This window comes from Carcharodon carcharias, chromosome 18 (assembly GCF_017639515.1).
Source record: "Carcharodon carcharias isolate sCarCar2 chromosome 18, sCarCar2.pri, whole genome shotgun sequence".
Lineage (NCBI taxonomy): Eukaryota > Metazoa > Chordata > Chondrichthyes > Lamniformes > Lamnidae > Carcharodon > Carcharodon carcharias.
The window spans coordinates 10,978,001-11,038,948 of record NC_054484.1 but is presented as its reverse complement, the minus strand read 5'-3'; the positions used below and the strand labels follow the sequence as shown (position 1 = coordinate 11,038,948).

General features: G+C 44.8%; 1 protein-coding gene across 1 annotated transcript; it reads left to right on the top strand.

Moving 5' to 3' along the window:
- Positions 1–1,538: 1,538 nt before the first annotated feature.
- On the top strand, positions 1,539–40,164 carry LOC121290912 (lipase member H-like). Its single transcript, XM_041211959.1, has 10 exons — positions 1,539–1,557; positions 11,849–12,222; positions 14,315–14,423; positions 16,713–16,814; positions 17,406–17,495; positions 20,099–20,254; positions 29,340–29,432; positions 35,604–35,715; positions 37,502–37,675; positions 40,077–40,164. The coding sequence occupies exons 1-10, from the start codon at positions 1,539–1,541 to the stop codon at positions 40,162–40,164; spliced, it is 1,317 nt and encodes a 438-aa protein (XP_041067893.1).
- Positions 40,165–60,948: the final 20,784 nt, after the last annotated feature.

Sequence of the window (60,948 nt, the reverse complement as noted above, 5' to 3'; positions counted from 1 at the left end):
CGGAACTACGGATTTTCAAGTCCCCAGATCCTGGTGGGTTTCATCCTAGGACCTTAAAAGAAGTGGCAAGTGAAATAGTTGATGCATTGGTTTTAATTTTCCAAAATTGCCTAGATTCAAGGAAGGTTCCATTGTTGCAGAGAACTGACACAGTGACAGTGTGCGAATGGCCTCCTTCTGTGCTGTAACCATTCTATGGTTCTAGAATAGATACATTCAAGGAAGTTGATAAACACGTGAGGAAGAAAGAAGCTGAAGGTTACCCTGATTGTGTGATCAAGCAGGGTGGGAGGAGGCTTGTGTGGAACGTAAACGCCAACATAGATGGGGTGGGCCAAATGACCTGTTTCTGTGCAGTAAATTCCATGTAAAGCTGCCTTAGGCCATCACAGGCAAGGACTTAATGTGAATCACCCTCTCCTCACCCTCTTTTCCTCCACCACACACTCTCTCCCACCATGCTCTCTCCCCCCCCAACACACATTCTCACTCCCCCCAAGCACTCTTTCCTCTGACACTGTCTTCCATCACACTCTCTGCCCCCCCCAACACATCCTCTACCCCCAACACATTCTCTCTCCCCCCAACACTCCTTCCCCAACAGTCTCCCTCCTCCATACTGTCTCTCCCCCCATACTCTCCTCCCAAACTCTATCTCCCCTACACTCTCTCTCCTACTACCCCTCTAACTCTCCCCCACTCCTCAAACACTCTTCCCCCCCATCCATCCTCTCAAACTGTCACCCCCCATCAATCCCCTCGCACTCTTTCTCCCACCATCCATCCCTCCACATTCCCTCCCCAGCCATCCCCTCTCACTCTCTCTCCCCCATCCCCTTACACTCTCTGTCTCACGCAATCTCTAGCCACTCTCTCACTCAGATGCCAGTGGTCTCCACTGCTCCGGCTGCCTCACGGTCAGGGCCCTGAAACTTAACCTTCAAACCTTGCTTTCGCACTCTTTGCTGCTCATCCAATCACACGCTGGTCTCTCTCTGTTTTGCTGCTGATAGGCCGCAGCGAATTTATGCGTCTGCTTGAAATCAAAGGTGCCGGAGCATCGCTCCATTACACTCAAACATCACAACACCACTGGGGTTAGGCAGGAATGTGAAGTTCAAGTTAAAATCAGATCAGCCATGAAATTATTGAATGGCAGGGCAGGCTGGGGGGCGGGGGGGGGGGGGTGAGGTGGAAGGGGAGTGGGGGGTGTGGTGAGTGATCTACTCTTGCTCCTAATTCATATTTTCAGATGTCAAGCTATCAAGCGGCTCTTACATGGTGATAACCTGCTCATTAATGCTCCTGATGATCAGTTTGGGTTCCACCAGAGCCACTCAGCTCCTGACCTTATTACAGCCTTGGTTCAAACATGGACAAAAGAGCTGAAGTTAAGAGATAAGACGAGAGTGGCTGCCTTTGACCTCAAGGCAGCATTAGACCAATTGTGGCATCAAGGAGCCCTGGAAAAATTAAAGTCAATGGGAATCAGGGGCAAAACTCCCCACTGGTTAGAGTCATATCTAGCACAAAGGAAGATGGTTGTAGTTGCTGAAGGTAATTCATCCCAGTCCCAAGTCATCACTGCAGGAGTTCCTCAAGGTCATGTGCTATCTTCAGATGCTTTATCAATGACCTTCCCTCCATCATAAGGTCAGAACTGGAGATGTTCACTGATGATTGCACAATGTTCAGCACCATTTGCAACTCCTCAGACACTGAAGCAGTCCATGTCCAAATGCAGAAAGACCTAGCCGGGAAAAATTCAGGATTGCGATGATAAGTGGCAAGTAACATTCATGCCACACAAGTGCCAGGCAATGGTTGTTTTCAGCAAGACAGAATCACCCCTTGACATTCAATGGCATTACTATCTACCCATTATCAGCGACCCGGGGCGTTATTGAGCAGAAACTGAACTGGACCAGCCATATAAATACTGGCTGCAAGAGCAAGTCAGAGGCTGGAAATCCTGCAGTGAGTAATTCACCTCCTGACTCCCCAAAGCCTGTCCAGCAACTATACGGTGCTGTAGGAGGGTGATGGAACTATACAAGAAAGCGATGGAATACTCTCCACTTGTCTGGATAGTGCAGATCCAACAACATTCAAGAAATTCCACTATCCAGGACAAAGCAGTCTGCTTGATTAATCAACAACCCATCTGCCACCTTCAACATTCACTCCCTCCACCAACAGCATGTAGTGGCAGCAGTGTGTACCTTCTACAAGATGCACAGCAGTAACTCACCAAAGCTCCTTTGACAGCGCCTTCCAATCCGCGACCTCTACCACCTGGAAGGACTAAGGCAGCAGATGCATGGGAGGACCACCACCTGCAAGTCCCCTTCAACTGAAAGAATTCATGGAAGAATGAATAAAGAGCTGCCTGTTAATTTATAATTCATTCTTGGGATGTGGATGTTACTGGCAAGGCCAGCATCTGTTGTCCTTCCTAACTGCCCTTGAGAAGATGGTGATTTTCAAGTTGCCTTGAACTGTTGCAGTGCATGTGATGAGAGATTGGATAGGCTAAGGTTGTTTTCCTTAGAGCAGAGAAAGCTGAGGGGGGATTTTATAGAGGTATACAAACTTATGAGGGGCATAGATAGGGTAGATAGGAAGAAACTTTTCCCCTTAGCAAAGGTGTCAATAACCAGGGGCAATAGATTTAAGGTAAGGGGCAGGAGGTTTGAAGAGGATTTGAGGATTTTTTTTCACCCAGATGGGACAGTAGATGCAGGAATCCTCACAACATTTAACAAGTATTTAGATGAGCAGACAGGGCTATGGCTCAAGTGTTGGAAAATGGGGTTAGAATAGATAGGTGCTTAATGGCCAACATGGACACAATGGGCCGAAGGGTCAGTTTCTGTGCTGCATGACTGTATGACTATGTCAACAGGAAAGGATTCCAAACACTCCATTTTCAGCTTGCTGGAAACCAGCAGCATGTTTCATTGATTAATGTTTTCATCCTTGGGAGTTCCCACAATGCCTTTATTTTAAGGCAGCCAGGCACAAGTCAATGGTGAATGGCACCAGTGAAAGGGAGAACCAGGAGTGACTATATAAATGGGGTAATTAGGCAAAGTGCTGTAATTATTGGAGGGACAACAGCAACTGGGAAAGTGGAATAAAGCTGCATTTTATTTTTGACCCTAAAATAAAGTAACATTGGCACTATTCTCTGCTAAAGCATTCGACTCAAAATGTCTGTGCTGTTTCGACAGCATTGGAATCGAAAATCAGTGCCTGTATGTTAATTTGTAGAAGTCAACCCATTCATGTTGCCATACCCCTCAACTCCATCTACTCACATTCTCACCATATCTCTCAATCAATTAACCTCCACAGAAAATTCAACTTGGCTTGTCAAACATGAATACAGTTCACAACTTTAGGCAGTGTCTCTGTGCAGCCCATATTTGTCCAAGTGCTCAGTTGCTCTGTTCCCAATGATATTTTCTTGTATCTTCTCTACATCTGACATTAGACTAATAGGCATAAATTTTCCAAGCTTATCACACCTACCTTTCTTAAATAATGGAGTGCCATTTGCAGTTTTCTATTCCGAGGGGACAATTCCTGAATCGAGAGCATTTTGAAAGATCATGACAAATGCATTTACAATTTCTTCATCTCGCCCCCAGGGTGAAAACCATTGGTTTCTGGGGATTTGTCTATCTTTAATCTCATTAGTTTCTGCATCATCATTTTTCTTACCTCATCGTTGAATCTGTTTAGCTACTGCTCCTGGTTTATTTTTAGATTTCCAGGATCCCTGGCAATTTATCCTCATCCTCTCTAGTGAAGGCTGGTACAAATTAGTTAGTTAGTACGTGCCAGTGTCAGAATTCCAATTACAGTATCAGCTGTGTGTGTGTAATTAAGGGATCACATTACTCATAGGTATCCGCTTTCTTTGAGATCTTTGTTAATATCGTTAGTATTGCCATCGATTTCCCTGCAAGCTTTTTCTTGTAATGCCTTTGTGCAGCGCTTACCAATTTCATTGTATCCCTTTGCTGTTCTTTATATCTCTCCTAAACCATGGAATCTTTACTATTCTTTACCTATGTATAAGCTCCCCTACACAAAAACAAAATTACCTGGAAAAACTCAGCAGGTCTGGCAGCATCGGCGGAGAAGAAAAGAGTTGACGTTTCGAGTCCTCATGACCCTTCGACAGAACTTGGGTTCGAGTCCAAGAAAGAGTTGAAATATAAGCTGGTTTAAGGTGTGTGTGTGGGGGGCGGAGAGGGACAGAGAGAGAGAGGTTGAGTGGGGGTGTGGTTGTAGGGACAAACAAGCAGTGATAGAAGCAGATCATCAAAAGATGTCAACAACAATAGTACAAAAGAACACATAGGTGTTAAAGTTAAAGTTGGTGATATTATCTAAACGAATGTGCTAATTAAGAATGGATGGTAGGGCACTCAAGGTATAGCTCTAGTGGGGGTGGGGAGAGCATAAAAGATGTAAAAAAATTTTTTTTATATATATATAATGGAAATAGGTGGGAAAAGGAAAATCGATATAATTTATTGGAAAAAAAAGAAAAGGAAGGGGGAAACAGAAAGGGGGTGGGGGTGGGGGTGGGGATGGGGGAGGGAGCTCACGACCTAAAGTTGTTGAATTCAATATTCAGTCCGGATGGCTGTAAAGTGCCTAGTCGGAAGATGAGGTGTTGTTCCTCCAGTTTGCGTTGGGCTTCGCTGGAACAATGCAGCAAGCCAAGGACAGACATGTGGGCAAGAGAGCAGGGTGGAGTGTTAAAATGGCAAGTGACAGGGAGGTTTGGGTCATTCTTGCGGACAGACCGCAGGTGTTCTGCAAAGCTGGTCACCCAGTTTACGTTTGGTCTCTCCAATGTAGAGGAGACCACATTGGGAGCAACGAATGCAGTAGACTAAGTTGGGGGAAATGCAAGTGAAATGCTGCTTCACTTGAAAGGAGTGTTTGGGTCCTTGGACGGTGAGGAGAGAGGAAGTGAAGGGGCAGGTGTTACATCTTTTGCGTGGGCATGGGGTGGTGCCATAGGAGGGGGTTGAGGAGTAGGGGGTGATGGAGGAGTGGACCAGGGTGTCCCGGAGGGAGCGATCCCTACGGAATGCCGATAAGGGGGGTGAAGGGAAGATGTGTTTGGTGTTAGCATCATGCTGGAGTTGGCGGAAATGGCGGAGGATGATCCTTTGAATGCGGAGGTTGGTGGGGTGATAAGTGAGGACAAGGGGGACCCTATCATGTTTCTGGGAGGGAGGAGAAGGCGTGAGGGCGGATGCGCGGGAGATGGGCCGGACACAGTTGAGGGCCCTGTCAACGACCGTGGGTGGAAAACCTTGGTTAAGGAAGAAGGAGGACATGTCAGAGGAACTGTTTTTGAATGTAGCATCATCGGAACAGATGCGACGGAGGCGAAGGAACTGAGAGAATGGGATGGAGTCCTTACAGGAAGCGGGGTGTGAAGAGCTGTAGTCGAGATAGCTGTGGGAGTCGGTGGGTTTGTAATGGATATTGGTGGACAGTCTATCACCAGAGATTGAGACAGAGAGGTCAAGGAAGGGAAGGGAAGTGTCAGAGATGGACCACGTGAAAATGATGGAGGGGTGGAGATTGGAAACAAAATTAATAAATTTTTCCAAGTCCCGAGGAGAGCATGAAGCGGCACCGAAGTAATCATCGATGTACCGGAGAAAGAGTTGTGGAAGGGGGCCGGAGTAGGACTGGAACAAGGAATGTTCCACATACCCCATAAAGAGACAGGCATAGCTGGGGCCCATGCGGGTACCCATAGCCACACCTTTTATTTGGAGGAAGTGAGAGGAGTTGAAGGAGAAATTGTTCAGCGTGAGAACAAGTTCAGCCAGACGGAGGAGAGTAGTGGTGGATGGGGATTGTTCGGGCCTCTGTTCGAGGAAGAAGCTAAGGGCCCTCAGACCATCCTGGTGGGGGATGGAGGTGTAGAGGGATTGGACGTCCATGGTGAAGAGGAAGCGGTTGGGGCCAGGGAACTGGAAATTGTTGATGTGACGTAAGGTGTCAGAGGAATCACGGATGTAGGTGGGAAGGGACTGGACAAGGGGAGAGAGAAGGGAGTCAAGATAACGAGAAATGAGTTCTGTGGGACAGGAGCAAGCTGAGACGATCGGTCTACTGGGGCAGTTCTGTTTGTGGATTTTGGGTAGGAGATAGAAGCGGGCTGTCCGAGGTTGGGCGACTATCAGGTTGGAAGCTGTGGGAGGGAGATCCCCAGAGGAGATGAGGTCAGTGACAGTCCTGGAAACAATGGCTTGATGTTCAGTGGTGGGGTCATGGTCCAGGGAGAGGTAGGAGGAAGTGTCTGCGAGTTGACGCTCAGCCTCCGCGAGGTAGAGGTCAGTGCGCCAGACAACAACAGCACCACCCTTGTCAGCGAGTTTGATGACAATGTCAGGGTTGGACCTGAGAGAATGGAGTGCAGTAAATTCAGAGAGAGACAGGTTAGAATGGGTGAGAGGAGCAGAGAAATTGAGACGACCAATGTCGCGCCGACAGTTCTCAATGAAAAGATCAAGAGAAGGTAAGAATTCAGAGGGAGGGGTCCAGGTGGAGGGAGAATATTGGAGATGGGTAAAAAGATCCGTTGAACTGGGAGAGGACTCCTGCCCAAAGAAGTGAGCCCGGAGACGAAGACGGTGGAAGAAGAGTTCAGCATCATGCCGAGCCCGAAATTCATTGAGGTGAGGGCGTAAGGGTATGAAACTAAGTCCTTTGCTGAGCACTGAACGTTCAGCATCGGAGAGGGGAAGGTCAGGGGGTATAGTGAATACACGGCTGGGGTTGGGATTAGAAGATGGGGTGGGGACGGAGGGACAGGCCGGGGTGGAGGGTCCTAGATGGGTGTTGGTGTCGATGAGTTGTTGGAGCTTGCGTTCCTTAGCACTTGAGAGAAAGAGAAAAAGTTTCTTGTTGAGGCGTCGGATGAGACGAAGGATAAAATGAAACTGGGGGCACGCGCAGCTTTGAAAAAGGGTACGGCGGTGCTGCTGGAGGGAGAGGTTGAGTGTGTTCATATGGCGGCGCATGGCACTGAGTGTAGATCTCAGAATGTTTTTCCATTATTTTTAATGTATTCCACCGATCATTTATCTATACCTTTTATGCCCTTTTAGTCTTATTTCACCCCACCCCCACTAGAGCTATCTGTACCTTGCTTGTCCTGCTATCCATTCTTAATTAGCACATTCTTTTAGATAAAATCACCACCTTCAACACCTCTTTGTCCTTTCGTCTGTGACATCTTTTGGTTATCTCCTCCTATCACTGCTTGTTTTTCCCAACAATCACCCCACCCCCCCCTTCTCTTCCCTCCTCCCATCCTTAAACCAGTTTATATTTCACCCCTCTCCTATTTTTACTTAGTGTTTTTCCAGGTATTTTTTATTTTTTGTTTTGGATTTCCAGCATCCGCAATTTTTTGTTTTTATCTCAGTGTTATAATCTGAATTATTTACCTACCAGTCATACCTGGTTTGCAGCCAGATCAGTTATGGCCAGTACATCAGACTCTTTAAGCTCAACTTGTGACTTTAATTCATTTGCTTTTTAAAAAATGAGGTGGCATTTATTGCCCATCACTAAATTGCCCTTGAATGATGGTGGTGCTCTGCTGTACTCAATGTTGATTAAAGTTTTTTGGAGCAGTTTTGATACAACTGAGTGTCTCGGGTTAATTCAGAGTGCAGTTAAAAGTCAGCCACATTGCCTAGGGTCTCGAGTCACATATAAACCAGACCAGGTAATAACAGCAGGTTTCCTTGCCTCAAAAGCATTAGTGCACCAGGTAGGTTTTTATGACAATTAGGTAGTTTCTTGGCCACCATTACTGATACTAGCTTTTTATTTCAGGATTATTCGACTAACTGGGTTAAAATTCCTCACCTGTCCCTCACCCCGGCTGCTCTTACCATCCTCCTGGCTTAAAGTCCTTTCCACAGCCCCTGTCGGACCTTGGAATGGAAGATTATGCTCCTGGTTGGATAAAGAAATCTAAGAGGAGGCTTCTATGCAGATGGGAGGCGTGTTTCTGCGTTGTGAATTCTAGGTAGGTTTGGTGCGGAAGTTACAATTCTGATAGAATCAGAGAATTTTACATCATAGGAGGAGGCTATTTGCCCTGTTTTGTCCTTGCTGGCTCCTTGAAGGAATACTTCCATTTAGTGCTGAGATATCCTCTGCCTGGCTGTTTTAAGAGACATCGCAGCACTCAGAGCATCACAGAGACTGAGCAGGCCGCGGCACTTTTCCCTGGTTGAACTGATAGAGGTCTGTAAAATTATCCCTTTTTGAAAGTTAGTATTGAATCTGCTTTTCAGGTGAAGAGTTCCAAATGACCATATCTCTCTTAAGTAAAACAATGCCACGTCTTAATTCTTTTGCCATATGCCTGTAACCATCCCAAAACAGCTCCAAGGGGAGTTATCAGTGCACCAACTAGGACTATCTTGCACCATTGAACTCCTTCCTCTGGATTTTTTCCTGCCTCCCAACTTCACGCTACCACTGGGGACCATGGCTTCAACTGTCTAGCCCCTCCCGTGTGATTCCCTCCCATAGCCCCTTATAAGGCCATTCTTTGAAAACGCACCCTTTTATCCAAGCTCTTGGTCAGCCATCCTAAACCCCTCCTTTTGCTCTGATTCACACGCTGCCCATTTCCTTCCTGCCTTCTGTGCCTTGAATTAACTTTTCTACATGAAAAGGCCTTACATTGATACAGATACAGGTACTGTATCAGCTGCAACCGGTAGCTGCTAATTCCACGGCCATATAGCAGGATTAGGCTGAAATGGCCTTGCTACCAATGCAAGTATTTATCAGTACACCCCTCTCTGCCCACCACACCACATCGGCTGAATTGCTGTCACATTTTTCTCTGTCAATCAGTTTAATTCATACGCTCTTTTCAACCCTGTCTCTATGGTAACCCTAGTTGATATTTAACTGTCTATTGACCCTGCTTGAAGTTTGTTTTTTTGCTGTTTGTCTTTTGCACGCAGTCATTGCATTCCAGGTCGCAGATGAACAGAACTCTTCATTTTAATGTTTTGCTACCAGCTGTGGCCTGATTGTCTTTGTATTCATCTTTTTATTTCACCACCCCGAGGACTATGTTCTGCTGGTTAACACTCTTTCTATGCACCACAGTCGTCATACCAGGTAACTATCTCTGGTTCCTTTCTCCAGATTCTCTTGCAGTGAAGTCACTAAATGTACGGGTTTGTTGCATAGAATGTTCAAAAGAAGAGCAGAAAGATACAGGACAATGTCCTAGATTCATCACAGACTGAATCCGAGGATGCAGAGCAACACCAGAGCTGAGCAATTGGAATGATTTGCCAGTTTATCCAATGGCCTGGTGTACTGAGCCATGCAGCCTAGTTAATTCAATTCCCAGTCACAGCTGAGCTAGTTGGTCTCAGCAGGACTGGATACAAAGTGCTGCAGCCAACCTAAATAATCCTGGGCCGAAAAAGGGTAAGGGAGGTGCAGGAGAGCAGTGACCGCGAGATGAGGATTTCTCCTGATATCAAGTAATGACTCGGGGATACAATTTCCAGGATAGGTAGGGTTTTTATTCTAACTCCCGTCACTGTTAATCAGAGGTAAGATTGACCAAATGTTTAAACATCTCTGATGATTCATGTTATTAATATTAAAAAGTTTCACGGTTAGAGAAACTCACATTCTTAATTAGAGGTGCAACCTGAAGTACAGAATGGTTTGTTCTACTTTGGGAGACTGAAGTTAATTCAATGTCAGCACCCTGCATGGCCTCCTCCTCCTCATCTCTCCAGCCTGTCTCAGGATTGTCTGCAGACTGTCTCTGAGATGTCTGTGGACTGTTTGTGATCTGCCTGCAGTTAAATGGACCATTGCCGATTGTTGTAAAAACCCATCTGGTTCACTAATGTCCTTTAAGGGAGGAGATCTGCTGTTCTTACTTGATCTGGACTCCAGACCCACAGCAATGTGGTTGACTCTTAAAAAGGAATAGGATGGGCAATAAATGTTGGCCTAGCCAGCGATGCCCACATCCCGTGAGTGAATAAAAAAATAGTCTGTCTTCAAACTGACTGAGTTGTCTGCGGACTGCCTGTGAACCTCTTCAGAATATGTCTGCACTGTTTGGCCTGTCTCAGATCTCTGGACTGTCTTCTCAATCTCAACAAAATATCCATGCTGGCATGCAGCAAGACCTGGACAACATTCAGACTCATGCTGAGAAGTGGCAAGTAACATTCATGCCACTAAAGAGCTATGCAATGATCATCTCCAACAAGAGAGGGTTTAACCACCTGACCTTGACATTCAATCACCTCACCATTGATGAAGACCCACCATTAACTTCCTGGGCATCCCCTTTGACCATAAAATTAAATGGACCAGCCACTTAAATATTGTGGCTACAAGAGGTGGTCAGCAACTGGGAATTATGTGGCAAATGACTCATCTCCTAGATCTCCAAAGCCTGTCCACCATTTACAAGGCAGATGTCAAGAGTGTAATGAAATACTCCCACTTGCCTGGATAAGTGCAACTCCAACATTATTCAAAAACCTTGACATCATTGAGGACAAAGCAGCCCACTTGATCGGCACCCTGTCCACCACCTTAAACATTTACTCCTTCCACCACCAACGCACAGTGGCAGCAGTGTGTTCCAAGTACAAGATGGACTGCCGCAACTCGCCAAAGCTCCTTTGATAGCACCTTTCAAACTCACCAACCACTGCCATCTAGAAGGACAAGGGCAGCAGACACATGGGAACGCCACCTCCTGGAAGTTCCCCTCCAAGCCACTCACCACCCTGACTTGGAAATATATCGTCATTCCTTCACTGTCGCTGGGTCAAAATCCTGGAACCCCCTCCCTAACAACACGGTGGGTGTACCCACAACACATGGAATGCAGTGGTTCAAGAAGGCAGCTCACCACCACCTTCTCAAGGGCAGTTAGGGGTGGGCAATAAATGCTGACCTGACCAGTGATGCTCACATCCCATCAATGAATAAATAAACTAAAAAACATGCTGTTGACAATTTTTCACACTCCTTCTCCCATCCCCTGGTTTAAAGCAAGTTGATTACTACAGCATTTAATAATTACAGAAGCCTTATTACAGACTTTCAAAATTTTGCAGTTATCTTTCCTTTAATGTCTTAGTCTAAGGCCTTTTTAATAAGGTCAATCTTTCCCAGCATGCCATCAAATTAACAATTCCTTTATTAAATTAGTGCATTTAACCAAGCTGAACTTCTTTGACACTGAACTTCTTTCCACCACCTCTCCGGAATTTCCACTGATTTTATGAAAAATCATTGGAATGATCCGGCTTTTATTTTATTCGTTCATGGGATGTGGGCATCGCTGGCTGGACCAGCGTTTATTGCCCATCCCTAGTTGCCCTTAAGGAGGTGGTGGTGAGCTGCCGTCTTGAACCGCTGCAGGCCATGTGGTGTAGGTACACCCACGGTGCTGTTAGAGAGAAAGCTGAGGAAGTTCCTGTTCAGATCAGGCCTGGCTAGGTTTCCTGCACTCGTCTTCTTCCACTCACTACATGTGTTGATTATCAAGATGTATGTACCAATAGCTGTCGACTCTTTACTCTAAACGTTTTGAATGTTCGAAGAAAATCTCCCACAAGTTGTCCTGAAGCACTTAAGGAAGAGAATTAGAATATGTAGCTGGTAAGATTGCATGAACGTATATTCGAAGATGCAGGCTGGGTGGATCAAAGGACCTTTTCTCATGCCACGCGTTTTCTTTAGTTTTATGTTTTCGCACCATTCTATTTCCATTCAGCAGCGAGCCAAGTACCAGAATGCCACACTTTCACAAAGCTGCCAGTGACTGATACAATTATTGGCACGGACCTGGTGGTGAGACTTCTGCTCTACACAGGGAGGAACTCAAGCTGTGCCACCTTGATCAATGCCACCCACACTAGTCTGCTGGACATCACCAAGAAGACAATCTTCATTATCCATGGATACAGGCCATTTGGATCCCCACCCAATTGGTTGAATAAGATGATAACGACTTTACAAATGGTGGATGACATAAATATCATCATTGTTGACTGGAATAGAGGAGCAACCACCATTAACTATTCAGTTGCCGTCTCCAACACCAAGAAAGTTGCTGATGTTTTGGTACCCGTTATTTCCAACATACTGGTGAGAGTTTTTGGTTTATTGTTAAAAGAATCCCTTTGGAGCAATCCAAGTGACTATAATGGCTGTGCATCTGCTGATTGTTGGGCTCTAGGGGTGCAATTTTATGGCTCCCTTGAGTTGGGGGCGGGGCCGCAAAATGCAGCGAGCCGTTCAAAAGTCCATTGACTTTGGCGGGATCGGAAAATCCCGCTGGCGAGGGGAAGGTTGGGGGGGAGGTGGGGGCGTGGAATTCCAGCCTGTAAGTTCATTTTTTTTTGTGGTCCCAGCAAGGGCAGGGGAACTGTTCAGCGTGGCAATGTTTGTGGAGCAAATGAATGTGCTGAGCCCCTCGGTTCTCCAGTCTCATAGCTCCTGAGCTCAGGCGCTGAAGCATTGGAATATGATTGACTCCTTTCCGCTCAGGGCTAGCTTGCACCCTGTGTAGGTGGGAAGTCTATCAGAATGCATTATACAGGGTCTTAACCGCGATACATAAGAGCAGCACATAGAGGAGACAGGAGCTTCTGTCTGCTGCATTAACCCTTGAACTCAAGTAGGAATTGGGTGTGGGAGAAATATATAATGGTAAAAGTGGGGGAGGGGGAAGAATGAAAAGGAGTGAAAGGAGGAGAATGGAAGGCAGGGAAAGGGAAATGAATAGTATTGATGGAGAAAGAAAAGAGGATAGAAGCTGGGATTGCTGGTTTGGAGGGACATGGAGAAGCTGGAAGAGGAAGAGGAGAGTTAGCATTAGTTGAAAGGGAATGGGGATGAAGAGGGGGTTAGCGTTAACTGAAAGTGAATTAAGAATGCCAGCCTGGCAGGAGTGAGGAGGATGGGAAGGGGATGAGGGACAGTCTGAATTGGGGAAGTAGAAGACTGAGTGAGAACCAATTGTTCATACTAACAAAGTTCCAGCTACAAAGTCCATCAAACCACTTAGTTTCATGTGTTAGGTCTGTTTTTGTGTTGTCAGCTTTCTGGGGGGTTCTTTCAGATGTTTTGGAGCTGCCCAACAACTCTGGTTACTTTCCTAGCTTGATGCATATGTAGTTATCGAGGAGTTTGAGCATTGGAGCAGATAAGTAGACATCAGATTCCTGGTGATTCAATTGGAGAGACAATTCTTGATGCTTTTAAGGAAGGGAAAGAACTTGCATTTATGTTGTGCATTTCACCTGCCCCAAAACACTTAACAGCCAATTAAGCACTTTTGAAGTGTAGTCACCATTTTAACATAGGAACGCAGCAGCCAATTTACATAAGCAAACTCTCATAAACAGGAAAGAGATAAATGGTCGAATAATCGGTTTTGGGTAATGATGATTGAAGAATAAATGTTGGCCAGGACACTGGGGAAACTGCCCTGCTCTCCTTTGAATATTGCTGTGGGACTTGAGAGGGCAAAGGGATCTATGGTTTAATGTCTCATCTGAAGTTCAGCACCTCTGACTTTGCAGTGCTCGCTCAGTGCAACACTTGTGCTTATGTGCTGGGCTTCAGTTACAACAACAGCTCCAACCACATTCAAGAAGCTTGACACAATCCAGGACAAAGCAGTTGCTTGATTGGCACCCGATTCATAAACATTCACTCCTTCCAACGTGCAGTAGCACCAGTGTGTACCATCTACGAGATGCACTGCAGAAACTCACCAAGGCTCTTTAGGCAGCACCTTCAAAATCCACGACCTTTACCATCCAGAAGGACAAGGGCAACAGACACATGGGAACACCACCACCTGGAAGTTCCCCTCCAAGCCACTCCCCATCCTGACTTGGAAATATTCGCTGTTCCTTCACTGTCTCTGGGCCCAAATCCTGGAACTCCCTCCCTAACTGTGGGTGTACCTATACCACAGGAACTGCGGTGGTTCAAGAGGGCAGCTCACCACCACATTCTCAAGGGCAATTAGGGATGGGCAATAAATGCTGGTCTAGCCAGCGATGCCCACATCCCACGCATGAGTACAAAAATATCTAATGTTAGCTTCTCGGAAATAGAAAATAACCCAAGCCTGAAAGCCCCCAGAGTTACACTTGGAGTTTTGATCTGTATTTATAGCTTTAAGCTAATGATTCATTATTGTTCATCAGCAATACTGTTTTCTCAGACAATCGGAGGTTCCCTCAACATGATTCATATGATTGGTGTGAGCCTTGGCGCACACATATCTGGCTTCGTTGGAAGTAGGTTCAATGGACAGATTGGACGAATAACTGGTGAGGAAAGTTAACTCATTTCCTTGTCAAAATACTGTGGATGCTCGGAATCTGAAATATAAGCGGAAAATAAGAATCAGATCGGGCATTATCTGTGGAGAGTGAAACAGAGTTAACATTTTAGGTTGGTGACCTTTCCTCAGAACTGGAAAATGTACCAGGTTTAAGCAAATAGAGGGGCAGAACCCATGCCCTTTCCCCTCCTCCAATACAAGGCCCCAAACATACTTTCCACAGCTTCTCACAATGCAATCTCTTCTAAACTGGGGAAGCTAAACTCTGATCGATGACCACTTTGCGGAACACCTCCACTCAGTCTGCAAACGTGATCCTGAGCTGTCAGTTGCCTGTCATTTTGAGTTTCCACCTTCCTCCCACTCTGACCACTCTGCCCTTGACCTTCGACACTCTTCCTAGGTAGCCCAAGACAAAGGGCAGCACCTCATTTTTCGATTAGGCACTTTACATCCTTCCCCATTCAGCATTGTTCAACAATTTTAGATCATAATCGTCATGCTATTTTTTTTCAGACAGCAGGATGCTGGTAATGATTTGGCTATTGATATTTATACCTCCTGCAGACCCATCTTTTGTTTCTTTACTTGCTCCGTTACCACCCTCTTTTGCCTTGTACCATCATCTCTTTTGTCATTTAATCCCTCCTACCTGTCATCCTATCAAAGACCACCTCTTTTATTCTTTCCCTCCCTCCCTCCTCTCTGTACTTGCTTACCAGCTATACCTCACTTTTATCAATTCTAACGTAAGGTCACTGACCTGAAACATTAATTCTGGTTTTCTCCTCATGAATGCTGCCTGACCTGCTGAGTATTTCCTGCTTTTTCTGTTTGCATGATGCATTTCATTGGTTGCTATAGGAAGTTTATCTTTCCCTGTGCACTCCAGTTTCTCTCCCGTTTCTTTGGCAATATTCCTGAACATTTCCTTTTTTAATTCAAACCCAGGCAAGAGTTGTAGATCAGTCCAAGAGGAAGCCTATGGAGTGGTATCAATAATCTTAAATGACCAGGTACAATTAGCCACACCCAGCAACAAAGCAGTAAATACAAAAAGATGGAAATTACCTCTGATCCTTTGAGAAGCAGGATTCAATCTGTCAGTCTCTTTGCCCTGAAGGTAGCTCTTTAAAAGCAAGACTTGCAATTTTATGGCGCCTTCCACAAACTCAGGGTGTCCAAAAGTGCTTTACAGCTAATGAAGTAATTTTTAGTCACTGCTCTAATTCGCGCACAGCAAGTTCCCACAAGCAACCATGAGATAATGATCAGATAATCTGCTTCTAGTGATGTTGGTTGAGGGATAAATACTGGTCAGGCTACCTGCTGTTCTTCAAAATAGTGCCTATTGTTGACCTGAGAGGGCAGACAGGGCCTCAGTTTGATATCTCATTTGTAAGACAGCACTCCCAAGAGTACACCCTCGGTACTGCACTGCAGTGTGGGGCGAGATGACGTACTCAAAGTGAGACACAGGGCTAGGACAGGAGCAGAAGGAGACCATTCAACCCTTTGAGCCTGCTCCGTCATTACAAAAGGTCATGGCTGATCTGAACTGATCTGGGACTTGCGCCACAAACTTTTGACTTAGAGGCAAAAGTGCTACCAATGATGATATCCCCCTTAACATTCACTGTCCCCATAACCCAGATTCTTCCCCTTGTCAATTGGCTATTTGCTATGGTCCATTGCTAAGGGGTGCAGCTATGGCACTATTAGCCTGGACCTTTGACACTGAGTCAGAAGAGGTCGTGGATTCAAATTCCAATCCAGAATCTTCATTAGAAAAATCAACGTTGACACGTGACTTGTCAATACCAAACATTGGACTGGAGTATGAGCCTAGAGTTTTGTACTTATCTCTCAGAAGCAGGACTTGAACCCACGACGTTTGGGCTCGAGACTAGAGTATTATCTACTGAACCATGGCTGATACTTTATGTGTCTGAAACACCATGTGCTACTCGTGACTCTGACTACAATAGCCCAAATGGCCTTCTTCTGTGTTCAGCCTACCTATTTCTGCTTAATGACCCTTGTGGCGAGTGTAGAGTACACACTGGGGTGTCAGAGTTAAGGTACAGCAGTGACACTGTTGGTGATCAATTAATCTGTTGGCATTAACTGATCAGACTCCTGCCTGAACTATGATCGCAGAGGGACTGAATACTGCTAGTGTCAGTAGGAATGTATTTCTGCTGTCTTCATAAAAAGAGGGATAAGTTAGGCAGCAGTCAGAAATTTGTTGGTTAATTTTACATTTTCTTTGTAGGCCTTGATCCGGCTGGACCTCTGTTTAGAGGAAAAGGAAAAGGAGACAGACTGGATCCTTCTGATGCTCAGCTTGTTGATGTCCTGCACACAGACATAGATGGTATTTCTACTCATTTCATTCTCTACACATTTATTTAGAAGGTGGCACATTGATATGAATTTGAAGCTGCAACATATTTGGGATCTAGTCACACAGTGAGTTCCTGATTCCAGCCCATGCCCAACTCTTCTATCAAAGCCCATTTTTCTGATGCACATACTGCCTCAACAGAGTCCATCCCTCTAGTACCCTGACTCTCACATTGCAATCTAACCCACTCTTAGTCCCTTAATTCTCCCACCAAAATTCATCCCCCAGTCACCGATTCTCCCATTGAAATCCATCCTTTATTAGCCTAACATTTTTGCCAAAGCCCATCCCTCTAGCTCTATCTAGTATCCTAATTAACTCATCAAAGTCCATCTTGCTAGTGCCCCAATTCTTCACTTAAAGTCCATCTGTGCAGTACCCCATCTCTCTCGAAATCTATTCGCCCAATAGCATAAATCTCCTGTCAAAAATCTCTCTTGTATCTTAACTCTCCCATCAAAGCCCACCCTTTGAGTCCCCTTCCTCTCTCATGAGATATTTTTATATTGGTGGGATAACTTTACAAAAATAACATTTAAAAAATAATGTTTCTTCCTGCAGCTCTTGGCTACGAAGAATTTTTGGGGAATATAGATTATTATGCCAATGGAGGGACCGACCAACCAGGGTGCCCTGCTACTATAATGAGTGGTTTGTATTGACATTCAGCTCTACTCCTGTTTTTGGTTTCTTTTCAAATTGTCATAATTTGTTGCTCAAGCAGTTCAACCAACTCTTGCGAACCTGATCAGAGTCTCTCATGATATCACATTCCCCTGTCTGAAAATCACTCTCTTCTGCATGCAAACATGGGCCATTGGAATCCCCAAATACCTCTCTTGCTGTCTCTCTGTGGAAAGTGAGAGAAAGTAAGGAATTGTGATGGGGGTGGAGCTATCTCCATTAAAAAGATGGGAACCATTATTTTAACGGAAGGCTTTTACCACAGCCATGAATGCCAAGTTAGGCCCATTGTCACGTGGTCAGCCTTGGCTCTGCGGGTAAGCACCCTTGTCTTGCAGTCTGAAGTTTGTGGGTCCTAAACCCCACGACAGAGACTCAAGTCCATAACTCAGGCTGACGCTCCCATTGCCAGTACAGAGGGAGTGCTACACTGTTGGAGGCACTAGGTGGAATTTTACAGGGGCAGGGTCCTGAAAATGGAGCGAGCCATTCAAAGCTCCACTGACGTTGTCAGGATGGGAAGATCCCACCAGTGGGAGGAGGCCATAAAATTCCATCCACTATCTTTTCGATGGAACATTAACTGAAGGCCCCTCTGCTCTCTCAGGTAGACATTCAAGAACCTGTCAGACTCCTAAAAGAAAAACAGAGGCGTTCTCCCCAGTGTTGTCTGATGGAATTCTTCACTGCAGAGGGCTGTAGAAGCTGGGTCATTAAGTATATTCAAGGCCGAGATAGACAGATTTTTCATCAGTAGGGATTCAAGGGTATGGGGAAAAGGCAGGAAAGTGGAATTGAGGGTTATCAGATCAGCCATGATCTCATTGAATGGTGGAGCAGACTCAATGGGCCAAATGGCCTACTTCTGCTCCTACGTCTTATGGTCAATCTGCCCTCAACCAATTTATTTTTCTCATTGCAAATTTGTTGGACCTTACCAAGTGTAAATTGTATATTGCTACTTTATAACAATGCTTACACATCAGAAGTATTTGAACTGACACTCTGAGGTTGTTCTCCCTCATTTTCCAGCAAGGTAAAATGACCACGGGCATGTTAACATGTCGTTTTGCTCCTCTGTGATTGGCCGAAAATAATTAATTTTGCCTTTTTACCCACATTTATATATCTCACATCAGTTTAAGCTGGTGTGTAAAGATATCACCTTGCCCTTGGATGCAGCTCTGCTTAAAGTTAAATTTCTAGTCAAATGATGTGAGTAGGATTTTTATCTCCCTTAATTTGACTGTGAAAACGATGATTCTTTCACTGATTTCTTCTTTCTAGTTCCATTAGGTGCTTGATTACTATATCTCCATCAGTTCAATTTTCCATTAGAAGGAGCAGCAGAGACATAATTATCATGGCTCAGGGTTTCTCCCAAACACTTATATTTGTGAATATAGATAATCACAACTTTGATGAACTAGTTCCTGTCCTCTATAATTATAAACTTACAGCCTGAGATCAAACATTACATTATGTTGGGCAGATTGCAGGGCAAGCGTTGCACATGATCCCATCAATTTCCTGGTGTGTTAGGTCAAAATTGCCCCCATTAACTCTGTGGGAAAAGTTGTAGCAGATGGAGATCACTGTTGAGAAGGACTGAAATCATTCACTTTGGAACAAAGAAATACAAATTGGAATATAGAATTACATATGAATTAGGAGCAGCAGGAGGCCACTTGGCCCCTCGAGGCTGCTCCACCATTCAATAAGATCATGGCTGATCTGATCGAATCCTCAACTCTACATTCCCACCTACCTTCCTGATGACCCTTCACCTCCTTTCTTATCAACAATCTACCTAGCTCTGCCTTAAAAATATTCAAAGACTCTGCTTCCACTGCCTTTTGAGGAACAGCGTTCCAAAGACTCGCTACTCTTTGGGAAAAAAATGTTTTCCTCATCGCTGTGCCCATTTGGTTTCATACCTTTGCCGGCTCGTTAAAGAGCTATCCAGATAGTCCCACTTTCCCTGCTCTTTCCTGCAAATTGTTCCTTTGACAAATATATTCAATTTTTTTTTAAGCTATTACTGACTCTGCTTCCACCATCATTTCAGGTGGTGCACTATATATCATAACCACTAGCTCTGAGAAGTCACTTCCCCTTTGGCTCTTTCTTAATGGCAAGAACTGGAGGAGCAAAGGGTTTTGGGAGCTCCAGGTACACTGAAGGCTCGTGCACTGTTACGAAATGTAATCAAAAAGGTGAATGATATCTGGGACACACTACTAAGGCAAGTGGTGGAAGCAAAGGCTGGGATTTAATACGGAGGCACTGGCTCAGGACACCGGCTAGAAAACCAGTGGGAAGCCCACCTCCAGTGGTCCTGGAAGCCCTGATGCTATTTTGCATGGTTTAGGCAATTTGTTGTCTGAGGTCATGGCTTCCGCACATCCTGAGGCAGGATGTCCCACCTCCAAGAGCTGCTGGCCAATCAGAGGAGAGTTGAACTGTCCACGGTATTTGTAGAGTGACCTCACCAATGTATGATGCAATTTGAACATAGCTGCTTTGTTTTTCTTGTGCATGGCTTTGTTTCTCTATTCTGTTACCTCCAGGAAAAAGGTATATGGTGTGTGACCATCAAAGATCTGTCTTTCTGTATATAAACTCCCTTGACTCAACCTGTAATATCACCGTTTATCCTTGTGCATCATATGAAGAATTCCTGGATGCCCATTGCACACAGCTTGACAGTACTTATCCTATATTTGGTAAGAAGCGTCTTTCTAGATCCTATGTTTTTGTTGCTGTCAATTGTCTTCTCTCCTCACCTAACGGTGCTAATCCTTGTTTGAGTATTGGTTCGATACACACAAGACTGTCCCATGCTCTCTCATCCAACCAGTCATCCTTCCTGCGTCAACCCAGATGGAGACTAGAGTGGAAAGAATGAAAATTGTTCTCCTCCAAGTAGAGAAGGTTAAGTGGAGAAGTAATAGAGGTATTCAAAATAACGAAGGATTTTGATAGAGCAGACAAGGTAGAGTCGATAGAGGAGGTGATGTATCAAGTGGCAGGAGGGTCAGTATCAGAGGACAGAGATTGGAGATAATTGGCGAAGGAACCAGCTGGAGATGAGGAGAATTTTGTTAATGTAGCGAGTTCTAATGATCTGGAATGCGCCGTCTGAAAGGGCGGTGGAAGTAGATTCAATAATTAGATAACTACCTGAAAGGGGAAAAAATGCTGGATTCTAGGGAAAATGCCGGGGAGCGGGACAAATTTGATTGTGCTTTCAAAGAGCTGTCTTAGAAATGATGGCTCGAATTATTTTATGGTGTGTTGGACATCACAATCTAGCTTGACTAGAACAATGCGTCAAGATAAGAGCAGAATGGAACCTTGAGCCTGCTTTGCCATTTAATAAGATCATGAATAATATTTTCCCTAAACTCCGGCTTCCTTCTTCTATTTCCAAATCCGCTGCCTCGCTTAGTGTTCGTATATCTCAAACTTGAATATGCTCAACAACTGAGCGTCCACAGCGCTCAGGGGTAGAGAATTCCAAAGTTTCACAATCCTCTGAGTGAAGAAGTTCCTCCTCATCTCAGTCCCCTATCCGGAAACTGTGAGCCCTAGTTCTAGTTCCTACCTGCTGGTCACATGTGCCCACTTCCCAGTAAAGCTGAGTGAAAGGTAGTCAGTGGGTGGGGAGGGGGGCAGGGGACAGTGGGAGTGGGTGGGAGGGGGAGGTTGCCAATGGGGTGAGTGGGGGGGCAGCTGACAGATTTTATCCCTCCCCGCAGATAAACTGCAGTTAGAACCATTCTAGCAGCCATGACAGCCACACTAACCAGAATCGGCTAACTCCTCATTGCCTGATCAAACCAGGAGCTGCTGGCTTGTGTTTGAGCAATGAGTGAAATCAGAATGCTTCTCAAGTGTCAATGTAGGTCAGTGGCAGCTAGCTTGCCTAACTGGGTTGGAAGGTTAAGGATTTAACTCCCCTTGTGTGGTTTGAGCATTTAATCTAGGCCAATGTTTCACTGCAGTACGGAGTGGGGTGTGGCACTGTTGGAGATGCTGAGACATTAAACCAAGCCCCTCATCTGCCCCCTATGGGCGGACACCAGAGATCCCCTGACTGGTGCAGAATCATAGAATGGTTACAGCACTGAAGTTTTTGCTGGCTCACCACAAGGACAAATCAGCTAATCCCACCATGCCGCACCCGCACCCCCACCACCCCCCAACACCCCCCCCCCCCCCCAACCCCCCCACCTCCCACCCCGCCCCCCCCAAACCCCCACCTTTCCTCATAACTCTGCTAATTTTTTCCTTCCGTTTCTAATCTAATTCCCTTTTGATCACCTCAGTTGAACCCACCTGCACCACACTCTCAAGCAGTGCATTCCAGATCCTAACTATTTGTTGCATAAAATGATTTTCTTCATGTTACCATTGTTTCTTTTGCCAATCACCTTATTGAGGTATCCTCCAGTTCTCGTCCATTCCAAACACACCGTTTCCATGGCAGGCAGGCTCTCCCTCACCTGCCACGCTCTCACCTCGCCACTTCATCAAGCTAGGCACAACATTTAAAGTACAGACACATTAAATGCTTCCAACCCAGGACTGCAGCAATAAAGACATGGCCCCAAAAGGCAAGAAAAATGCAGCCCTCGAGAGCCTTTTAGCTGCCATGGAGGACTGCTGTGATGTCCTCTAAGTCTGCCCTGGCTGCAGGAGGGGCAGCTATATTACCACTCTGGCTTGGTAGGCGATGGCAGTGGTGGTCAGTGTCAATGCTGCACAGAAGAGGTTGGCCATCCAATGCAGATAGAAGGTGAATGATCTCATCCATACAGCCAGGGTAAGGCAAACATCTCATCATAAGACCATAAGACCATAAGACATAGGAGCAGAAATTAGGCCAATCGGCCCATGGAGTCTGCTTCGCCATTCAATCATGGCTGATAAGTTTCTCAACCCCATTCTCCCGCCTTCTCCCCATAACCTTTGATCCCCTTACCAATCAAGAACCTATCTATCTTGGTCTTAAATAAACTCAGTGACCTGGCCTCCACAGCCTTCTGTGGCAATGAATTCCATAGATTCACCACTCACTGGCTAAAGAAGTTGCTCCTCAATTCTGTTCTAAAAGGTCTTCCATTTACTCTGAGGCTGTGCCCTCAGGTCCTAGTCTCTCCTACTAATGGAAACATCTTCCCCACATCCACTCTATCCAGGCCTTTCACTCTAAACTCACACACTCAAGCCCATCACACATTTACTGGCATCTCACTCACTGACAACTCAAGGGACATCACCACTCACTCTCTCACACAATCCCTCACATGTCTGTCTAGCCTCATTTCCTCTGGAGACTGCCTCCTCACCATCTTGAGGCCACCTGCATAGATCAACCTGTGCCCCCACACACATCCTGGGATACTCTCTTTCCCCAGTACAGCTCTCATCCTGCAGCCTCTCCCCTTGCTTGAGGCCACCTCCCCCCACTTCCCCAAGCAAGTCCTAGTCCTGCAGTTGCTGAAAAGCCACCAACATACGGCTGATCTGGTAGGTAGAGACCTACCTGTGAGCCCCCTAAAAGTGATGTGGTGCTGTCTGTGAAGCCTGGCGCTGATGGCCGTGAGTGCCGACTGAAGCAAGGTAGGCAAACAAACCTTGAAGTCCCGAGAGAAGTGCAGCTCACCAAATGCACTCCTTATATATGCTGTTGTGAAAAGCATTGGCGTGTTTTCGGAGGGTGGTGGAGATCAGTCCAGCAGGCCGGCCTTAAAGTGATATGCTGATGTATTACAATGAGGTTCCCGACACCTGATGGTAGGGAACGCGGGCCACCATCGGTGGGTGGAACAGACGATCGCAAACTAGTTTCACGATGTCATGAAACTGATTTTTGGCCTTCTTACCATACTGCCAGTTCACACCACCGAACACACCCGACACTGGCCGGCATGGAAAATACCGGCCTGTAGCTATGAGGATAGATTGGAGAGGTTGGGACTCTGTTCCTTGGAGAAAAGAAGGCTCAGAGGAGACTTGATAGAGGTATTCAAGATCCTGAGGGGTATGGACAGGGTAAATAATGAGAAACTGTTCCCACTCAAGAGAACATCAAGAACTTGAGCGCACAGATTCAAAATAATTGGCAAAAGGAGTAAATGTAACGTGAGGGAAAATATTTTCACCCAGAAGGTGGTTGGAGTCTGGAACAAACTGTCTGAAGGCAGGTTCAGTCGAGGGGTTCAGAAGGGAATTGGATTTCTACCTGAAAAGAAAGAATGTGCAAAGTTACAGGGATAAGGCAAGGGAGTGGGAGTAGGTGGGATGCTCTTTCAGAGAGCCAGTACAGACTTGATGGGTGGAATGGCCTCCTTCTGCACTGTAGAGATACTGTGATTGTGATATGACTGGGATGGGACGGGTGCGCAGTTTATCTAGCCCCACTACTCCGCAGGTTGCACCATTAGTTTAATTCACTCACCAAATTGGCCAATTACTTGCCTTCACTACTGTTCGATCCAGGCTTCTTTCAATAGACTCAGAATGATTGATTTATTGTAAAATGAAACTTCTTTTTAAAACAAGTTGCAAGAACCGGTTAACACACAATCCATAATCTGGAAGAGTAACTATCTATTCCTTTTACAATACCCCAGCACACGCACACATGCAAACACACACACACAAACGAGGACAAACAAATAGGGTCTCTGAAGATATTGGCAGGTAAAGAAAAGTTCGCAGGGTTTTGAAGCTGTTGATCCAGTGCTCCCTCGTGTGAAGACAGAACGTTAGTCCCAGTAGATGTCTGGAGGTTCTTACCAATGGAGCTTCAGCATGGAGGAGAATAGACCAATAGATCAATCCTTGGGAACTCCCTACCATCTTAGCCTGTCGGGTTTCCAAATAAGCCAAGTTCCACTGAGATGCAAATTCCTAGCTGGATACTGATATCCGCACTGTATTTCAGGCAAGGCAAGGAGTGTGCAAGTTGGGCAGCTTTCCCCCTTCTCAATTGATTCCCAACTGAGTTCAAATAAACAAGTTCAAAACATAAAGCTCATCTTTGTCAGGTGATTTCCAGTAAATCATCAGGCCTTTGCCTTTAAAAGTTTTTTTTCCCTAGCCATTAAAGTAATTACAGCTGAAATAAGCTAATAGCTCTCCTCTTCAAGTGCGATGATAGTCATGCTATTTCTTGGAAAAGGCATGCTTGCTCAAAGTCCAAAGTGAACTTTTTTTTTCAAAAAAAATCCAAGCCAGTTCCCAAGTGTCTAAATAATGTAATGTCCTCCCAAATTAAGATAATATAGTTCTATGGGTTCCCAGCATAGTCTAAAACTATTCGCATGTAGCTTAAGCAGGCTACACTTTCAGGAGCTCTGGGGTCTGATCTACATAGAACCATAGAAAAGTTACAGCACAGAAAGAGACCGTTCAGCCCATCGCATCTGTGCCTGCCGAAAAAGAAAAAGTAAAAGAAGCTAGCTGCCTGTTTTAATCCCACCTTCCAGCATCCGGTCCGTTGCCTTGCAGGTTACAGCACTTCAGGTGCAAATCCAAGTACCTTTTAAATGAGTTGGGAGTTTCTGCCTCCACCACCAAACCAGGCAGCAAATTCCAAACACCCACCACACTCTGGGTGCAGAAGCTTTTCCTCATGTCCCCTCTAATCCTTCTACCAATCACCTTAAATCTATGCCCCCTAGTAATTGACTTCTCCACTAGGGGAAACAGGACTACTCCATCTAGGCCCCTCACAATCTTGTACACCTCAATCAGGTTTCCCCTCAGACTCTTCAGTTCCATAAGAAACAATACCAGCCTATCCAATCTTTCCTCCTAGCTGCAATTTTCAAGCCCTGGCAGCATTCTTGTAAATCTCCTCTGAACTCTCTCCGGAGCAATTAATTCCTTCCTGTAAAGTGGCAACCAGAACTGTACACAAAATTCCAGCTCTGGCCTAACCAGTGTTTTATACAGTTCCATCATTACATCCCTGCTTTTGTATCCAAACCTCATCCAATAAAGGAAAGCATTCCATATGCTTTCTTTACCTCCTTATCCACCTGAGCTGCCACCTTCGGGGACCTGTGGACATGCACACCAAGTTCTCTCACTTCCTTAACCCCTCCCAATATCCTCCCATTGAGTATTCCTTTGCTTTGTTTGCCTTCCCCAAATGTGTTACCTCACACTTCTCTAGGTTGAATTCCATTTGCCACTTTTTGGCCCACTCAACCAAAATATTGATATCATTCTGGAGACAACAGTTATCCTTTTCATTTTCAACTACATGGCCAATGTTTGTGTCATTTGCAAATTTCCTATTCATGGCCCCCATATTTAAATGCAAATCATCATTAATATATACAACAAACAGCAAGGGACCCAACACTGAGCCCTGTGGAACACCAGTGGAAACCACTTTCCATTTGCAAAAACATCCATCAACATTATCCTTCATTTCCTGTTGCTGAGGCAATTTTGAATCCAACTTGCCACATTCCCAAGGGGTTTTACTTTTCTGATCAGTCTACCAAGTGGGACCTTGTCAAATGCCTTGCTAAAATCTATGTAGACAACATCCACTGCACTACCTTGATCAATCCTCCTTGTCCCTTCCTCAAAATTTCGATTAAACTAGTAAGACACAATCTTCTCTGAAAAAAACCATGGTGGCTATTCCTGATTAATCCATTCTTTTTTGTCTCTCAGAATTTTTGTTTTTATTAATTCATTCAAAGGACGTGGGCTTCGCTGGCTGGGCCAGCATTTATTGCTCATCCCTAGTTGCCCTTGAGAAAGTGGTGGTGAGCTGCCTTCTAGAACTGCTGCAGTCCATGTGGTGTGGGTACACCCACAGTGCTGTTGGGAAGAGAGTTCTAGGATCTTGACCCAGCGACAGTGAAGGAATGGTGATATATTTCCAAGTCAGGATGGTGAGTGACTTTGAGGGAAACTTCCAGGTGGTGGTATTCCCATGTGTCTGCTGCCCTTATCCCTCTAGATGGTAGTGGTCGTGGATTTAGAAGTGGCTGTCTAAGTAGCCTCGGTGAATTCCTGCAGTGCACCTTGTAGATGTTACACACTGCTGCTACTGTGCGTCAGTGGTGGAGGGAGTGAATGTTTGTGGATGTGGTGCCAATCAAGTGGGCTGCTTTGTCCTGGACAATGTCAACCTTCTTGAGTGTTGTGGGAGCTGCACTCATCCAGATAAATGGGGAGTATTCTATCACACTCCTGGCTTGTGCCTTGTAGATGGTGGACAGGCTTTGAGGAGTCAGGAGGTGAGTTACTCCTCACAGGATTCCTAGCTTATGACCTGGTCTTGTAGCCACAGTATTTATATGGCTAGTCCAGTTCAGCTTTTGGTGAATGGTAACCCTCACAGTATTGATAGTGGAGGATTCAGTGATGGTAATGCCACTGAACGTCAAAGGGCGATGGTTATATTCTCTCTTGTTGGAGATGGTCATTGCCTGGCACTTTTGTTGCATGAAATTTACTTGCCACTTGTCAGCCCAAGTCTGGATATTGTCCCCGTCTTGCTGCACTTAGACATGGACAGCTTCAGTATCTGAGGAGTCGCAAATGGTGCTGAACATTGTGCAATCATCAGTGAACGTCCCCAGTTCTGACCTTATGATGGAAGGATGGTCATTGATGAAGCAGCTAAAGATGATTGGGCCTAGGATATTACCCTGAGGACCTCCTGTAGTGATGTATTGGAGCTGAGATGACTGACCTGATAAAACTACAACCATCTTCTTTTTTGCTAGGTGTGATTCCAACCAGTGGAGAGTTTTCCCCCTGATGCCCATTGACTGCAGTTTGCTAGAGATCCTTGATGCCACACTCAGTCAAATGCTGTCTTGATGTCAAGGGCAGTCACTCTCATCTCACCTCAGGAGTTCAGCTCAAATTGATTCTAATAATTTGCTCACCACCGAGTTCAGACTGACCAGCTTATAACTTGGTCTATCCCTCACACCCTTTTTAAATATCGGTACAATGTTTGCAGCCCTCCAACCCCCTGGTACCTCACCTTTATCTAGTGAGGATTGGAAAATGATCCTTAGAGCATCCACTATTTCCCCCATGGCTTCCTTTAACAGCCTGGGATACAATCCATCCGGCCCTGTTGACTTTTCTCTCTTCAAGGATGTCAGTCCCTCCAGTACATCGTCTCTCACTATGCTTATTGTATCTAATATTTCACATTCCTCCTCTTTAACTAGAATATCTGCTTCATCCCTCTCCTTAGTGAAGACAGAGACAAAGTACTCATTGCCCACACCTTCAGCATCAGAGCACAAGTCACCACGTATATCTCTGATAGGCCCTACCCTTTCCTTAGTTATTCTCTTGCTCTTAATGTACTAGTAAAACATCATTGGATTTTCTTTGATTTTACCTTCCAATGTTTTTTCATATCCTCTCTTTGCTTTCCTAATTATCTTGTTTTACCTCACCCTGTACTTTCTATACTCCTCTAGGCTTTCTACAGTATTAACATTTTTGTGACTGTCACAAGCTTTCTTTTTCTGCTTTATCTTACTTTGTATACTTCTAGATAACCAGGGGACTCTAGATTTGGCAGTACCGCCCTTTTTCTTTTTGGGGACATGTGTACACTGTGCCTGTAGAATCTCACTTTTGAATGCCTCCCACTGGTCTGTCACTGATTTCCCTTCAAGTAGCCGTAACCAGTCCACTTTCGCCAGATCACCTCTCAGCTTCATAAAATTTGTCCTTCCCCAATTTAGAACTTTTACTCCTGTTCTATCTTTATCCTTTTCTATATTAATATATTAAATCTAACTGTATTACCTCCAAAATGGTCACCCACTGCTACTTCATCCACCCACCTTCATTTCCTAAGACTAAGTCTAGAATTGCTTTCCCTCTCATTGGGCTTGTTACGTGCTGGATAAAAATGTTATCCTCAATGCATTTCAAGGATCTTGTGCCCTCTGTGCCTATTACACTGTTTGTATCCCAACTGATATTAGGGTAGTTGAAGTCCCCAACTATTATTGCCCTATTGTTTTTTCGGTCAGAAATTTGCCTACGTATTTGCTCTTCTATCTCCCTCTCTCTATTTGGGGCCTATGGTACACTCCTAACAGTGTGGCTGCCCCCTTTTTATTTCTGACCCCAACCCATGTGGTCTCATTTGATGCTTCATTTAGCATATCCTCCCTCCTCACAGCTGTAATTGATCCTTTAACCAATGATGCTACACCCCCACTTTTTTTTATCCCCCTCCCTATCCTGCCTGAAAACTCTATATTCATAGATGTTGAGTTGCCATTTTTGCCCCTCTTTAAGCAAAGTTTCCATTATAGCTATGATATCATGCTGCCATGTGTCTATCTGTGCCCTCAGCTCATTAGCTTTGTTTGGTATTCTCCTCGCATTTAAATAAATACCTTTAAACACTGCCAAATTCCTGGGTTGTAAACTTTTTAACTTGCGCTTCTTTTGTCTTGCAGAGTCACCCGCTAATTTTCTGTCTCCTGTTCCCTGCTCTGAATTTGTCCCATCTGAATCTGCCCTTGGGTTCCCATCCCCCTGCCAATCTAGTTTAAATCCTCCCCAACAACACTAGCAAATCTCCCTGCAAGGACATTCATCCCGATCCTTCAGGTGTAGATTGTCCAGCTTGTACGGACCCCGACTTTCCCAGAACCAGTCCTAATCCTTGTACATCCCTTGTGAGGTGATGACTGTAACACAGAATAGAACATTTTTATTTGCCATTGTCTCCTCATGTTTTCTTCACTAATTCTCAATGTTCAACTTCTCCACACTGAAATGCAGGGTATCACATTGACAAGTGGGCAAACACCAGCAGTTTAATGAGGTTTCCAAATAAGGTGTTCTTTCAGACCTCCACGGATGAACCATATTGCAGTAAGTCATTTTCTAATGCATATTTTGTATTGTAGTTGTATCACAACTCAAGGATTTTTAGAAACAGGAAAAGGCCCAACAACCTTTCTCCTTTTTCATGGACAAACCCTGGCCACCTTCTCCCCATATCCCTCAATCCCACCTTCTCCCCATATCCCTCAATCCCACCTTCTCCCCATTTTCCTCAATTCCACCTATTCAACTTCTCCCCATATCCTTCAATCCCACCAACCCACCTTCCCCCCACCCCCGTATCCCTCAATCCCACCAACCCACCTTCCCCCCACCCCCGTATCCCTCAATCCCACCAACTCACCTTCTCCAACCGCCCCCCCGCCCCCACAGAAACAGAAAATGCTGGAAAAACTCAGGTTTAGCAGCATTTGTGGAGAGAGAAACAGAATTAATGTTTCAAGCCGAAGAAGGGTCATATGTACTTAAAACATTAACTCTGTTTCTCTCTCCACAGATGCTGCCAGACCTGCTGAGTTTTTCCAGCATTTTCTGTTTTTGTTTCAGATTTTCAGAATCTGCAGCATTTTGCTTTTATCCACCTTCTCCCCTCATCCCTCAATCGCACCTACCTACCATCTCCCCGTATCCCTCAATCCCACCTACCCACATTCTCCCTATATCCTTCAATCCCACCTACACTTTCTTAGCATGTACTTCCAGCCTACGTGTCCATATTCTCATCATTTTCCCTCACACCCATCCACCCATTTTCTTATATATTTCAATCCTATCTAGACACCTTGCTCCCTTGTCTCAATCTAATTTACCCATTCCAGCTACCATGTCCATCAATCCCACTCCACTACCTACCTTTTCCCCATATCACTCAATTCAATCTATTTAACTTCACACCTATCAAACTTTTCTCTTCTTGAAAGTACATCCCATTATCTTAAATGAATTTATGCTGTTTGTTCTGGTCATCTTCGCTGATGATTTACCCTAAAACTATATTTTCCTTAGCATCCCTACTTGCCCCTTGAGAAGGTGGTGGTGAGCTGCCTTCTTGAACCACTGCAGTCCATGTGGTGTAGGTACACCCACAGTGCTGTTAGGCAGGGAGTTCCAGGATTTTGTTCCAGCCTAATTGATGACAAGGTTAAAATCAGTTAACTCAACATAGGTGAAGAACTAAACCTAACTCTAGTTAGTCCTGGCAGTATATTTAATCCCTGGGAAAACTGAACACAGAAGGCTTGCTTTTAAATTTCAGATCCAATGGCAATCCACACTGGCAACGAGTCTTTACAGATGACTCCACAACTTGTATTTATTTGAGACCCTTTAACAACAGAACATCCCAAAGCCCTTCACAGGAATGTCATCGGAAATAATAATTTCATACCAAGCAAGGTTGCCAAATGTAATTAATTGTATTCCTGGAGGGTTTATCACATCACTTTCCCTCATGTTCTTGTCATTAGTCAGCCAACACTTCCATCCTTGTGACGTACTGCCTTCTGACACCAACTGGAAATGAAAGAGGCTCATTACCCAATTGGATGATGCTTGACTGTCAGCCAAACAACTTTTAGTCCCGTTTTCAATATTTTAATATCTAGTAAAGGGAATGAAAATGACAAAAACACAATCTTTTTTAATGGCCCAATGACTTTTCTCCAATATTGTATGCAGCAGTGTCCTGGGGATTGATCTTCAATTGCTGGGTTCTCCAGACCAATCCTAACACCGAGCGACATAAGGAGATAATGGAGCTAAACTCCTGAGGTGGGATGAGAGTGACTGCCCTTGACAACCAGGTTTTATTTGGACGAGCATGGCATCAAGGAGTCCGAGCAAAACTGGAGTCAATGCAAATGAGTGGGAAAACACTCCGTTGTTTGGAGTCATACCTAGCACAAAGGAAGATGGTTGTGGTTGTTGGAAGCCAATCATCTCAGTCCCAGTACATCACTGCAGAATTTCCTCAGGGTAGTGTCCTAGGTTCAATCATCTTCAGCTGTTTCATCAATGACCTTCCTTCCATCATAAGGTCAGAAGTGGCAATGTTCACTGCTGATTGCACAATGTTCAGCACCATTCGTGACTCCTCAGATACTGAAGCAGTCCATGAATAAATGCAGCAAGACCTGGACATATCCAGGCTTGAACTGACAAGTGGCAAGTAACATTCACGCCACACAAGTGCCAGGCAATGACCATCTCCAACAAAAGAGAATCTAACCATTGCCCCTTGACATTCAATAGCATTACCATCACTGAATCCCCCATTATTAATATCCTGGGGTAATCATTTACCTGAAACTGAACTGGACCAGCCATATAAATGCTGTGGCCAGAAGAGCAGGTCAGAGGCTAGGAATCCAGCGGCGAGTAACTCATCTCCTGACTCCCCAAAGTCTGTCCACCATCTACAAGGCACAAATCAGGAGTGTGATGGAATTCTCCCCACTTGCCTGGATGAGTGCAGCTCCAACAACACTCAGGAAGTTTGACACTATCCAGGATAAAGCAACTACTTGATTGGCACAACATCCAGAAACATTCACTCACTCCACCGCTGACACACAGTTGCAGCAGTGTTGAACCATCTACAAGATCCACTGCAGAATCTCACCAAGGCTCCTTAGACAGCACCTTCCTTAGCCACGACTACTGCCACCTAGAAGGACAAGGGCAGCAGATAGATGGGAACATCACTATCTGGAAGTTCCCCTCCAAGTCACTCACTATCCTGACTTGGAAATATATCACCATTCCTTCACTGTCACTGGGTTAAGTTCTTGGAACTCCCTCCCTAACAGCACGGTGGGTGTACCCATACCACATGGATTGCAGCGGTTCAAGAAGACAGCTCACCACCACTTTCTCAAGGGTAATGAGGGATGGGCAATAATTGCTGGCCTAACCAGTGATGCTCACATCCCATGAACGAATAATAATTTTTTTTTTAAAGATTGGTGACAAAAGTTTGCTTAAAGAAGTATGTTTTAAGCACTGTCTTAGGAAGGAGAGAAAGGTAGACAGGTGAAGAGATTTAGGAGCATAGCAAGTAGGAGTAGGAGTAAACCATTCAGCCCCTCAAGCCTGCTCCCCATTCAACTAATTTATGGCTGATCTTTTATCTGAGTGCCATTTTCCGACACTATCCCCATATCCATTGATATCTTTAATATCTTTAATATTTAGGGATGTAATTCCAGAACTTAAGACCAGTATGTTTCAGTAGTACCCTTTGAAGATGAAAATTGGATTGACTTTACCAACAAGGAAAGACAAGGTCCTTCCCTGGAGAAATAAAGAGAAATATTTGAAGAAAATTGATTCATAGTTCACCAGTTAACAGGTCAGTGATGGTAGGTCAAAGTCTGAAGGTGATGCTGATAAGGTTCATTTATTAGCTATCCTTAATGATCATAAGAAAGCCATCTCCTTAAAGGATTTTAATTTTTATGACAGTGATTTTCTCAGGCATTGAGACTATACCATGCAATGAAGATGGCACTGGGTGGTACCGGTTAGACCGGGCAGAGATGGCACATTCCATTTCCAGCAGCTTCCTGTCATTAACTCAAGAAATGACCAGACTTGTTGAATTCAATTTGAAAAGTTTCCATGTTGAGATTTGAACTCTTAACCTCTGGATCTCTGGGAAAAAGAAGAGGAATCATTGTGAGGAAAGAGAACGGACTCAAAAAAGTCTTATAAACCTCCCACTTTTGTCTATTCATGGCCATGCTTTTGGCCTTTGTAGGCGGTTGAGTGGAGGCTCATAGATCCTGCTTAAGTATGTTTTTTTTAAGCACAAGTTTCCTCAAGAGACTTAGCTCACTAGCTGTACTTCAGGGCGATGGACAAGGCTTAGAGTCAGAGACTCAGAAGGAGACCAGTTGTCCCATCGAGTCCATGTCAGCTCTCTGTAGAGCAATTCAGTCAATCCTATCCTCCCGCTCTGCCCCCATAGTATTGCAAGTTTATTTCTTCAAGTGCCCATCCAAATTCCTTTAAAAATTATTCATCATCTCCACTACCTCATAGGCCAGGAGTTCCGGGTCATTGTCACTTGCACTAACCTATGTTAGTTCCCCATCCTCCAATCTTCCAAGTTTAAATCCCTCTGTGACCTTACCATCTCTAACCTCTTCCAGCCCCACGACCTCACTCCCTTCCCCACCTCCCTCCCCACAGGTAAACTCTTTCTCTGATGCAGCCATCATCTTTTGTCCCACCTTCAGCCTTCTTCCATTATAATCATCATCGTGTACAATACCTTGAATTCCAGAGTGGGACCTTCTTCTGTTCACCACTCTCACTTCCTCATTGTCTTTTCCTATTCTTCTGTTAACCCCCAACTATGTTGTGGTCACTACTTCCCCCAGAAGGCTTATCCACCAACGGGAGAACAACGCTTTTCAAACTTACAAACCCTTTTAAACCAGTGAATAAGAAGTTTAAGTGCAGATAAGACTGTGACTTCAAGGCCCAGATTGCCACTAGCCAGATTTGACTCATAGGTCATGGTTTAGGCAACCCTATCAAAATCCGTACTGTGTAGTACCATTTGTGAACCTGAAAAGCACTCAAATTATGCGGGAAAGGCAAAGTATCTCAAATATATCAACACCAGGTTAAGCTAACTATTTCATGCTGCTACTATGCAGTAGCAACATGAGTGGTATTTACCACTATCAGTCCAAAAAGACGTTCTGCCTGACTTACAATTGAGCAATGTTCTGTACGGATTTTAGTGCAGGTGCGATGCCAGTTATAGGCTGTAAGTCCCAATGATTGACTGATGGGATCAAACGGCATGTTCCTTCAGTTGTTTACATTAGGCAGAGTACAGACTGTACTCAACCAGCCCTCACTTGCGAAACCCAAAACAAAACACCTACTGTTAATAGCAATTCCACAACTGGGAAGCACTTGCTGAACAATCCCGAGTACGCCAACAACTACACCAACAAATAATTTAAGATAATCAGCCGAGTTCATACCGTGACTCATTTACGCTTGGTAGAAGTGACGTACATTCATATGCAGGGACCCATTCTCTGCAAACAAAAGGAATATGTTCAAGCCTTGCACATTTTTTGAACTACCCAGGAGAAGCCTATAGTCCCCCATTGCTTTCTCCATGTTAACACCTTGGCCAATCAAGTCGACTTGCCAGTCAATCAGCACCTTTTGCTCTTGTATAAATTGGTGTGATTATTTGAAATTTGACTTTCTTGAATTTGTCCTGATGAGTGCAAGATGAAAAGCTTCAGCAGCATGTCTTTCTTTTCAGCAACATTCAGCGTCTGCACTCTCATGCAACTATGACTATTTATGTAGAATTTACAGCACAGAAACAGACCATTCAACCCAGTTGATCAATGCTGGTGTTTATGTTTGATGCCAGCCTCCTCCCTAACTTAAATTATGTTTACATATGTTTCTACTCCTTTCTTCCCCATGTATTTATCTAGCTTTCCCTTTAAATGCATCTCAACTACTCCCTGTGGTAGCAAGTTACACATTCTCACCACTCACTGGGTAAAGAAGTTTCTCCTGAATTTCCTATTGAATTTATCTTTTTTTTTTATGCCTCAGAGTTTTGGATTCTCCCACAAGCAGAAGCATCTTCTCAACCTATCAACTCTTTTTATAATTTAAAAAACTTCTATCAGGTCACCCCTCAGTCTTCTCTTTTCTAGAGAAAAGATTCCCAGCCTAATCACTCCTTCCTGACATTTAGGACCTCTCAGTTCTGGTGGTGTAGTGGTATTGTCACTGGACTGGTAATCCAGAGACCCAAGATAATTCTCTGGGGACCTGGATTCAAATCCCACGACAGCAGATGGTGGATTTGAATTCAGTAACAATCTGGAATTTATTCTAATGAAACCATTGTTGATTGTCATAAAAACCCATCTAGTTCACTAATGTCTTTTAGGGAAGGAAATCTGCTGTCCTTACCTGGCCTGGCCTACATGTGACTCTAGATCTGCAATAATGTTGACTCTTAAATGCCCTCTGATCAAGGGCAATTAGGGATGAGTAATTAACGCTGGCCGAGCCAGCGATGCCCACATCCAGTGAATAAAGAAAAAATTGTTCTTGTAAATCCATTTTTGTGCCATCTCCAGTGCCTCAATATCCCTTTAGTAATTTGGAGAGCAGAAATGTCCTTTCTTCCTTCACATCATGCAGTGTATTATTACCTTCTGGACATCATCACTTGGAACAAGAATACCCGGAAAGGCTACATTACGGTTGGGTTAATTGGAGAGAATGGAGTCATGGCGAAATCACAAGCCAATCGGTGAGTATAATGAACCATCTGCTTGGAAACTTCCACCACACAGGAACTTTTCCCAACAATGTGAATCACCTTTTCATTCATTTCTGTTTGGCATCCCTCATTTCATTCGGATGACTCCACTGGATAATGCTGCGATACAATGCAAGACCAGATTCAGTGACGCAGAATATTACAATACCAGAAAATGATGTGCGTGCAGATATTGCCCTCTTTGTTTCAGTACACTCCTGATGATTACATAGGGTCACGGCAGAGAAACAGACTATTAAGCCCAACTGGTCCATCCTCCTCCCACCTTATTTCCTCCCACCCTATCAGCATTTCTTTCCTTATCTAGCTTCCCCTTAAATGTTATGTTATTCACCTCAACCATTCTGTATGGCAGCTACTGCCACATTCTAACCGCTCTCTGGGTAAAGGTAGTTCCTATTAGTGACTATCTAATATTTATGGCCCCTAGTTTTGGACTCTCCTGGAAGTAGAAACATCTTCTCTATGTCGGCCCTATCAAATGTTAATAGGATCCAAGCCGCTTAGTGAAGCATAAACCAAGACACAGAGCTTTTCTTTATTAAGAGAGTTTATTGGCTTGTTCGTTCTCACAGCTTTCCTCTCACTCAACTCACTGTTCCAGCTATCCCCTATTTATAGACTCTTTTGAGGAACAAAATCAATAAATTAAACTGAAAATCAATGAATCGGAGGGGGTGACAGCCCCTGGAGGGGCACTGTAACTGAAACAAAAACATGAAAGGAAATTTACAAAATCAAATCAAAATGTCATTTCTGGGGCTGATGATGCAAGACAGCCACCCCCACCCCCCCCCCAACCCACAGGGTCCACTGATTGTAGAAGGCCCCTAGCGTACCAATGGACACCATATGCTCCCTCTCCAGGGCCACCTGGCCATGAACATAACCACCTCCCCTATTTATATGTGCTCAAAAACAATTAATACCCATCACCTGTTTCCCTTAACCTTAACAATGTAATTAACAAACAGTTGTTTGGTAGTACAGAGCTTGAGTATTGCTGAAAAAAAGAGACAAGCTGTTGAATCTTTTTGTCTTGCACTCATCAGGGCAGATTCACAAGACTATCAATTGTAAAGGGAACAACAATTGTTGTTCCTTTGAGGTTTGGTATTCTTGTGAATCTGGCCTGATGAGTGCAAGATGGAAAGCTTTGACAGTATGTCTCTTTTCTTCAGTAACAATGAACAAACCTTAACAATGGAATTTGACAAGACGTTAACAGTAAACACCTTCATCATTTTCGAGACCTCTATCAGGACACCGTTCAGTCTTCTGTTTTCCAGAGAAAAGAGCCCCAGCCTGTTCAATCTTCCCTGATTGTTGTAGTGATGAGGAGTGTCCTTACTCTAACAAATCTAACTCCTACAGCTTACGAGCCCCTTGTGTAGTTGCAGATTGAAACTACAGTGCGTCCAGGTCACCTGAAAAAAAAATGTTCCACCTCCACCACCTCCCTCCAAACGCCCAACTTAGCAATGTGACCAATGCTGATGCAGGCAGGGCTGCGCGACAGGTACAATAGCGCATGCAGTAACACAGACATTGCAGCAGGGCGTCTTACTGCTAAATTGGTTTGTTTAGCGTCGGTTTTATACCAGGGAAAAACAGGACACCAGCTCCTACACTGACAATTCTTTCCATCCTGAAACTACAGCAGCCACGTTGAAACTGTTTGCGTTCCCATGGATATTCTCCGGCTTCACTTTCAAAAGATGTCGCAGCTCCGATCCTTGTTTCGTTTCTTTTTCAGAAATGCAAAATCGTTCGAAAAGTTCAAAGAAGTCACCCTCCTTGTCAGTGTCGATAAAGACGTGGGGAATATCACCAGTGTTTCACTGACATTCAGTTCAGCCAATCTAGTAGAACCCAAACTGAAACTGGGAATACTTCGAATGAAGTTGAAGTCATTGACCTATCCTGACAGGTTAGTTACAGGAAATTCTTGGAAATGTAATAATTTGAGGTGGCAGTTAAAGAGAGAAAGAGAGAGGGAGAGAGTAATGGAAATAAGGATTTATATTTATATAGGACTTTTCAGGGCATCTCAAAGCACTTTGCAGCCAATGAAATATTTTTTGTAGTATAGTCACTGTTAGAGAGGGAAGGATAGGAAGAATAATTCTTGGCAATGGAGGGAAGAGCGAAAGATAAGGGAGAAAGATAGACGGAGGAAGGGAAGGAGGTATGGTGGCTGAGGGAAGTGGAAGGAGAGAGGGGGGTGAAAGCAGTCAAGAAATATGAAAGAATCCCAGTAGATAGGAAAGAGAGAAAGCAAGAGGAAAGAGGAAGAAAAAGAGACCAAATACATGCCACAAGAATTATTTCGAGATTTAGGTGCTTGTCAATGATAAGCAAATGCATTAATTGACCAGAGAACTAGGACTCATTTCATTAAAGCAGAAAAGATTAAGAGGAGGTCTGATAGAGATGTTCAAAATTATGAGAGGTTGCAATAAGGTATTTTGAGAAAAAAAGATTTCCGCTGGTTGGTGACTAACCAGAAATCATAATTTTAAGGTAATCATATGAATTAGGGAGTTGGGGAATTTTTTTACGCAGAGGATGATAGTATAGTGGTAATGTTACTAAACTAATAACCCAGAGGCCTGGAGTAATGCTCTGGAGAAATGGGGCTAAATTTTCCCCGCGTCAGGGGGGAAGTTAATGGGTGGCGCGCACAGGCACTATTCCGATTGGCACCCCCCGATCAGAGGTGATGCGCCATTTTATGTGGGCGGGCCTTAATTGGCCCGCCCAGCATGACATCCACATAGAAGGGGGGAATCCCAAAGTCAAGAGTGCGCTCTTTAGCGCATGCACACGAAAGAGCGAACTCATCTCCCTGAGGCTAAGTGCAGCCTCAGGGAGATCAGCTCCAAATGTTAAAAACCTAAAAATAGAAATGTAAAATTTCCCTAACATGTCCCCTCATGTGAGTTGGGGCATGTCCATAAATTTCCCAAAAACTTTATTAAACTTTTTTTAAAGGCTACATGAAACCTCATCCCGCCCGTGGATGAGGTTTCATGCTTTTCCTAGTTCACACTGGGGCTCCTGGCCTGCTCGCTAACCTTAAGGTTGGACGGGCAGGTCCACTAATTACATAATTGATTCTGTCAATTGCCTCAGTTGGCCAATGACAGGTCGGCGGGCCCGCAGCTGATTTGGCTGCGACCCCGCCTTCCTGAAAATTTAAATGGGGCGGGGCGATGTCGGGAGTTCCGCCCAACGTCACCACGCATCACTTCATGTGTCGCCGAGACGTAAAATCCTGCCCGTGAGTTCAAATCCCCTCACGGTTGCTGGAGGAATGTGAACTTTAATGGGCAGGATCTTTTAGGATAGAGGTGTTTCACACCCTGTCACCCAAAGAGCTGGCAGGGATCGCACCCAGGTAGCTCTGTAGTCCCAGCAGCGCCAGTAGCAGATGTGGCCAGGACTGGGACTACAAGCAGTCCTCAGATTCTAGAGATTGCAGAGTACAGGACCAGGTGAATGTTGGGTGGGGTTTCATGGTGGGGAGGTGAAGAGAGGGGGTCTTGATAGAAATGATGGGAGGTGGAGGGAGCAGCCGCGGGATGCAAACCTTGTTGGGGGGGGGGCGGGGCAGCGGGGGTTTGGGTGCCTGATGTGGAAAGGGGGCCCTTGAAAGAGGCATCCTTAAGACCCAGACAGGGTGACCTGCTAGGCTTGCCCCCTGTCCCTGAACTCCACCCGCCAGCCTCAAAGCTGAAGCCAGGTGGGAAGCGGCCCTTAAGTAGCTGCCCTGGGCCTCGCTAACCACCCTTGCAGACAAGTCGCAATGGGGTGGGGACTCTGTTGACAGGAGGGCAGTGGAAAGGCCACCCCGGGGGATTATTCTGGCCTCTCTGCCTGCAAACCTGCCAGCAGGGGACTGTAAAATTCTGACCAGTTAACTAATAAATTCATTCTCATTAATAATGATCATGAAACTACTGAATTGTCATAAAAACCCCATGTGCTTTAATTCCTTGTGAAGCCAAAAATCTATTCATCTCAGTCTTCAATATACTCTCTATTTGACCATGAGATGTAGGTAATGTTGACAAAATGCTCTTTATTGATCTCTGCTGGGAGGTGGGTGGTCTACAGGTGAGTGATAGACTCCGTGATGTCCTCTACACATGGAGCCCACTGGCGCTCATCTCTGAAGGATGGCCACTTGGGAGACAGACTAATGGTCAACACTGGAAATCCCCAATGGGAGTGAGAGGCTTCTCAACTCGAAGAAGAAAAATAATTTAGAAACAAGTCAAAAGTTGCCAAATAAAACAGTTGTCTTATTCAATTTATTTTACTCAAAGGCCTCATGTGTGCAGATATGATATAGCCCTGCAGAAGGACTTGGAGGAGAAGTTTCAGCCAATCGAATGTCAAGTGCAGGAAATGTAATGTGGACACAATGCCTCCATTGTTTGTTGTGCGTCCGACAAACCTTGTTCTTCAATACGGCATGGACTCTATGGGCTGAATGGCCTCCTTCTGTGCTGTAATAACTCTATGAAGTTTCCGTTTATACTCAGCGGGTCCATGCTGCATGTTACATTTGATGTGTAAAATGATCAGTAAAGTCCTACTGCCAACTGAATTTTGGCTGTAATTGTAAACCCACACTTCCCACTTGCACTTCCAGCACTAGTTCTCAGCCGTGGGCCTGGGAAGGGACTAATTTTCCACTCCAGCGGACTCAGAATGGGGTTTGGTTATCTCGCTGCCCTGTTAACGCCAGCCATGTTTCCGGCACTTTCTTTCTGATAGTGCTCGAGAACATCCACCTGCATTAAAGTGGATGTCATAATTCTCTGATGTGAATAGGACCCCTATTGCCAATTTAGGTGGGAACCAGTTGGAGACTGGACAATGCACAGCAACATAGGAACAGGAGTAGCCCTCAAGTCTGTTCCACCATTCCATTAGATTGTGGCTGACCTGAATCTTAACTTCACCTTTCTCCTTTGACCCTGAAGCCCTTAGTACCCTTACCTAACCAAAACCTATCATCCAGTTTTGAAGTTCTAAATCGGTCTCAAGTCTCATTTGCTTTTCGGGGGAGAAAGTTCTAGATCTCCACAACCTCCTTGTGTGAAGAAGTGCTTGCCAACCACACCCCTGAAGGGCCTGGCTTTAATTTTAAGGTCATGGCTCCTTGTTTGGGATTGCCACAATGGAGGAAATCGTTTCTGCTCACCCTATCAAACTCTTTGAGCATCTTAAACCCTATCTCTTGTCTTCCCAAATTTTCAGTGTGAAACCGGGATGGATCCCGGGTCCCAGTCCTGTGCCTGAGCCTCCAGGCTCTTGCGACGTTATTTCTAAACTAAATTAGCCTAATTGGCTAGGAGGCGGGATCAGTGCATAATTAATGATCCCGAGCGTCTCCAGGAAGCAGGAGCTGCCTGCCTGACACCAGAGGCAAAGGCACGTGGCAGCCATGTTGGAACCTGCCGTTGCTTTGCTGAAGCGAGGAGGCAGCTCCCTAAAGGGCCGGCAGCATCCACAGCAATGAAAGGGGCCATACAGGCAAGGTGGGAGTGGAGCACTCGAACTGGCACAATGAGGTCCAGGAAAGTTCTACTTCAAGTAAACGGAGAGAAAGTTTTCAATGACCTCACAGCGAACCCAACCACTTCGCGCGACCATGCATCAGGCTGATTCGGGTTCGCCGAATTCAAGATTGACAATTGCAACTGGGAACAGACAGGCCCCTTAACCAGCTCATTAAGGAGCTTAAGGGGTCATTAACTGGTGGGAGTAGGTGCACCATCCCCACCACCAGCCCTTTGAACATTGAAATCTGCCTGGAAGTGTTGGGACCCTGAGGTGATCTCCATTATCGGAATTTTGAATTCCTGCCATCACTAAATTCGCAGTCCTTTGAAAATCCAGCCCAAGTTTTATTTTATTCTTTCATGGGATGTGGCTGTCACTGGTGAGGCCAACATTTATTTCCCATCCTTAATTGCTCTTGAGAAGGTGGTGGTGAGCTGCCTTCTTGAACCGCTGCAGTCCATGTGGTGTAGGTACACTCATGGTGCTGTTAGGGAGGGAGTTCCAGGATTTTGACCCAGCGACAGTGAAGGAACGGTGATATTTTTCCAAGTCAGGATGGTGAGTGACTTGGAGGGGAACTTCCAGATGGTGGTGTTCCCATCGATCTGCTGTCCTTGTCCTTCTGGTGGTAGAAGTCACAGTTTCGGAAGGTGCTGTCGAAGGTGTTTAAATCTTGGGGACACTGTATGGAAAAGCAAGGGAGAATAAACCAAGATCCCAATAAAGAAATGGGCTACAAGAGGTTTTAAAGAACTTTGAATTTTAAATACATAAAAACGTGATGACAAGTGAGAAGATATGCTGATTGCTACCACATGGGGGCAGTAGATGCACACAATAAATACCAAGCGCCATGTATTGTGAAGGCTGGAACTACAAGAAAGAATTTGAATTTTTCACAATCTTGGGATACCCCAAAGTGATTTACAGTAAATGAAGTGACTTTTAAAGTGTAGTAATTTAGGAGGCACATCAGCCAATTTGGCACAGCAAGCTCCCACAAGTAGCAATGACCAGATAATCTGTTTTTGTGATATTGAGGGATTAATATTGGCCAGGGCTCCCCAGCTATTGTCGAAAGAGAGCAGGTAGCACCTCAGTTTAACATCTCATTCAAAAAATGGCTCCTCTGACAGTGCAGCGCTCCCTCAGTACTGCAGTGGGCTTGCCAACCTGGATTTTGTGCTCAAGTCTCCAGAGTGGGACTTGAACCCCCAACGTCTATCGCTCAGAGGCAAGGGTGGTACCACTGACTCACAGCCAGCTCAGAAGTCAATGCTTTTATAATTACTCCCTATTTTCTGTTACCATTTGGTTACACCCACCCCCTCCCCCAGCCCTGCTCTTAAGCTGTTGAGGTGATTTTAAGGTGCAGCCTCCGCTCACTATGACCTGGTGACCCCAATTGCAAAACAGCCCATGGTTAAATCTTTGGTGATTTAACGCCTGCAGATCAGGGAAGAGCAGGAGAACACTCAGTGCTTGACTTGGTCCACTACCACGCTGGGAATGTATCTCAACTCCTCACTTCCTGATCTTCCCTGGAGAAGGAGCAGGCCAATATGCTATTCAACTGCAGAGGCATTGTCACCACATCCAACCCGCTGCCCAAACTTTTTTTTAATTCTTTCATGGGATGTGGACATCACTGGCAAGGCCAGCATTTGTTGGCCACTGAGTGGGCTTGATTGGCCATTTCAGAGGGGAGATAAGAGTCAACCACATTGTTGTGGGGTTTGGACTCACATGTAGGCCAGACCAGGTAAGGACAGCAAATTTCCTTCCCTAAAGGATATTAGCGAATTCAATTAAATTCACTCTATTGTCCATATAGAAATTAATTTTAGGTACATAGCCCCTTAATTTAAAAAATGATAGCAATTAAAGATAGAAAATGACCCTATCAAAGCGATCTAACCTTAATTAAAATATGTATTAAAAACTATTCCAATACATTAAAATAAATCAGTCAGTGAATCCCACCTTGAGTGCATATCCCCATCCAGATGGGCTTTTATAGTCACCTCCTCACCATCCTCTTTTTGCTATTATAATTGCAAATTTGTGTTGATTTTCATATCCCTTATAAGTTACTATTGTTACAACCCCAGCTGATGTTAATACTGGACAAGTCAGATCCTAGAGTGAAAACTGGCTTGATAGATTCCAGCTTTCTTTTAGAAACCATGGAGTAAAGTTACCGAACAGATTCACAGGAGTCAGCTGATGAACTTCTAATACAAAGAATGAAATATTTATTAAACAAAGGAAAGTGAACTATATTACACCGGACACAAAGTTTGGAAAGATCTCAATACAAACACGAGAAGACGCTTCAAATTCGCACTATTGCTTTACCCAGCGATATCTGTAAAGGCAGATAAACCAGTGAAGGTTTATCTTGACACAAAGGCTTCTCGCTTGGAACTGGCACAGTTACAAATGGTTTTCTTCCAGTGAATTCCTGAGCATTCACTCGACACCCAACTTGTAGCTCTCACTGAGGCACCCAAAACCGCACTCTAAGGGCGGAACCGTCCCAGGTTTGCACTAAGTGCGGTAGCGGGTGGGTTAAACGGCCGCAATGGTGGGTTTTCACGCTGTATCATCACAAACACGCTGCCTTAGTTGTGCATTCCCGGAAAACACGCCGCTTCGATAACAGGCGGGCTCTCATTCACCCGCAATGCCAACACCTCACCGCTTCAACACTCCGGGCACTATATCTAAAGTCCAGCCGTGCGCACACCTCTCAGTGCTTCCAGCCCACGACTGCTGCAGGGAAGATGACTGCAAAAGGCCAAAAGGACCGTAGCCCCCCCCCGCCCCCGGGTTTAGTGACGTGTCACGTGTCTCACGCCATTTGGAAGCCATGGAGGCCGCTGTGATATCCTCAGCCCCTACTCTGGCCGCAGGATGGGCAGCTACATGACCAACCAGGCTTGGTGGGCGACGTCAGTGGTGGTCAGTGCCAATGCTGCACGGAGGAGGTTGGCCATCCAGTGCAGGTAGAGGATGAATGACCTCATCTGTGCCGCCAGGGTAAGGCAACCATCTCATCACTCTAAACTCACACATTCACAGCCCATCACACATTCACTGGCATCTCACTCGCTGCCAGCTCAAGGGACGTCACCGCCCATTCTCACACATATACCCTCACACGTCCATCTGGCCTCATCTCCTCTGGACTCTGCCTCCTCAGCCCTCACCATCTTGAGGCCACTTGCACAGATCAACATGTGCCCCCAAACACACCCTGGGGATACCCTCCTTCCCCAGTACAGCACCCCCACCACCCCCCCCCCACCCCCCCCATCCTGCAGCCTCTCCCCTTGCCTGAGGCCACTTCACCCCCTTCCCCAAGAAAGACCTAGCCCTACAGCCATTGAAAAGCCATCCGCATATGGCCGATCTGGTAGGTGTAGAACTGCCATGAGCCCCACTAAAAGTGATGTGGTGCTGTCTGTGAATCCTGGCACTGACGGCTGCGAGTGCTGACTGAAGCAAGGTAGGCAAACAAACCTTGAAGACCCGAGCGAAGTGCAGCTCGCCAGGTGTATGTCGTCTACGTGCTGTTGTGAAACACATCGGCATGTTTTCCCACCGACGTGGGCAAACGACCAGGTGGGGTGGGGCGGGGTTAGGTGGGGTGGGGTGGGGTTGGGTGGAATGGGGTAGGGTGGGGTAGGGTAGGGGGAGGGGGGGTTGGGGACAATTCCGGCGGGCTGGCCTGATTATGATATGCAGATGTATTACAATGAGGTTCCCCACGTCCGATGCTGGGAAACGCAGCCTGGCATCGGCAGGCTGAGCGGACGATCGCAAACTGGTTTCATGCTGTTGTGAAACCGGTCACGCCATATTGTCCACTCATGCTGCCGAACACGCCCAATGCTAACAGGCTCAGAAAATCCTGGCCTAAGTCTCCCAGTAGCACCTCTGATCACATTACTGAGTCCTATATCCGACTATCCAGTCAACTACAGTCCCAATAGTATTGGAATATTTTCTTCTCAGAGAGGTGAAAATCCCTATCTTCAGTCTCCGATACACACTGAGCTCTCTCCTTTTCTCACTCTCTTTTCTGTGTCTGTGTCACTTGACCACTGTCACTAGGCAACAATAAAGCTTTTTTTCTACCTAGCGTTTTTATTTTCCCCAGAATGGCTAAACTTTTAACCCATCTCTTTAACTTCAGAGGTGTAAAACCTCATTAAAAATGTACATATACAAACAAACCCAAAAGTCTGACCGTTCAATCAGAAGTCCATCCAGACTTCCCGGCACTAATGTTCATACACAAAACCTAAATGAAACTGGAATTGCTTCTACCTTACTTAACACACAAATATAAATATTCAACTTGAAAATTATATATTGTTCCTGACACTTTGTATGCTTCCATTTTCTTGCATTTTGCCACCTGCTTTGCCACTATTTTCAGTTCTTTGTATCTTCCCCATTCACCAGGAACTGTGCTTTTGCCGTATTTTTATCCAGTGAGAATGAGGAACCTCAAGGAATCAGTGAAGTAAAGAAATAATACCAGATAAATCAGTGTGATGGATAATCCCTTGGACCTGATTACCTGCTTCCTACAATTTAAGTGCTGCAGACCCTGCAGTGTAGATACACCCACATTCCTGATAGGGGTGGTGGGGGCAAGGGTAGTTCCAGGGTTTTGATCAGTGACAGTGCAGGAATGGTAATTTAGTTCCAAGTCAGGATGGTCTGTGGCTTGGAGGGGAACTTGCAGGTAGTGGTGTTCCCATGCATCTGCTGCTCTTCTTTCTAGATGGTAAAGGTCGTGAAGATGGAGCCTTGGTGAGTTGCTGCAGTGTATCTTGTAGATGGTACACACTGCTGCTAGTGTGCGTCGATGGTGGAAGGAGTTGATGTTGAAGGTGGTGGATGGGTTGCCAATCAAGCGGGCTGCTTTGTCCTGGATGGTGTTAAGCTTCTTGAGTATTGTTGGAGCTACACTCATCCAGGCAAGTGGAGAGTATTCCATCACACTCCTGACTTGAGTCTTGTAGATGGTGGACAGGCTTTAGGGAGTCAGAAAATGAGTTACTCGCAGCAGGATTCTTAGCCTCTGACCTGCTCTTGTAGCAACAGTAATTGTATGGCTGGTCCAATTCAGTTTCAGGTCAATGGTAACCCCAAGGTGTTGATAGAAGGGGATTCAGCGATGGTAATGCCATTGAATGTTGAAGGGAGGAGGTTAGATTCTCTCTTGTTGGAGATGGTCATAGCCTGGAACTTGTTTGGCGCCAACATTATTTGCTACTTATCAGCCCAAGTCTGAATGTTGTCCAGGTCTTGATGCATTCGGACATGGACTGCTTCAGTACCTGAGGAGTTGCGAATGGTGCTGAACATTGCGCAATCATCAGCGAACATCCCCACTTCTGACTTTATGATGGAGGGAAGGTCATTGATGAAAAGCCTGAAGATGGATGGGCCAAGGACACTACCCTGAGGAACTCCTGAAACATGTTCTTGGGCCCGGGATGATTGGCTTCCCACAGCCACCTTGCAGCCACACCACAGTAATGACTATTATATCATACCCTCCAGGTTAAATTTGCTCCTGTAAGCCATTTCATTTGTTCCTCATAGTCTGTGTCTTTATTATAAAGAACACTAATTGGACCACACATCCTAATCTGTTCATCTGCCCGAATGTTTGACTCTCATATATCTTATTTCATTCTCCTGGTTTAATTACTTTACATCTTTTACTTTCCCCTCTACCAGTCATACCTTAAACACAGTTTTCTGACTATTGCTCTACTCTCTTCCCTTTTGTTTGTTTTCACGCTATCCACCCAAGCCCTTCTCCCAGTTACTCTTATAAGTCCTTGTGACTTCCTTATTATTATTTCTGCTAGGACCCTGGTCCCAGCTCAGTCCCAGTCCAGTTCAGGCAGAGCCTGTCCCAGTAGCACAATTCTGGTTCCAATGTCCCATGGAATGGAGCCTCTCTTTCTTATACCACTCCTTCAGCCACATGTTCACCTTTCTAATTTGCTATCCTTATGGTAATTTGTATGTGGTTTGGGTAATAATCCATTGATTATAACCCTTGAAGTCATGTTCTTTAATCCAGCTCCTAGTCCCTGGCAGTCTCCAAACAAGATTTCTTGCCTACTCTTCCCAATGTTGTGAGACCCATCATTGGGCCACATTGGATCCATCCCCTCCCACTCTGATCCTTTCAAGCCAGTTCTGGTGCCCCCTACCCTGGCGCCTGCTTACAAAGAATGCTGTCTGTCCTTCTACAACTGCCACATTAACCTTCCCATCCTCCACCTCCTGCTGCTCCAAGATGTCATGGTCCATATTCTGGCTATCCTTCAAATAGTCCTCACCCTTATCCTCACAAGGAGCAATTACAGGTAGTAGATTCACAAATCTCTTTTCCCTGTTTCACCCTGGGTTCAGTTTACTCTTCACACTAACCATCATGCCAAACCCCATTTGAACCTGCAGCTCTTTATAAGGTATGACCAACACCTAATACAGACTGTCCAGATACTGCTCCACCTCTCTAATTTGCCAGTGTGTCTCCAACATGTACTCTAGCTGATCAACTCTGAGCCTGAGGTTTGAAATGGAGGCATTTACTGCATATGTGTTCATTCAGAACAACCTCACTGTCTATAAACTCCAGCATTCTGCAGTCCAGACACACAAGCTGCTCTGCCGTATCTTTGTCTGGATTATTTGTATTCGTGATATCTCCTTTTGTTCAACCATTTTCTCCTGCCTAGTACATGTTGTCCAGGTCTCACTACTGTAGAGGGCACTGAGGATGCAGGCTTAGTAGACTCACAGTTTGGTGTTCTCAGTCAGGTAGCTTTTGTCCCACACTCTCTTACTCAGCTGGAACAGACCAGCTACAGCTTTTATAATATGCGTGTTGATTTCAGCATCAAGTGACAGAACGCTGGTGGTGGTGGAGCCTAGATATGTGAATCCACCAACAACTTCCAGCGTCACATTGTCAATGTTGATAGATAGCAATATGGCAACATCTTGGACCATGCTATTTATCTTCCTAATGCTGATGGTCAAACTAAACTCTTCACAGGTGTGAGAGAGTGTGTCCATTTACCAGTGGAGGTTTTCCTCTGTATGGAATGCTAGTGCGGCATTGTCAGCGTAGAGGAACTCTCTGACAAGAACTTGGCACACCTTTGTCTTGCATCTCAGAGGAACAAAGGTGACCAACTTTCCGCCAGTTCTGGCATGGAAGTAGATGCCCTCTGTAGATAACCTGGAAGTATATGACAGCAGCAAAGAGAACAAAATGCCAAAGAGTGTGAGTGCTAGATCACAACCCTGTTTGACCCCACTGTGGATCTCAAAGGGTTCCAACCTGGACAACAAATGCTGGGCAGGAGAAAAAAATGGAACAGTTTCCACCTTTACCATCTTAGGTGTATCTTTGGCATCTCTTGGCAGGGCAAGGTCATCAACTTAAGGGCCCTGGAGTGTACTAATTTTATCAGCATTCACTCATCTCTAAGCCAATGATGTCTGCACTGGCTCGGTCACGTTTATCAGATGGATGACAGCCGTATACTCCAAGACCTTCTGCACAATGAACAGGTCACTGGGTCATGACCTCCTGGGTATCCATACTCCGCTACAACGACACCTGCAAGTGAGATATGAAGATGGTGAACATTGACACTGACAGCTGGGAGACAGTCGCTGACGGCCATATCCTCCGGACGCTGACTGTTTGGAAGAGGCAAGCAGAAACAAAAAGCTCAGCTGGGAGAGAAGAGGGCCAGAGAAAGCTGAGGCCAGCGAATCTGACATCTTCTCAGTCCATTGTCTAACTCCGCAGCAAATGTAGCAGAGGCTGCCATGCCAGAGCGGGTCTCCTGAGTCACATCAGGCGATGTTTAACACGGAGTTGACAACCACAGTGTAAACCATCATCTCATGAGATGACAGACTATTTACCCCATGGTATCTGCTTTTTAGTTTAGTGTCATTTTTTTGTTTCTTTTTCTATATACTTGTTCGTCTTGGACTTGTGGTCTATTTGGGGTTTCTTTAGGGTTTGACTGTTACCCTAAGAATGCTACCATAGATTGTTACTTGTAAAAACAAAATTATTGTTTATTTACAGATCAATGTACATCTCACAAGGTTGTACTTCTGCTTCCCATCAGGTCTCAGTCTCTTCATCATGTGACATTGCATCATGGCTACATCAGTAGTTACTTCAGGATCAGGTGTTCCTGATGTTAACCCTTTACTCTACATCTGCCCTGAAGTCTTTATCCCGACTATATACATCCCTCTACAGCACTCCTCCCACCCGCAAGTCTCAGACTTCACTGTTTGTCTCCGTGTTGCCTTGACCAACCTCCCAGATCTGGTCTTGATTTCATTTTGAGGTTGAGGTTGAACTGCACTCTCCCGTTGTTCGATAGGAGTGTCTTCCAACTGGGCGAGAGTTTCTACTTGTTTCTGTTTCCCTGTCTCCATCTGGAACTAAATATTACATCCAAGATTCCACTGGTTTCCTTCCCAATGATATCAAGGCTCTTTGGCTCCTTCTGTTCCTTCCCTGGTCTGTCTCAATTCTATAAGATCTCAGTTGTGGATCTCTTTCTATAACTCTGCCTTCTTTCTGTTGCTCTCATTTCCACACTTTTTTTTATTCATTCCTGGGATGAGGGCTTCGCTGGCTGGGCCAGCATTTATTGCCCAGCCCTAATTGCCCTTGAGAAGGTGATGGTGAGCTGCCTTCTTGAGCCGCTGCAGTCCATGTGGTGTAGGTACATCCACTGTGCTGTTAGGGAGGGAGTTCCAGGATTTTGACCCAGCGACATTGAAGGAATGGCGATATATTTCCAAGTCAGGATGGTATGCGGCCTGGAGGGGAACTTCCAGGTGGTGATGTTCCCATGCGTCTGCTGCCCTCCTTCTAGATGGTAGTGGTCGTGGGTTTGTAGGTAGGTTCCCGGGCTGCAGCAATTTCAAGTCTAGTCCTCACTTTTAACTTCACTTAACAGGACCCTTTCCCGATTCGTATTCATTCCCTTTGACTAGAAGGTCTTCTTGGGACCCCTCTTCCTCTGTTTTTTGAGGAAACCTGCTTCCAGCTTCTCATGGCAACTCCTTTCAACTTTAGTTTGGGATTTGCTATCTGTCCCTCTCCTATGCTTCTTCTGCTGGTAACTCCTTTCAACTTTAGAGCACACTGACCAACTGAACTCACACTGCTTTCGGTTTCTGTGTGTGTGTGTGTGTGTGTGTGTGTGTGGCGGTTGGGGGGGGGGGGGGGGTCTCTCTCTGGACCTGTGTTGCTAGGCAACAGCACAGTTTTCTTCTCCCTTTCAAGTGCCGTAAACCTAATTAAAATGCAGGCATCTTTTAAAGTGAAACTAAAACTCAGGTTTCATCCACAAATACAGAAATAAAAATCAAACTTAAACATTAAAGCTAAAACTCATTCCTAGCACATAGGGAGGTGATGGTATTGTCACTGGGCTAGTAATCCAGAGACCCAGGGTAATGCTCTGGGGATCTGGGTTTGAATCCCACCATGGCAAATGGTGGAATTTGCATTCAATAAAAATCCATTGTTGATTGTTGTAAAAACCCATCTGGTTCACTAATGTCCTTTAAAGAAGGAAATCTGACTTAAAATGCCTTTGAAGCCACTCATTTGTATCAATCCACTATAAACCTCCATAAAGGAATGAAACTGGACGGACCACCCGGTATTGACAGAGGCACCGAAAATGACAATGGCAATCGTAGCCCTGTCGACCCTGCAAAGTCTTCTTCACTAACTGGGAGAGCTGTCTCACAGACGAGTCAAGCAACAGGCTGGCATAGTCATTCCTCACGGAATAACTCTTACAGATATTGTCCCAGACACCACCATCACCATCCCTGGGTATGTCCTGTCCCACTGAAAGGACAGACCCAGCAGAGATGTCGGCACAGTGGTAGGGAGGGAGTTGCCCTGTGAGTCCTCAACATTGACTCTGGACCCCATGAAGGGCAAGGAAATCTCCTGCTGATTACCACGTACCACCCTCTCTCAGCTGGAGAATCAGTGCTCCTCCATGTTGAACAGCACTTGGAGGAAGCACTGAGGGTGGAAAGGGTGCAGAATGTACTCTGGGTGGGGGACTTCAATATCCATCACCACGAGTGGCTCGGTAGCACCACGACTGACCGAACTGGCCGAGTCCTAAATGACATAGCTGCTAGATTGGGTCTGCAGTAGGTGGTAAGGGAACCAACAAGAGGGAAAAACATACTTGACCTTATCCCCACCAACCTGCCTGCCGCAGATATATCTGTCCATGACAGTATCGGTAGGAGTGACCACCATACAGTCATTGTGGAGACGAAGTCTTGCCTTCACATTGAGGATACCCTTCACCGTGTTGTGTGGCACGACCACTGTGCTAAATGGGATAGATTTCGAATAGATCTAGCAACTCAAAAGTGGGCATCCATGAGGCACTGTGGGCCATCAGCAGCAGCAGAATTGTACTCGAACACAATCTGTAACCTCATGGCGCGGCATAGTCCCCACTCCATCATTACCATCAAGCCAGGGGATCAACCCTGGTTCAATGCCAGGAGCAATACCAGGTATACCTAAAAATGAGGTGTCAACCTGGTGGAGCTATAACACAGGACTGCTTGTGTGCCAAACAGCAAAAGCAGCAAGTAATAGACAGAGCTAAGCAATCCCACAACCAATGGATCAGATCTATCCTCTGCATTCCTGCCACATCCAGTCGCGAATGGTGGTGGACAATTAAACAACTCACTGGAGGAGGAAGCTCCACAAATATCCCCATTCTCAATGAAGGAGGAGCCCAGCACATCGATGCACATGTGCATTTACTACAATCTTCAGCCAGAAGTGCCGAGTGGATGATCCATCTCGGCCTTTTCCGGATCGACAAGGCACAAGTCAGGAGTGTGATGGAATACTCTCCACTTGCCTGGATGAGTGCAGCTCCAACAACACTCAAGAAGCTTGATACCATCCAGGACAAAGCAGCCCACTTGATTGGCACCCCATCCACAAACTCCGTCCACCACCGACGCACAGTAGTAGCAGTGTGTGCCATCTACAAGATGCACTGCAGGAAGTCACCAAGGCTCCTTAGGCAGCACCTTACAAACTCAGGACCACTACCATCTAGAAGGACAAGGGCAGCAGATAAATAGGAACACCACCACCTGGAAATTCCCTTCTAAGTCACTCACCATCCTGACTTGGAAATATATCCTTCACTGTGGCTGGGTCAAAATCCTGGAACTCCCTCCCTAACCGCAGTCTGGGTGTACCTACACCACATGGACTGCAGCGGTTCAAGAAGGCAGCTCACCACCACCTTCTCAAGGGCAACTAGGGATGTGCAATAAATGCTGGCCTAGCCAACGAAGCCCACATCCCATGAATGAATAAAAAAAAAATACAAAAGATGCAACTTACTTAAACTATCTCTAGTTCCTATCACTAGTCTGTCATTAAAATCGTCAAATATTGGGAGATGTTTTCTCTGTTTAACGTTTTGGCGAAGTACTGGGTTGTTAGGAGCATACTCCAGCCAACCATTCTGGCAATACTGTTATTTTAATGCATTTACCATCCTGCTATTGTACTTGCTTAATTTCTTGCAATATCTTTTCTCAGTGAAGGTACATGTTTGGTAATGAGCAAAGTACACACTTCCACTTCCTCAATAACATTTAGATCTTCCAGCCTGACTTCTTCCACTGGTATTCTTGATAATGCCTGTTGCCTGGCACTTGCTTTGAACATACTCAGTAACAGAATTGTATCTCATGAGTCCCAGTCTAAAACTTTGAGTTCTAGGCTGCATTTTTGCAATTGCCTCTAGGTTAAGAAGAGTAACCAAAGCTTTGTGGTCGATTTCAGTTTGAAACTTTAATCCCATGACATAATCTGAGTACTTCTCACAGGCCCATGTGGCTGCTGATGTTTTTTTCCTCAATGGTTGCATATCTCTTCTCTGTGTCTGTGAGGGATCTTGAGGCATAATAAACTGGTCTTCTTTGTCCATCTTTTTGAACTTGAAATGCTCAAGCAAGTAGACGACACATCCGCTGCTATAATTGTTGGCAACTCTGGATCACAGTGCACTAGAATTTCTGGTGATATTAAGAGATTTTTAACCTTGTTGGAAGCATTTGGTTGGTCCACATTCCAGCACCTTGTCTCTACAGCTGTTGTAACAGTGCATTGATTTGCGCCACGTTTGGTAGGAACTTGCGTGCTTGGTTTACCAGTGTTATGGGCCCGGTGGATGGTAAATGCCAAGCTGCTCAAATCCCAGAGGGAAACTTGAAACAGCTGTCACAACAGTTTTTGCAATTTGTATGATGTGAGGAGCGGTTCTGAAAATCAGGAAATGAGTTCTTCGACTACTTGCCATGATTTTATAGTGAAATAAACATTTATTAAAAGAATAAAGATAAACACTTAAACACAATTATACTTAAACACACGAATGGCTTCACACAGTAAACAGTGTTTTAAAGCCCTCCAACAAATCTTAACTACCCTCAGGGCTAACCTTCCCCTTTTTCATTCAGTAACTATCCTTATAGATTTTAAAATCTATACAAGTCCAGTATTTTTTTTTAACCACACAGTGGTTTTTCCTTAGGGTTCCTCTTAGGCTGGCAGCAACTCGGTCTCCCAGTCTGGCCTTGTTCACGCTGTCTTCTGGGAGATCTGGCCAGCTATCCTGCTGTCTTCTGGGAGATCTAAGCAGTTACCTCCTCACATAGGCTTCAGTATTTCCTTAAATGCATTCCTTCCCTTTGATCTCTCTATTATCTCAGCCAATCTCTTCAGAAATGCTTTCTTCCCAGAATTGATTAAATCATTCTTTACTTTAGCTCAGACTTATAAAAACAAACTTACCCTATCTTTACCTTATTTCCTTACCCTTTTTACAGCCTGCGTATACTCCCTTTGAACTACAACAACTCATTTCAAAACTGCTCCTGTTATTGCTTTAGGTAAAACTGTGATTGAAGTTCCTCTTGGTTCATTGCCATATCAAAACCACTGTTACTGTTGACTTTAGACCCTTGCCATCACTCTAGCTCTTAATCCAATTACAGCCTGATTTACAGGATTATTACCAGAAGAAAAATATTACAACTTCTTGTTTTCTTGATACCATCCCAAGGAATCTTTGTAATTCTGGTAAGTCTTTAGGCTGTGGGAACTCTCTAATGACCTTGGCTTTCTGTGAGTCAGCTGCAATTCCCAAATCTGGCATAATGTGCCCTAAGAATTTTATCATATCAAATTCACATTTGTTGTTTAATGTCAAATCTGCTTGTGGTGGGACTTTGAGGATGGCTGTCTCTTGACAGTCATGTTCTGCCCTCGGAGAACCACATACCAAAATGTCATCCCTGTGGCATTTTACTCCTCCCATGCCTTCCAGGGTCTCAGGCATCGTTCTTTGGAATATCTGAGGTACAGGAGCAATTGTGAATGGTAACCTGTTAAAACATAGTGACTGAATGGGGTGATAAAAGTAGTCAGCAATCTGATTCTTTGTCCAGAGGGAACTGCAAAAAGCTATCATTTCAATTGTTCCATCCAATTTTGTGAAAAGCATGTGTGAGAAATGGATTTTTAAAAAAATATCTTTGGGGGATATTGTGTTATTCGGCGAAAAGGCTGTGTGTGTGTGTCTGTGTCTGTGTATGTGTGTGTGTGTGTCTGTGTGTGTGTGTGTCTGTGTGTGTGTATATGTGTGTGTGTGTTTGTGTGTGTCTGTGTATGTGTGTGTGTGTGTGTGTGTCTGTGTCTGTGTGTGTGTGTGTGTCTGTGTGTGTCTGTGTGTGTGTGTGTGCGTGTGTGTGCGTGTGTGTGTGTGTGTGTGTGTGTGTGTGTGTGTGTGATTTAATTAAGCTGGGCAAAGATTAATAGGAGACAGGTTGTCTGGGGTATAAAACATGAAAAGGGTAGAGGTGTTAGGTTTAAGGTACAAGTGAATAGGTTAGATCTAACATTCAAATTTTAGATACATGGAGAGTTTGTTTGAATATCAAAGGGGAGTCAGAGATTAAAAGAGACATGTTTGCATCATGCAGGAGTTCATAGGTAAATAAAAGGGGTGGGGGGGTATTATATTTTTGATATTTTATTGACCTGGAAGCAAAGGCAAAATGGAAACATGAAAGATCTTATATTTGGAAGGATTTGAGCTTCAAAGAGGTATGAAAACACTGGAACCTGAGATGAAAGGGGGAAAAAAGTGTTTTAGAGTTGTTGCAGAGATCTTAGATGGGCTGCAGCTATTTTGAACTGTTGGGCTGTTAAGATGTGAGATGCATCAGCTAAAGCTACAGGTGGGGCTGTAGCTGAGACAGGATATAGTTTGAATCAACCATCCAGTCAAGCCATGAAAGTCTTGGCCTACAAAAAGCAGGTTTATTCTGGAGCTTGTATTTTCACAGCAGAGTGGAAGGAAGTTATAGGCCATGTGGTATGCCTTTATTGAAGCTACAGCAGTTTGACTTGGGTAATATTACTGGATTTTTAAAAGTTAAACATCTATAAGGGAATGTTGCCTGGAAGGCATTTACTTGTGGGTCTGACCAATTAGAGAGTCTTTTTGAGGAAATGTTCTGTAAGACAAAGTTTAACCCTATATCTGTAATCTTGTGTGCTTAAGTATTGATTTGTTCTTGTTAATAAAGCTTTTACTTTTAATTTTTAAAATCCCAAAAGTGTTACTGGACTTCTTGCTGCTGAGATCAATACGTCCTTTTCTCATTTTCAGAATACAAAAAGTCAAGTTTCCCTCTTGGATTTGGTCGGTGCAGCAATTAACCATCAGCTGTGGTCATTACAGGTGCTTTTTGCTAATTTGAGGTGCTATTCATCCACTGATACCATCGGGTGGATTCCACGCTCCACTAACTTGTTTAATGAGTCGAGCTCACACAGATTCTAATTGTACTGTGACCATTTCAGAGCACCGCTTCCTCGGTATGGTTACTAGAGAGATGACCCCTTGTTGTAACATGTGCTCAATCTCGCTCTTGACTTTGTCTAAGAGTGGGTGAGAGACCTTTCTCACTGTGAAGAGGCATATTGGATTAGCATCCACCTTTAGTGTTATGTGATATTCTGTTATCAGCTTTCTTAAGCCTAAAAAAGGGATGGAAATTCATTCCTGAATACTTCACTTGACTGCTTGTCAGTAATTTTACCAACCTTGTAAATGAGTCTCAGCCGCAAACACGGTTTTCTGCTCAGTAATGATGACTCAGAATCACAGAATCATACAGTGCAGAAGAGGCCCTTCGGCCCATCGAGTTTGCGCTGACATGTGAGAAACACCTGACCTACCTACCTAATCCCATTTACCAGCACTTGGCCCATAGCCTTGAATGTTATGATGTGCCAAGTGCTCATGCAGGTACTTTTTAAAGGATGTGAGGCAACCTGCCTCCACCACCCTCCCAGGTAGTGCATTCCAGACCGTCACCACCCTCTGGGTAAAAAAAAGTTTTTCCTCACATCCCCCCTAAACCTCCTGCCCCTCACCTTGAACTTATGCCCCCTTGTGACTGACCCTTCAACTAAGGGGAACAGCTGCTCCCTATCCACCCTGTCTAGGCCCCTCATAATCTTGTACACCTCGATCAGGTCACACCTCAGTCTTCTCTGCTCCAACGAAAACAACCCAAGTCTATCCAACCTTTCTTCACAACTTAAATGTTTCATCCCAGGCAACATCCTGGTGAATCTCTTCTGCACCCCCTCCAGTGCAATCACATCTTTCCTATAATGTGGCAACCAGAACTGCACACAGTACTCCAGCTGTGGCCTCACCAAGGTTCTATACAACTCCAACATGACCTCCCTACTTTTGTAATCCATGCCTCGATTGATAAAGGCAAGTGTCCCATATGCCTTTTACACCACCCCACTAACGTGACTCCTGGTTCTTTACCACATACAGGAGCTCCACAATTTCTTTACTCTTGTTTCTTACAAGTGTTGGCCTATTACTTTCAGTGTAGCCTCTCTTGGACCTTGTAACTGGATGGAGGGTGGCTGTAACGTGATATTTTTAAGCCATTGTATTTCATCAGATAATACTGAAACACCTGTGCCAGTGCCTAGCTTGAATTCTGTGGGGTGACCATCAACTTCAAATTTACTGGTTCCAATACTTATTTTCTGTTCCGTTAACTTCTCCCAGGAAAGTTATTTGTTTTTTTCAGTGGCTCTTCCACTCCTTGGATTTGTTTTGGCCTTGTTACACTGTGTTTCTTCCTGTGAGATATTTGTAGTTTAGATCGGCAGGCATTTTTAAAGTATCCTAGATTTCCAGAGTTGTGGCACTCAGCTCCCCCTGCTGGGCATTCACCCCTCCTGTGCAGGGTTTACCCGCCACACCGAGGGCATCTCAACATGGCGGCGTGTGCAATTTTCCCCAATTTCACAGGCCTTTGCATCACTGCACTTTCTCTTTTCTGTCCAACATATTGAGTGGCTTCACTTATTTTTTCCAAGGAACATCATTTTCCCCATGAACAACTGCTCTGTTTTGCTCCCCAAGCTCCTCATTTGCAAAAGATCTGATAGGGTTTAATCTAAGACCCCGACCGTATATGATTGTGTATTAATTAATCTCTGAGGATCCTGTAGCCACAATGCTCTATGAGTCTGTACAGGTCATTTACAAAGGAATCCATAGACTCACCCAGTTTTTGCCTCCTCTTATTAAATCTTGCTTGCTCAATGACAAAATTTTTTTGAACACTGAAGGACAAGTTGAACGCCTGGAGGACTTCCTCGTTTGAGCCTGAAGCCTCCTCTTTGCCCTGATTTGCAATAATATTGTCTGCTATAGCCCTTCCTGCATAGAGCAAAGCACTGACATGATCCCTCTAGTTCTTCGAATGCAAACCCGAAGCTGTTCTGTATTTGGAGAATCTCCTTCTCCAGTTGTCCCAGTGTTGAGCCTGTTGTGAGCCTTCAGTGCTTCTGAAAGCTCCCGGGAGTGGCAGTGTAGACTCTATGTTTACCCTATGCTGTGGTCCTGTTGCTGCTTCAGTAGTTGGCTTTGTAGATTATGATCTGTACTCACTGCTGAATGGGCTCCGGTTCTGTGTGTCTGCTTTTATCTGCTACACCCACAATTCTCTGTTCTCAGGTGAGTCTTTAATCTTTTTTCTTCCTGTTCTTTATCCAAGGATTTGTAGGTCTTTCCAGTCTGCAGCCTTCTCCTGGAGTTTTCCTGGATCTATACGCTCTATCTGCTGCCACCATGTTGCGTCTTGAGTTCAGGATCTAGATGGGGTTTCCTTAGGGTGTGCCTGTTATCCTAAGAATGATACCATACACTGTTATACATTTATTTATTTTCTGTAAATAAACTAATCCTTGTTTATTTACAGATCTATATACATCTCAGTACTCCACACAACATTGTACTTCTGCTTTCCTCCAGATCTCAGTTACTTAATCATGTGACATTGCATCATTGTTTCATTAGTATTTACCTCCATTAATCCTTTATTCTACAACACTAACTTGTACTAAGTACCAAAACACTTCACAAAAGATTTAAATACTTTCTGCCTCAAATTTAGATGAACCACTACATGTACTGGGGACAACCACAAGAAATCCTTCCCCCACTGCACCAAATTCCAAAATTTTTACACTCTCTTTGTATTGAATCCCTTTTCCGACTCCTCTGTGCATCAGCAGATATTGTTTATTCCTACTCACCTTTTTGACACACACACACAAGTTACAATGGCTCACAGTAATTAGTACAGCTCACTGCCTCTATCAGGCAGTTTCTGTTAACTAACTTGCAGTGTCTTCTACAGTTTTCAAAGTCCTAAGCTAATTCAATATGTTAAACTACATTTCAGTTTACAATATACTCACCCAGTACTAACAAGACAATTCACATTCTTACCAAATTCACAACTTGTATACTCCATAATGCTGCACTCCAATTAGAACCATTGGGACCAAAAGCTGGTATAGGGGCTTACTACTGACCAGGGACTGAACTGGACCAGCCATATAAATACTGTAGTTACAAGAGCAGGTCAGAGGCTAGGAATTCTGCAGTGCGTAACTCACTTCCTGACTCCCCAAAGTCTGTCACCATCTACAAGTCACAAGTTAGGAGTGTGATAGAATACTCTCCACTTGCCTGGATGAGTGCAGCTCTAACAACATTCAAGAAGTTTGACACCATCCAGGACAAAGCAAGCTGCTTGATTGGCACCCCATCCACCATCTTCAACATTTACTCCCTCCACCACTGACACACAGGGGCAGCAGTGTGTACCATCTACAAGATGCACTGCAGCAACTCACCAAGGCTCCTTTGACAGTACCTTTCAAACCTGTGACCTCTACTACCTAGAAGGACAAGGGCAGTCCATAGATGGGAATGCCACCACCTGCAAGTTCCCCTCCAAGTCACTCACCATCCTGACTTGGAAATATATCGCCGTTCCTTCACTGTTGCTGGGTCAAAATCCTGAATCTCCCTCCCTAATAGCACTGTGGGTGTACCTACACCACAGGGACTGCAACGATTCAAGAAGGCAGCTCACCACCATCTTCTCAAGGGCAATTAAGGATGGGCAATAAACGCTGGCCCAGCCAGTGATGCCCACGTCCTGTAAAAGAATAAATAAAAAAAAGTGATAGACTGAAAGGCCTCTCTGCCTGATATATCACCTACATATAAATGGAAGAAATAGCTGTTAGTCCTTTGACGTTTTAATAAAGATTGAATGAAGAGGCTCATGTTAAAACCAGGGATATGGCACAAAAGAAAATGAAAAATAGAGAAAGTACTTGAAACATGAGAAAGAAAAGGTGTGAAAAGCATACAGGGGATTGAGCTTTGCTGGCCAGATCACGTTTTTTTTGTCTGTATCTAGTTTTCTAAGAAGGGCCCTCTGAGAACCACTGATGTTGATGTTGATGGTGACACTCTTACCAGGGTGTCAGGTGCGGCTTGAGAAATAAGACCGACAGGGAACATAAAAAGAAAATTGTAAAAGATTTTATAGGAACATAAAGGGTAAAAGATAGTTAAAGACCCAGAACAGAGATGAGCTTAAAGCAATCCTGTGCCCTCTGAAGTACATTTTATTGACACACTAGTGCTTGTTCACTGTCTTATTTTATAGTTACCTGCACAGATGATTCACATCAATGATTAAGCACACACTCTATCTCTGCAGATACAGGGTCCCCTGTAAATTCCCTTGCAGAGAGGGTCTTGATCAATCAGAGCCTTAACACGTTTTATAGCCTTTGCTGTCTCAAGCCAGGCTGAGCAGATTATAATTCTCTATTGATCTGAGAAACACTCTGCGTCACTAACTCCCTTGGCCCCCTCTAGGTTTGTTCCTTTCCTGTGGCTCTGCATTTCCAATTCTCCTCTTTGCTGAGGTTGATTTTACTTCTCCCTATCATTGACCATCTGCCCTCTGTCCTTAAAACTATCCAGTTATGTCTGTCAATTCTACTCAACAACAACGTGCATTTATATAGCATCGTTAATGTAATAA

Coding starts and splice junctions, on each gene's coding strand:
- LOC121290912 (XM_041211959.1), top strand. Junction 16,815..17,405: donor CCTGCACACAGACATAGATG/GTATTTCTACTC, acceptor TTCTTCCTGCAG/CTCTTGGCTACGAAGAATTT. Junction 29,433..35,603: donor CACGGATGAACCATATTGCA/GTAAGTCATTTT, acceptor CACATCATGCAG/TGTATTATTACCTTCTGGAC.